The 70,365-nt window shown below is 28.1% G+C and overlaps 5 protein-coding genes across 9 annotated transcripts; 2 read left to right on the top strand and 3 right to left on the bottom strand.

The window, feature by feature from the left end:
* Nucleotides 1–15,262: 15,262 nt before the first annotated feature.
* Nucleotides 15,263–17,854, top strand: PIN5 (Auxin efflux carrier family protein). Its single transcript, XM_068633193.1, has 5 exons — nt 15,263–16,165; nt 16,386–16,471; nt 16,603–16,760; nt 17,326–17,402; nt 17,557–17,854. Exons 1-5 carry the CDS (start codon nt 15,423–15,425, stop codon nt 17,627–17,629), a joined length of 1,137 nt encoding a protein of 378 aa, XP_068489294.1. The 5' UTR covers nt 15,263–15,422; the 3' UTR covers nt 17,630–17,854.
* A 6,854-nt stretch (nt 17,855–24,708) lies between these two features.
* Nucleotides 24,709–29,018, top strand: LOC137826595 (uncharacterized). Of its 2 annotated transcripts, XM_068632618.1 has the most exons (15): nt 24,709–24,997; nt 25,096–25,169; nt 25,417–25,539; nt 25,826–25,879; nt 25,991–26,101; nt 26,554–26,637; nt 26,732–26,850; nt 26,949–27,050; nt 27,208–27,324; nt 27,449–27,517; nt 27,599–27,665; nt 27,775–27,828; nt 27,929–28,018; nt 28,157–28,189; nt 28,662–29,018. In XM_068632618.1, exons 2-15 carry the CDS (start codon nt 25,152–25,154, stop codon nt 28,755–28,757), a joined length of 1,137 nt encoding a protein of 378 aa, XP_068488719.1. In that variant the 5' UTR covers nt 24,709–24,997; nt 25,096–25,151; the 3' UTR covers nt 28,758–29,018. The 2 variants fall into 2 exon arrangements, with proteins under 2 accessions (XP_068488719.1, XP_090150535.1); XM_090294409.1 differs by lacking the exon at nt 25,096–25,169 and having other exon boundaries at nt 24,875–24,997.
* Nucleotides 29,019–34,236: 5,218 nt separating this feature from the next.
* Nucleotides 34,237–39,957, bottom strand: LOC137826131 (uncharacterized). The gene is made up of 8 exons (XM_068631990.1): nt 39,878–39,957; nt 37,461–37,590; nt 37,021–37,134; nt 35,530–35,607; nt 35,176–35,342; nt 34,781–34,900; nt 34,591–34,691; nt 34,237–34,486 (listed from the first exon to the last, which is right to left on the bottom strand). Exons 1-8 carry the CDS (start codon nt 39,886–39,888, stop codon nt 34,458–34,460), a joined length of 750 nt encoding a protein of 249 aa, XP_068488091.1. The 5' UTR covers nt 39,889–39,957; the 3' UTR covers nt 34,237–34,457.
* An 11,007-nt stretch (nt 39,958–50,964) lies between these two features.
* Nucleotides 50,965–52,387, bottom strand: LOC137825689 (uncharacterized). The gene is made up of 2 exons (XM_090294287.1): nt 51,796–52,387; nt 50,965–51,622 (listed from the first exon to the last, which is right to left on the bottom strand). The coding sequence occupies exons 1-2, from the start codon at nt 51,868–51,870 to the stop codon at nt 51,368–51,370; spliced, it is 330 nt and encodes a 109-aa protein (XP_090150413.1). The 5' UTR covers nt 51,871–52,387; the 3' UTR covers nt 50,965–51,367.
* Nucleotides 52,388–59,676: 7,289 nt separating this feature from the next.
* ZFN3 (zinc finger nuclease 3) lies at nt 59,677–67,907 on the bottom strand. 4 transcript variants are annotated; one of them, XM_068628452.2, is made up of 7 exons: nt 67,537–67,907; nt 66,497–66,654; nt 66,103–66,165; nt 64,532–64,651; nt 63,572–63,862; nt 62,145–62,462; nt 59,677–60,267 (listed from the first exon to the last, which is right to left on the bottom strand). In XM_068628452.2, the coding sequence occupies exons 1-7, from the start codon at nt 67,583–67,585 to the stop codon at nt 59,986–59,988; spliced, it is 1,281 nt and encodes a 426-aa protein (XP_068484553.1). In that variant the 5' UTR covers nt 67,586–67,907; the 3' UTR covers nt 59,677–59,985. The 4 variants fall into 4 exon arrangements, with proteins under 4 accessions (XP_068484553.1, XP_090149583.1, XP_068484554.1 ...); XM_090293457.1 differs by having other exon boundaries at nt 66,072–66,165; nt 67,537–67,866; XM_068628453.2 differs by having other exon boundaries at nt 67,329–67,698.
* Between the last annotated feature and the right edge of the window lie 2,458 nt (nt 67,908–70,365).

The following is a 70,365-nucleotide window of genomic DNA, read 5'->3' as shown; positions in this document are numbered from 1 at the left end:
ATCTTTTACCAAATTTTTTTTAATACGAACTTTTTGAAAGATATAATAATATATTTATTGTTGAATACCATATGCCAGATAGATCCGTGTGTTAATTTATACTTGACAAATCTTTGAGTTGACTAAATTACATTACTCATTTTGTATAATAGAACAAACTAATATTATTTGGTAGCAAGTACAAGTTTATTATTTAAATTTAAAACAATTGCTAACATAATTTGGCATTGAACCTAATATATAAATTTATAGTAATTAAATTATTTATTTGTTATAAATTTGTTGAAGTTAAACGTTATTGAAGGTGCAGAGCAGGAAAATAGGAAAACACAGAGGTAAAGAATGCAAGATTGGCTAGTAACAAACCTTCTGCTGCGAAGAACAGAAAGAGAGATATAGTGAAGGAAAAAATCGAAAACTAAGTAAAGAATACAGGAAAAGAATAGCCTAGAAGTAGAAGTAGAATTAACGTACAAAATGACCAAGCCCACAAAAAGCATTAACAAACGTGATTTTTTTTTTTTTTTTTAATAAAGTTTTTATGTTAGACATCGCAACTTGACATCTCAGCTAAGCTGACACCTCATGTGACTTTTTATAAGCTACGTAAAGTTTTCAAACTGGATAACTGTTATTTTTTTTTAAAAATTTATTAACTATACATATAAACAGAATAAAGTACAAAGATACAAACAAAAATTTAAAATGTAACACAAATAGTAAAAAGAAGAGAGAATATGTTTATATAAAAAAAACACTAGTATACATCTACATCTAAGCCACTTGATTTATTTCTTACTCTTTCTCTCTTAGAAAAAAAAAACCAAAGCCATTATTAAGCTAATTTTTTCATTTAAAATCCAAATATTTTAAATAATACACTATATTATTTAAAATTTTAGTAATTTATTTAAATTAAAAAAATCCTATAAATAAAAACAAATTTTATTAATCATAGATGATAGTTTTAATCGTAACTAAAAAGATAAAATACTAATATCTTAAAAAATATTAGTGTATTGGATATATTTTCTTATTTAAGAAACCCTTATAGTCACATTATTCATGATAATATTTTGTAAACTATCAGACTTAACTATCTCACAAAGTTTACTAGAAAAACTAATATTTAAAATTTACTAATTATATGACCAGACCTCATTTTAATTAAGCATAATTTAAATAAAATTCCTTATATTTTTAATATGTTAATTTAAATCTCCCAGAATGTAAAACTATTTATAATTAAAAGCATATCATCAATAAAATAACATAAATAAAATAAAATAACATATATTATTATCAAAATTCACAATTTTATCATCTATGATAATTTATCATTTGATTATAGGTTAAACATTATACATCATAATTAAATGTTTGTACATATTCTTATTTTTAGGACTCAAAATAAATTTCACATTGTAAAAATATTCACATTAAGTTTCAATACATAGAGTCTTGTCGTATTTTGTGTATTGCTCAAGTATTTTTCTACATACACTAAAAATACTAATAGACGATTTATTCAATTAGTAAAATATTATTTTTAATTTAAAAAATATAAAAACTTCAAACTTTAGTGTTTTTTTTTTCAAAATCCAGTTAAGAAATTGATTGGTTGATGATTTACAAATATTTTTTATAATATATTGATTAAAGAAATATGAGCATTAATTAATTTAGAGGATAGTAACTTCTTTCCATTAATAAACAGTTAAATATAAAAAAAATAAAATAAAAATTATTATTTACTTTAGAATGATGCAAAGTTATTAATTAATAATAAATGTGCAATATATGTTTTTAAAAAGTTGTTCTGATTGTTGTAAGGCACCAAAGAATATTCTTAAGTGTATTCCAGCCTTTTCTAGTTTCTACTTTATGTGATGTTGATGTAATAATTGGTCAATATAATTTTTTATACTATTTTTCTATTTTTTTTTAATTAACTGAACTTATATATATTATTTAATTATTCTGTATTTTTAGGTTGTCTAGATTGGGTTAGGATTGTGAAAAAAAAATTGAAGAAAGAAAATACGTATGGATTAAAAAGTTAGAATGAATTTGTCAATTTTTTTATTAAAGTTTGTAAATAATTTATTGATATTTTTGAGCAAATTTTTTATTTTTGAAAAGTAAAAAGTGTAGGTTTGTAATTTTTTTAAAAATATATTTAAGTAATGAAATATAATATATTTTTATGTACATCTAAATTAATTAAAATTTTATAAATTATTTTTAACACAAATACGAATTAATTATAATATTTCAAGATTTCTATAAGCATCTCCATAAGTTTTTCTTTTATTGAGAATATATGGAAGAACTTTGTTGAATTGAGAAGAAAAAACCTATTTCAACGAGTTCTAAGCATAAAAAAGTTAGTCTTATAATTTCTGACATAGAATACTTGTATTACTGATTTGAATAACTATTCTGTATTAAGAACTACAAATTGAGTTAAAAAAATATAAGTGAAGAATATAAAAAAAAATTATTCTTCGCTATAATATTACGTGGGATAAATTTATCCTTTTCGTTTTCTTAAATAAAAAAGTTATTATATCATTAAGCATATAAATATTTTCATTAATCACACAAAGTGTACGAATTATAATAGCACAATATATAATTAATATCTAATTTTCAATTAATTAACAATTAACTTTAGTAATAAACAATGTATCAGTTATTTACTAAATATTTATGAAGTTATTAGTTTATACATCATACAGTTGTACAAATATAACACTAAAAAAAAAATATTTGTATTTTTAGTGGATGAGTAATAAGTTAACAGTGAAGAAAAAGATGGCAAGTTGAACAAAAAAATCACTTAATGCTTTTATCTTTTTATCAAAAATATTCTTTATTTTCTTGTTTATAAAAAAAAACCAATTTTTAAAGACAAAAAATAATTAGTTACTAGTGAATAAATTAGAGACCATTTTAGAAACTAAACAGGTTTTGATTTCTAAATTAGTTTCTAATATTATTAAATTGTTTTTAAATTAGTATTTAATTAGCAACAAAGATTTTTCTACCAAATTTAGAAACTAAGTAATTGGTAGTTAATTAGATACTAATTTAGAAACCATTTCATAATAATAGAAATTAATTTAAATTTTTTTTTTTAGTTTTTAAAATACCTCTAATTTAGTTATTATAATAATTAATGATTTTTGTCTCTAAAATTAGTTTTATTTCATGTTTTTCTTGTAGTATATATATATATATATATATATATATATATATATATATATATATAAAATCCCATATTAATTAAAAATTAAATATAATTTTATGAAATTGAGTTAAATTTTTAAAAATATATAATAAATAATCAAATAATTGAAAAAGTGTTACACCGTGTTGATTAACTTTGAATGCGACTGAGAAAGCAAATTCAGAATACTCTCAGCACTAAAAATTGGAAGAAGAAGAAGAAGAAAAAATTCAGCATCATTCGATACTAAAATAAGAATATTCAAGTAGAAAAGTTAAAGAAATAATTAGATCTCCAAACAAAATGCAACACATATAAATACGTCAATTTTATTATTTTTGACCATACAAAATGATAGATGTGACCGATAAATTTAAGTATTAAAAATATATTTTAATATTGTAGACTTTAAATTTAATTAACTTTTAAAAATAAAATTTATATTTATTTATCTTTAATATATTTTCTCACAAATTAATTTATAAGATAAAGTTTATGGTTTAAAATTTATATAATATAATTTATTTTAACTTCAAATCCTGTTAGAGATGAGAATATTTCATTGTATATAAGTGAGTGCAAATCTTACTTCATGAACCGGTTTTATGAGGTTGAGTTAGACTTAAAGTTCACTTTGTAATATGTTATCATATCAGAACCATTTAAAACCTATCCTAATGAGTGTTTGTTGGACCTATCGTGTCACTCGCTATCGGTAAGTTAATGTCTGCTTTAAAACTCGGAATTCTGTTATTGTTTTGTCTTTAAAAGATATATTAATATATATATATATATATAAATTATCATTTATCTCAACATATAAATAAATAACGTGAGGTTATATTAAAATTATAAAACATAATTTAATTTAATTGTTGATTGATTTAATCACCTTAACACCTAAGGTTTCCTTCACCTTCACCTTAAATTATATATATATATATATATAAAATGAGTATTTTTAAGTTAGTTTTTTAAATAAAAACTTTCATGTTAGGCATCACTATGCAACTTAAGATCTAAGTTAGACTGACCTCAAGTAACAACAATCATTTGTCATCACATGAAAAAAATATTATTAAACAAAAGAAAAAAAAGAAAGAAAATATAAAAATATGGAAGAGTAGACAAAAACTCATATATTAACAAAAACGATACATAGGTAGACTATACCTATTCATAAAGAATTTTAATAATAAATAATATTTTTAAGTTAATTTTCACCTTAATAGGTTACAAGTTTGAAAAAAGAAGTTGCAAAAGATATGTTGGATAGATAAAGAAAAGGTTAAAAAATCTTAGATGTGACTAATGAAGCCACACAATTTAGATTTGATGTGTTTGTGTCCACACATGCAATGCAAAAATTCTATTCCTTTCTTCAAAGCAAGACATGTGAATTGTTAACATCTTAGAAGAACGTGTTCTAACTTTCTCCATCTATTTTTCTATCTTTGATTCCGTCACAAACTCAACTTATTCATAATTTACACCACAAATTATGCTACACGTTCTCTTCTTTCTCCCCATCTCTTTGCTTCCATCTTTTCGAACATCAAAAATTCTAATTCTAAATCATCAACATTTTCTAAACTTTATTCAAAACTATATTAATAAAAGTGTTGAAACCAGAATATTAATGGAGAGTCAGAATAAACAAATACTTACTGAAATATTTTGTTCTGTGGGCTAAGAAAATATAAATCACGTTCAATTTTTATTATTTTTATTTTGTGATGTTGTTTGTGTATTCTATCATTTCATTCTCATAATCTTTGAGTGCATTTTCCCTTTTGTTGGTTTTCAATTTTTCTGTCTTTGGAAGTTTGCTTTCTATGGATAGTGAAGATCATCCAAGATGATGTATCTGATCTCCAACATCTAAATGGAAATGGTCATAATTTGAGTGGAAGTTGTTAAAACAAAGAATTAAAGTTAAATTTTGTTTTAAAAACTTTTGTAAAGTTTGAGTTTTATTTTTCCTGCAAAATCCCATTTTACAAGAGGAAGGATAAGGAAAAAAAAGAAGAAAACATAAATATTTTTATATGGATTTGTTTCTTTTCAAATTAACTATTGGTTAAACTCTAAATTTCATTAAAATATTCTTTCACAATACATTTACGATTTTCTCAACTATTTTTTTAATTTTTTTTTATGCAATAGTCTAAGTATTATTTTACACAAGCCTCATAGAATTAGGCCACTTTCCCCATCTAAAGAACCATTAATCTCTTCTTTATTATATAAAATTATTTATAGTGATTTAGAAATTTTAGTATTTATAGTTGTATACTTTTAAATAATCAAAGAAAAAAATTACAACATTGGAGGTAACAATTTGTTCGTTACTAAATGATATTTTTTCAATAAATTAAATAAATTAGAATATATAAAAGATAATCCAACTCGTATAAAAAAAATAACATAATCTAATTTTCATATATGATGGACAAAACATACAATAGAAAGCAAAACAATAAACACAGAATCCAAAACCAGTTTTATGAGGTTGAATTATGCTTAAAAGTCAACTTCTTAATATGGTATCAGAGTCTCGTTCTAACGAGAAGTGGTTGGTTAGACTTATTGGGTCACCGGACTATGCATAAATATATTGTCTCACGCCGCACACGAGCTGTCACTCTCAACATGATGAGAGAGTATGTTGGAGATCACACATTGACTAGATATTAGGACATTTCATAGTATATAAGTAAGTGCACTTTATAAACTAGTTTTATGAGGTTGAGTCATATCTAAAATTCACTTCTTAATAGAAAATAATAGAGAATATTTACTCCATAGCCTTTATCCAAAATAGAAGGCCTTACACCACCCCCACACTAAGATTTCCAAAAAAACATACTGCAACTGTTTTTTGACAAACCTTGACAACCCCTCTAAACACTATTAATTTGTCCACCGTTAGAATTTCCTTAATTGTTGTCTATGTTTTATGTTGATTTTGGCTTAAATCCCAAGTCCCACATCGGTGGGTTCATTGTTTGGGAAGGAGGTTTGAGGGTTATAAATTAAACTCTCCTCCTTCACTGTTAGATATCCCAATTTGTAATATCTTCTCCCATAATAATAAAAGTGAGTTGTTTTTGCTGTGCTCGGAGATTAGGCTAAATTGGCTGAACTCCGTTAACAATTTTCTGGTGTGTGTTTCCTCTTTATCTATTTTATTATTCCGCTTTGTTTATTCAATATTATTTGTCAGGTAGCTCTGTTAGGGTTCTGTTTTAGTGGGAAAATTACCCGTTTTTCCCAACAAGTGGTATCAAGAGTCGAAGGTTCGCCTTGGGTTGTTTGAAATTATTTGTAATATTGAATATTATATTTTGAGTTTGTAATGGCAAATAAAGAAGAAGAAGCGAAGGATGTATCCAGTGTCGGGCTCCTCGTCATCATGGTCGAGGTTCCCGGTGTCCACTTTGAAATTGGCGGTGGAAATATTTGATGGCACTGGACATTTTGGCATGTGGCAAGGAGAGGTCTTGGACTCTCTTTTTCAGTAGGGTCTTGATATTGCTATTGAAGGAGAGAAACCAGAAGAGGTAGAGGAGAAAGACTGGAACATCATCAACCGGTTGGCATGCAGAACTATTTGATCCTGCCTGTCCAGAGAGCAGAAGTATGCTGTAAAAAATGAGACTTCTGCCCACAAACTGTGGAAGGCATTGGAGGACAAGTTTCTAAAGAAGAGTGGTCAGAACAAGCTCCTGATGAAGAAAACGTTGTTCCAATTTGACTACCAACAAGGTACTACTATGAATGCACACATCACTATGTTTAATCAATTAGTAGCAGACCTGTTGAATTTAGATGTGAAGTTTGAGGATGAAGATTTGGCTTTGATGTTGTTATCATCTCTTCCTGATGAATTTGAACATTTGGAGACTACACTCCTTCACGGGAAGGAGAATGTGTCGTTAGATGCTGTTTGTTCTGCTTTATATAGTCATGAATTGAGAAAGCAGGATAAGATGAAAACCAAATCAACGACATCAAAAGAAGCATTGGTGGCAACAGGTCGTCAGCAAAGCCAAACAAATGGGAGAAGAGGGAGGTCTAAGTCTAAAGGTCGAGCCGTTGCCAAAGATGAGTGTGCTTTCTGTCATGAGAAAGGACACTGGAAGAAAGACTGTCCAAAACTGCAGAAGAAAGGGAAGGCTCCACAAGATGCAAATGTTGCAGAATGCAAAAGTGATGTGGAATCAGATATCTCTTTAATTGTCTCGCTTTCAGCATCATCGTATCCAGATGAGTGGATATTGGATTCAGGTTGTACCTATCATATGTGTCCCATTCGGGATTGGTTCTTTGAATTTCAAGAACTTGATGGCGGGGTTGTTTACATGGGTAATGATAATCCATGTAAGACAGCTGGGATAGGTTCAATCAAGCTGCGGAATCATGATGGATCCACCAGAATTTTGCGGGATGTACGGTACGTGCCAAAGTTGAAGAAGAATCTCATCTCATTGGGGGCTTTAGAATCTAAAGACCTAGTTGTGATGATGCGAGATGGAATTCTTAAAGCAACTTCAGGAGCACTGGTGATGTTGAAAGGCGTGAGGAAGAACAATTTGTATTACTACCAAGGTAGTACAATGGTGGGGACAGTAGCGGTAACAACTTCTAGCTCTAAGAAGGATGCTGAGGCAACAAAGTTGTGGCATATGAGGTTGGGACATGCTGGAGAAAAATCCTTGCAAATTCTTACCAAGCAGGGACTGTTGAAAGGTACGAAGGCTTGCAAACTTGAATTTTGTGAGCATTGTGTTCTGGGAAAACAACGAAGGGTGAAGTTTGACACTGCAATTCACAATACCAAGGGTATTTTGGATTATGTGCATTCAGATGTGTGGGGACCTGCCAAGACTCCGTCAATCGGAGGTAGGCATTATTTTGTCACTTTTGTGGATGATTTTTCCAGGAGAGTTTGGGTGTTTACTATGAAGAACAAAAATGATGTGCTTGAAATTTTCCTTAAGTGGAAAGCTCAAGTTGAAAACCAGACAGGAAGGAAGATTAAGGTTCTCCGAACAGACAATGAAGGAGATACAAGAGTGATCCGTTCTTGAAGGTATGTCAAGATTGTGGCATAGTTCAACACTTCACTGTTAGAAAAACACCACAACAGAATGGGGTATCAGAGCGTATGAACAAGACACTTGTGGAGAAAGTTCGTTGTATGTTGTCTAATGTTGAGTTAGGAAGAGAGTTTTGGGCTGAGGCTGTGACATACGCTCAACATCTCGTCAATCGTTTGCCATCATCTGCTATAGATGGCAAAACCCCGTTAGAGGTATGGTCTGGAAAACCTGCAACTGATTATGATTCTTTGCATGTTTTTGGTTCTATTGCATATTATCATGTGATTGAATCAAAGTTGGATCCACGGGCAAAGAAGGCTCTTTTCATGGGCTTTAGTCCTGGAGTGAAGGGATACCGTTTGTGGTGTCTAGAGGCAAAGAAGACGATTATCAGCAGGGATGTTACCTTTGATGAATCTGCCATGTTTAAGAAGGTAAATCCAGAAGGAGCTGATAGTACTCCGCAACAGGTGGAGTGTGCCCGAAAGCAGGTGGAGTTTGAGCAGACAGTGATGATTCCAACACGAAACACCACCAGTGACTCTCCTATGGCAGAAGAAGAGTCAGATGAGGAAGAGGTTCCTACCCAATAATCTCAACAGCAATCAACGCCAATTGCAGTTAGAAGACAGAGACGAGATATTCAGAAGCCTGCTCGTTTCATGGATATGGTTGCCTATGCACTTCCAGTTGTTGATGACATTCCATCCACTTACCCAGGAGCCATTCTAAGCTCAGAGAGTTGTAATTGGGCAGGTGCGATGGAAGAGGAGATGCAATCTTTGAAGAAGAACAAGACGTGGAAGCTGGCACAATTACCAAAAGGTAAGAAGGCAATTGGGTGCAAATGGGTATTTGAAAAGAAAGAAGAATTTCCTAATAAAGAAGATGTTCGCTACAAGGCAAGGTGGTTACATGGGCCAAGTTTGAACACTGTTTAGACTTGGTTAATATCTTGCACATTTGAAGTTGGCGCCCGGAGGCGCAAATTTGAAACACTACAAAGTTTGTTTTTGTTATGTTTTGAGAAGATTTGTTTTAGGTGGGACTTGAAATTAAGCCAAGGTGGAGATTTGTTGATTTTGGCTTAAATCCCAAGTCCCACATCGGTGGGTTCATTGTTTGGGAAGGAGGTTTGAGGGTTATAAATTAAACTCTCCTCCTTCACTGTTAGATATCCCAATTTGTAATATCTTCTCCCGTAATAATAAAAGTGAGCTATTTTTGCTGTGCTTGGAGATTAGGCTAAATTGGCTGAACCCCGTTAACAATTTTCTGGTGTGTTTCCTCTTTATCTCTTTTATTATTCCGCTTTATTTATTCAATATTATTTGTCGGGTAGCTCTGTTAGGGTTCTGTTTTAGTGGGAAAATTACCCGTTTTTCCCAACATTTTATATATAGAATAACAAAACAAATTATTTCTTGCACATTCTCATAACATAAAGGATCTACTCACCATTGGATCTACTCACCATTTTGAGTATGTGAAATTAGTTTAGTGCTCTTTAGTAGTAATCTAAAATCAAACATTTAGCCGAGCTATTGAAAAAATTTCAAATGCATCTACTACAATATTTTTAAACACCTGACGTTATTTCTTTGATTCCAAATTTCCCAAATAATTGCAATCCACAACTCCATACCTAATTTGCTAAATTCTTGGTTTTGCTTTTTTAAAGTTTAAAATTGTTTCTCTGACCAATAATTCAAGTATTCTTTTATGTCTCATCAACTAGACTACTCTCAATAAAATAAAATGTTATAATCAAGTAGATAAAGCATCTTAAAGATAATTAATAAATAAGAACTAGTCTATTTTCTCTTAGGTATATCTATAAAATTAAGTATAGCAAAGAAAGTGCAAATAAATAAAACATTCGTTTGAACATTGCTTGAAATGAATTTGTTGTAAGTTGTGTTGCAAGATGTCTTCTTTAGGATATATTCTATCTTGAAAAATCAATTACTATTCAACATTAGAAAAATCAATCTTGAGTATAAGTTTCTTCTAATATTAAATAACATTTAATATAAATAACAACTAATTTTAAACTACTAGACAAAAATAATTAATTATTATATTAATTAAATTAGTTATTGTTTTATTAAAAATTATTAATATTTAAAGTAATTTATATTATTAATAAAAAATTATAAAATAGTTTCTAAATTTGTATCTAATATTAACTATAATATTTGTAACTATTAACTACTTTATATTCTAAATTAGTCATAATAAAGATTAATTTAATTTATTTTAGATATATTTTTTTACAAATTTTGTAATATTTGGTGAAATATAAAAAAATGCAAAGCATGAAAAATTTTGCTAGTGATTTTTTTTTTTCACGAACTTAAAGAGACGAATTATGCATATTTCAATTATAATTTAGCCATTAATCATCTTTAACAAGTAAATTTTGAAATTAAATTTAAAATGAATTTCGAGTTGGTTCACTTGATTGTCCAACTTATGGTTGTGCATTAAGATTGTTTAAGAAGCAACCATAGTTTTTTTAACGGTACTATGTGGGTTAAGTTTTTCGTAATTCAACCGTTTTACCTTAAGATTCACGTACGACAAAACATCAAATCATACAAACCTTAAAAGCACAGCATCACCCAATCTTCGTAAATTAGAATAAAAGATGACTGCTTATTTATACTAGTCGACATGTATAGATGGGGTACACACACTAAGGTTTCAAGGAAAATATAATTAGGATGGAGAGAATTTAGAATTTATTGTACTAAAAAATAGAATTTATTCTTGTATTTTACATATTAAATAATGTATTCAAATAATTCAATAAAATGATGAATTAATATAATAGTTAGATATTTTTTCATCTCATGTTAAAACAATGATTTATATAACAAGAGATTCGTTTTATCTCATTATATGATAAAATTTATTGGATCAAGGACGGTTTTCAACAATAATATGTTATATATTGAACTTAGAGGAATATGTGGGTAGAATAAAAAAATGTAATCAAAAGGACTTAGTACGAGAAAATCAATCATGCAATTTGAATAAGAAAAAAAGTATTATAAATACTATAGTTGTATTTTAGAAAAAGAGTATTTTCCTTTTAACTTTCATTGTGTTTGAAAAAATTTTACATTTGTATTTCATGTTGATAATGCTACTTTATAATTTATAATTTTGAGTATTTAAGTATGATTTATGAACACAAGCTTGCTTTCCTTTTTTTTTTCTTTTTACATCTGTTTCTCTTTATATAAATATATAAATTTATCAAATTTATTGTAAATTAGAAACATATGAAACACTACAAGAAAATCATTAAATAGAAATCAATTTTAGAAAAAAAATAATTTGTTATTATTGACTAAACTAGATATTACAAAATTTATTAGTATTTAAAGTAATTTATATTATTAATAGATAATTTCTAGCACTAGTGCACAAAAGTTCTTAGAAAACCGTTTTTAAAGTTATTAGACAACGATTTTCAACACGTCGTTTATATTTTGACTTATAGACGACGACTCACAACCGTAGTCTATAAGACACTATTGATAGTGGTTATTAGGGTATAGATTGCGGTTGTAGACACAACTGCAGTCTATTATGATATTTTTTTTCAGTTCAAATTTTTTTATATTCTTCCTCTTAATTAACCTATTTATTTAAAAACCTAGTCAGATACAAATTCAGACAAATACACATTTTTTCAAACAATAATATATATATATATATATATATATTACTTAAACCTATATCTTATTCAGGAGTTATACTAGAGTAATAGAAATTAATTAAGTATGTGGTCCAAACATTCTCACATAGTCCACTACTTTCAAATGTAGTGGTTGAGCATCCGTAAAATTCTGCAATATAGAAAATAAATTCAAATTAATGTTAAAGTACGTATACTTTTATTATAAAGAATAATTTAAGTATTATTACCTAATCCCAATTTCCTTGAAGACATATCCTTATATAATGGAAGTCATCCATTACATAACATAGTAGTCACACTCATCCTCTTGTTTGGATAATAATGATGACTTCTATCGAATTCCAAGATAACAATCCCCTCATCTTACATTATATGACATTTGAACAATGAGACAATAAAAATAAAATCCAAAAGTAAATATTTCCATTCAGATGAAAAGAAAAAGATAATGATCTAGATCAATTTGAAACCAATTTTATAATTTGGTTATAGGAGTTTAACTATATCATACAAAGGCAAAAACTATTGTTTCATTTACCTGAATTTATATTCTCCCTCTTGGATGGATGTCAATGACAAATTCTAACTAAAAACATTAATTCCTTCATCCCAACAAATTGAATAATCTTGTTATGGCTTTATCCGATGCCTCTGCTCCCATGTAATGTTACGTTTAGATGAGAGAATTTAGATAAAAACATAACTTATAGAATGAAATAACTTCTTATTCAGTCGAACATGGAGTGTCTAGGTTCTTCATATATATTACAAGACTCTTATTTGTTTCCCATGTCTGTTTGAAAATAAAACCCACCATGAACATTGAATGCATATAAAAAGGAGAAGCATGAACATACTATTTATATTTCCTAAAACACATTAAATATCATTATTCAACCACACCCTTTCAAGCCTTAAGCCTTTTACATATTATATTCATTGTTTATATTATTTATAAATCCTAAAATATTTATAAAATAATATTAATTATAAATCCTAAAATTATTTATAAAATAATATTACTCTAATTATAAACTCTAATATTAATTATTAAATTTTAATAATCTTAATTATATAACTAAAATAATATTAATTATAAATTCTAAAATTACTTATTAAATTTTGTTGACTCTAATAATATATAAATTAACGTATTCATAAAAAATAATAACCCCAAAAACAAAAATAAAGAAATATTAACATTCTTTTTCTTAGACAATAAAAAGAACTTGACCAACATGGTGGTGGTGCGCAGCAACGATGTGAAGGAGCAAGGTGGAAGAGATCAAAACACAGTCAAGAATACACCCTGGACAATGGAGAACCTAAAAACATCAAATATGAGCAATGAATGAATGAAGGAGCAACATACAACCAATTGAGCAATAAAAGAACTTACAAAGAGCAATGGAAGCAAGTTGCATGGAGAGCAAGACTATAGGGAGACGAGAGTGCAAGAAAGAGAACGAAAACTATGAGAGTGTAAGTAAGGAAGACTCTGATTAGGGTAAAATAAAAAGCTCATAGATGGTGTTTCTTACTAATAATTGTTGTCTATGCTGAAATTTGAATAATAGACTGTGGTTTTATGATAACTATCGTCTATGTGAGGATCACAGATGACGGTTGTTGATAGGAACCATAGCCTATGTGCTTGGTCATAACTATAGACAACGATTATACCATGAACTGTTGTCTATAGGTTCATTTTGATTTCATAAATGTCTTGTGTTTTAATAGATGACGTTTGACTCTGAACCAGTGTTGTAAGATTGTCGTTGAATAATTTTTCAACACTAGTACAACTTGTTATCTAATTTGCTACCAAAGTTTTAGCTACCAACTTTGGAATGTAAAGTAGTTGGTAGCTAAAATCTTGATAGCTAATTATTATGTACTAATTTAGATACTAGTTTATAAATTTTATTAATAATAAAAACTATTTTAGATATCAATAATTTTTTTAATCACTTTTAAGTGAAATGAGATGATTGGTTTATATTTCTTTTAAGCAGGCATAATTTTATGTGGCTCAACAACAATAATAATTGATGGAACCAATTCATTATAATTGAATGGCCCAAACTTACTCTAAAACAAAAACAACTTTTGCATTAGATACATGGCATATAATGAGAATGAGTGAGTGATGCTGAAGCACAACACACCAACATTCAACTTTTATTTTATACATATATAAAAAGCTTCTCTGACTGACTTCAAGATTGGTATTAGTTGGTGTTGTCACCTTCTAACTGCAAAAAATAACATCAATAGTAGTATCATCTGCGAGCACAGAATTTAGGATGCTTGCATTATTAATGCAATCGCACTTTGTATTTGTGCTAAGAATAAAATACAAAGCAACGTAAGAATAGTTAATGCAATCCCAAAAACTTCTTTCAAAGGTGGTGGAGTAGTGGTGTTAGCTACTTGCACCTCATTCTTTATTCCTTCTGTCAAAAATCTCTGACCACAAACAATACAAACACAGCAAAGCCAAAAGCAACCACACCAAAGCATGCACTAAGCTACCTAGTTACGCTCGTGTCAGCTTTCAGGAATCCATATATTTGCATGGAATCCAATTCTCATTACACCTCCTCCAAATTCATCGTTATTGCATTTGAAATCTCGCAGCTTCAATTGGAAAAATCTCTACTGTCATGTCTAGTAATCATACTGCTTTAAGTAGAAATAATGAGAAAATTATTCTCATCTTATATTAAGCTTGGATTATAGTGTCTCTTCTTAAAGGTTTGATAAACATTGTGTCACTCTAACTATCTGATATATCTGATATTCATGTCTTATGTGTATAACAACAATTTAGGAAGGTATATGCGTATAAAAATGAGAACAATTTTCAAACCAACTTTACATATTCTGAAGCCGGTTTTATATACTTGACCTAATTTCTTATCAGAATTAACTAGTGCTCGAGAATCTCACTTATTGAGGATCAGAGAAGCTATAGTTCAACTTCCACATCAATCAGGTCATTCTGAAGTCACCACTTACAAAAGCTTGGTGTTGCATAACAACTCACCTTCATAAATTGTTGATCAACTTAAACAATAGAAATAGAATACAACGAAATGATGTCACTGGAATAAAGTTGATGATTTGTTTGTCTACTTTTGTCCTTTCTATTTAGCTTACACTTGAATATTAAGATTTATATTTAAATGACTTCACTCGAAGAAAAACATTACCGATTTGTTTATTTACATTTTGTCCTTTTTGGTAAGTGTATGCATATAAATACTCCAATTCGGTAACTGTTTCAAAATGCATTGTGGTTACACTCATCAAATCAAAAACAGAAAAACCAAGTTGAGGTTTTCAGATCACAAAAAGAAAGAGCAGCAAAATGATAGGGTGGGAAGATGTGTACAAAGTGGTAGTGGCAGTGGTGCCACTGTATGTTGCTCTAGTGTTAGGATATGGTTCAGTGAAGTGGTGGAAGATCTTCACTAGGGAGCAATGTGAGGCAATAAACAAGCTAGTATGTTACTTCACTTTGCCACTCTTTACTTTTGAGTTCACTGCTCACATCGACCCTTTCAAAATGAACTTTTCGTTCATAGCTGCAGACACCATATCAAAGTTCATCATCATGCTGGTGCTTGCCCTTTGGGCCAAGTGCACTAAAGGGAGTTTCTGCTGGTCTATAACCAGCTTCTCTTTGTGCACTCTCACCAACGCTCTTGTTGTTGGGGTTCCAATGGTCAAGCCCATGTATGGAGCCCTTGGCGAGGACCTAGTGGTCCAGTCCTCAGTGGTGCAGGCCATCATATGGCTCACTTTTCTTCTCTTTGTCTTGGAGTTTCGTAGAACAGCAATTGAGGGAACCACCAACACCTTTAAACCCAAATCAAAAGCAATGATTGTTGACAGCAATACTAATAATAAGACAGGTGAAGGTGGAATGGGAAAAGATGTGGAGGAAAATACTGTAGCTATTGATGTGAAAGAGGAGTTGGCGTTAGAAGAAACTGTTAGTAGTAGGATTCCCCTTTGCAAGTTGATGAAACTTGTGTGGATCAAACTTGTTATGAACCCAAACTCCTACGGCTGTGTCATTGGCATTTCCTGGGCCTTCATATCCAACAGGTATACTTTTTCCATAGCTAAAATCATAGTGTCACTGCAATTTTTCCACCACACTGCATAATTACACTAAAATTGTCGTAATTTTTTAATATTCTGACATGTTATGCATCTATCAGCTTTTCTTTCCATACACGTTACTTGTTCCATTGTTCATGCATATGGCCAATTGAAATGATTTATCTTTATGCTATGTAGTGTGAATTTATATATCTGTGTGTAGGTGGAATTTGGAGATGCCAAGTATGTTAGAGGGGTCTATACAGATCATGTCAAAGGCAGGGACGGGAACTGCTATGTTTAGCATGGGTGAGTGAGTTAATCACAAATACTCTTTTGTTTTCTGGTCATAAACATGTATTGTTATGTTAATTAATTAACTTTGGTGAAGGTAATTAACTTAAATTAGTTTGATAAGTGGTGTGTGATAATGCATGCAGGTATTTTCATGGCACTTCAGGATAAGTTGATTGCTTGTGGACCAAGTCTGACTGTATTTGGTTTAGTTTTAAAGTTCATTGCGGGCCCTGCAGCCATGGCCATTGGTGCCATCGCTGTAGGATTGCACGGTGACGTCTTGAGAGTTGCCATCATTCAGGTAACCATCAAACTATTATTAAGAATTCAGATCAAAAGCTTCTTCTATTGACCATCAAACTCTGACAACACCTTGATGAACCTAATGCAGAAAAATATTGTATACTTATATTATAAACATATATGAATGTGATTGATGAAACACGTACTATGTTTTCATGCATTAGTTTGACTTATTTATGTTATGTGTTAAAAACTGTTAAACAAGTGCAACTTTTAACTAAACTAATGAGTGCTTATTGACTTGTGACTGAGACCACCAAAACATATTCTTGAAAGATCAGTGAAAGCTGATTAATATTTTTATATGTATGAAATGGAGGAAGTGTAGGACACACCATATATATATACTGAAAGGGCATGTCATTTCTTTTATCTTTTGTTTTTATGTATAAATAAAAGCATTGTGGCTTACGTGTAAACAGAATCACTTAATCAATTACTTGTTAAAAGCATGTTCGAATATTCAACTTTTGTTAATGGTAATTACCTTTTGTAGAAGGTAGATGTGATTTTAAACACAGAAAAAAATTGTTTATGCCATTATAATTCTATATCTGGTGCAGGCTGCTGTGCCACAATCCATCACATCCTTCATTTTTGCTAAAGAATATGGATTGCATCCAGAGGTTCTCAGCACTGCGTAAGTTTTATTTTTCCTGTCATGAAGAATGATGATGTACACAACTATTGAAGATGAAAAATATATTTAACTCATGATTAGTTAGTAATATTTGAAGGCATTTTGATTTGTAAGTGCATCCTCCTCCTAACATTTTATAGTTTGTGATTAACAGGGTGATCTTTGGCATGATTATTTCACTTCCCATCTTAGTTGCCTACTATGGAATATTGGAGTTGATACACTAAATGAAAGATGGTTTATAAAAGGGATGATTCAAACTAATTTTTCCTTGGAAGTTAAAGTGAAGAATAGGTACCCAATTGTAGCTTATAATTTTGTAATTTTGATTCTGATTCCTATTAGTTATAGCCACTCCATTCTCTGTCCCATGGAATGTAATACAAACCTTCAAACCATCCATATATGTTTCCACCTCCATATTGTTATCTTCAATCGATTCCATACAACAACATCTATTATTAGTCTTTCATTTTTTATTTTAATTTCTATAAGATTTATTTATATATAATTCTTGCCTTTAATAAAATAATATGGTTTTGGTTTCTCCACTACACTATTATGCAGTGATGACTCAAATAAAAAGAAAATGATTTTGATTAAGACTGAAACAAAAGACTGTATATTTTCAGAGAAAAAAAAAACATTTAACTTCAAATTTAAAAACTATTTGTCAACCAGGACTTTGTGAAATCATTTACTCTCTTCTATGCAAACTAAAAGTAAACAGTAAAATGTAAATAAATAATTTTTGTACTTGCCAAAAACTAATAAATAACTTGACTTAATTATATTTCTTATCCATTTAAATTATCAAATAAGCGATTTTAGTTCTTTAGTTTCAAATTCAATTACTCAAGTCCTTATATTTTTAGAATAAAAAAAATTAGTTTAGTATTCAACTATCTTTGAAATATTTTTTTGAAAAAAAGTTAGTAGTGTGAACTTATTAAAAAAAGGGGGTTTGAGAATAAGGCCCACAAGCCCGGCTCCCCCTAGTCTCAGTTTCAGCAACAAAAAAAAGTTCCTGTTAGAGTGTGAACATTTTCTTGTTTAGGGCACATGAAACTAAGTAACTATGTCAACATTTTTTTAATTTAGTTTTTAATGGTAATTTAAATATTTTATTTACAATTTTAATTATTCTTCATTTTGGTTCTTGAATTTTCTTTTACATAATAATGGAAAAAATTTATTTGACACCTAGTTGTTTCTCTCAGTTTGACTTTACAATCCCTTCTAGTAATAAAATATTATATTTTGTAAATAAAATTTTAAAATAACATAATAATATATTTGATTGTGAAATAAAAAAAAATATAGATGTTAAATTATCATCACTCTTACATAAATTTGACTCTTAACTTTTAATTATATACAATTTTGTTTAATTTTTTATTCTCTGAGTATAAGAGTCAAAATAATTTTTTATAAGAGTCAACAACTAAAATTAAAAAAATTAGAAACCAAAATTATAAATTATACACAATATGAGCAAAATTATGGTTAATCCTTTAATTTATATCCATGCATCCTATACATAACTACGCTTTAACTCATTTCCATAAATAAGTGACATGAATGAAGATAAGGTTGAGACAGCTAATAGTTTTATGAGAATTTGATGAACCATTGAATGAGACTTTATTATTATTATTATTGTTACTATTATTATTATTATTATTATTATTATTATTATTATTATTATTATTATTATATATAACGTAGCTTCAGCCAATGGGTTTAATCAATGGTATTTGACTTTAAAGGTCATTAACTCATTTAATATACAATTTGATCATCTTGTTTTTTGTTTTAATCCTGAAAGCAACTTGAGTGAAAGGAAAAGAAAAGAAGAAAAGAAAAAACTTTCTTTTTTAATTCATTTTGGTAAGAAAAAGAAGTTGAAGAAAATGACTTTGGCATTTTTAATTCATGAAATAATTAAAATTGTGTTTGAACGACAACGTTATTCTTTAAGTAGCAGTTTCTTTGGGATGAATTTGGGTGTTGTTTTCAGAATTGAGAGATTCCAGCAAGAATAATTAATGAATTTGATGACAACTACCTCTCAATAGAAAAACGTTTTGTTTTATTTCTTGAAAGAGTGTTCGAAGAAGCAACCATCAAACACAACAAATGAATAAGAAATAAGAGAAAGGTATTTTGTCGACTCACCTTATTATTCCAACTGAGGAAACTACAGAACATTTTGGTAGAAAAATATTTTATATATTTTTTTATAAAACTTTCACGTTTGATATTATTATATAACTAGACATCTCAATTATACTCACATCACAAATAACAACAATTATTTCTCATGACATAAAAAAAATATTATTAAAAAAATTTTACATCACAAATAACAACAATTATTTCTCATGACATAAAAAAAATATTATTAAAAAAATTAAAAATATCAGATAAAAAATCAGATATTAACAAAAACTATAAATAGATGGATTATAGAACTATATGAATAAATTATACTTAAATACAAGTTTAATCTTTTTTATTTGAAAATAATAGTTTTTTATTCTCTATTTTAGAAAGTTTAAAATTTTGATTTTATTTTCCATATTTGAAAATTGGGTTGATAGTTAAATCATGATGGTTCAACTGTTATAGAATCAGATCGAATCGAAATTAATAAAAAAATATTATAATAATTACATAATAAATAAAATAATGTTAAAGAAAACATAATATCACAAATATTCTTTTTCTAAAAGCTAAAATAAAATATAAATATATAGGTTATTAGCATTATAGATCACGTATATATATATTTTTTAAATATTATCATAATTTAATTAAATTTACAATAATATTTGTTATTAATAATAATAAGTTTGCATGTAAACAATACACACAAGTTTAGAAGAAGCAGGTGAACTATGTTTTGTGTGGAGAAGCATGTATTAGTTTAACATCATAAATTTGTTTTTATTAGTATAAAATTTATTTACAAATAATAATATTAAAATAATTTTTAAATTTATGATTATAAATTTGTATATATAATTTTTTTCTTTTGAATAAAATTATATTGCTAAGATTATCATGATTATGATAGATTAATATACAATATGCTGTTAATATAAAACACACGCATATATATATATATATATATATATATATATATATATACACTTTATTAGTAAAAAGAACTTATTTTTTTGAAAATATTTTTAATAAAATAAGTCAGATGAAGTTCAACTTAAATTTTAAAATTTGTATACTGTCAACATCATGCATGCTTTTCTCATGTAAAAATTATTTTTTACATCCAAATAAAATTAATTATCTTAAAATTATTTTCAATAATTTTTTTATACCAACATTTGACTCCACTTATAATAAATATATATAATCAATTATCCATATATTTAGTTATTTAAATAATCTATTTTTTTTACTTGTTCCTAGTACACTGTTACACTAATAACTTATGTTTTAGACACTATATTAATGAATATATTTAAAAATGAAACGAGAGACAAAAATAAGTAATGTTTAGAGTGTGGAATTTATTTTTGTAAGTTTGTAAAAATATATATTAACTAGAATTTACATAAAAGTATTCTTTATTTTATTTTTTAGTTATTTTAAAAAATAAGGATAAATTTGTAAACTTGCATTTTTAGTATTTTAAAAAGATTAAAAATTCTAAAAAAATTTTACAAAAATTCTAAAAAGATTAAACGAGCATCACATCACTCAAAAATTTCAATTAACTTTTCTCACAAATATATTCTAACATACCTCAATTTAAACAATCTTAATTTTTTTACAGTTTCATACCAAATTTTCACACATTCACTTTCTCAAATCCACATACATTCTCTCCACAATCTAAACACAATCTTAGTTACTCAATATAATATTTTCAATACTACAAAAAAAGTTGCACATATAAAATTCTCCTTCATATAACACTTTAAATGTTAGAATAAAGATGTTATCATAAAGTGAAATATATTTTGAAAAGTGATAATATAGGAACAAAGAATAACACACAAGTTACAATGATATTTTTTAGACATTTATAACTAAAAGTAATGTATTAACAACTAATAAGTTGAGAGTAAATACAATATACATTACTTACGTGAAACACTACATGAAAAAAATATAAAAAATTCGTAGATTTTTCACTTGTTTAATTTTGGAGTTAGTCTCTAGAAGATTGTATTTTTATTATATTAATCAATTTTATGATATCTTAAATAAACATATTAGATTCCATTGAACTAAAAATATATATGTAAAATTGACAATTAATTTTTTAATATAAGCGAGAGAAAAATATTTTCTGAATAAAAAGGATCAAGCAAATAGGAAGATCAAAATGTTATTTAATTATTTTTTCTATTTTGATTTCAATAATGCTTACAACCACATATTTGGGGAAAATTACTCGTCCACGATAATTTAATCGAATATATGAAGCACATAAAAAATATTATAAATAGAAATAGCGAAACACAGTTAAATATTACTATCAAACTTAAATCCCACATTGCTTTATTATTGGTTTAACTAGTTTCATAATTGCAAACAACATTAGTAATAAAAAAAATAAGTGATGTATGTTTTTTTAATATATAAATTTTGGTAATGAAATTAAGGGGGAGAAAAAAAATATGTTCATATAAAATATTTCTAGACAGATTATATTTTCAGTGATATAAATATATACTTTGCTAAATAACTTATTTGTTTTTATTTTTCTATTTACATGCTATAATATAAAAATATTAAAAAATAATTTATTATATTATTAAAAACCAATTCAATTATATAAAAACTAATCCAAGAAAATAATGCGTACTTAACTTTTTTTATGCACTTCGATACAAATATATTAACGGTACACTTATTCAAAAAGTTGTACTATTATCAGTTATATAGTCACACATTAATTATATAATTTAATCTTAAACTTCTTTTATTATATTATCATACATTCCATTTATTTAATATTTTCATAAAAAGAAACTGAAACTGAAAAACCTATCCAATTTGAACCGTTTAAAATTGAATTAGATTTTATTAAAATTTTAAACTAATCTGATTAGATGATGAATAAAAACCCAAAATCCAATATGCAAAGACTTTGGTTCAAATCTATAATTTTTAGTTTTAAAAATTGGGAAATTTTGCTTTAACAATAAGTTAATTTATGCTTAATTACGTTTATATAAGTATTATTAAATAAAATAAAATAAAAATGTACATGGTATCCATAAAATAAGAACAGTCAGCAACAAGTGTTAATCTAAGCAGCAACAGACTCAATTTTCTGAAGTAAATTCTCAAATTTAAATAAATAACTTCACACTAATAAGATAATATAAAAGAAATATTCTAAAGAGTTGCATTTCAAATTTAAGGAATATATTTTGATGAAGTTAAGTAAAGTTTATTTGAATTAATATAAATATCTTATATATTTTTTTAAAAATTTCCATCACTCTTTTTAACTTCTTTTAACAGTAAATAATTTTATTTCAAAGTACATAAATTTTAAAATTTACTAATGTATTATATATGAATTAAAATACATAATTTGAAACATGTGTCTCCCAATATTTGAAACGACCATTTTCAATAATATACTTTTTCCCTATTATTTCAATGTGTATTTTAGATACTATCCCTGCTATTAATAAAAAATCATCTCTCAATAATCGCCAGTGACTTTTTTCTCTTACCTTTATTTGTATGTTTGATTTTAATTATTTATCCTTTTAATCTATCATCTTGTATTCATATATTTAAATTGAATTTAAAAGTTGTTTATATCACAAATTAATTAAAGTATAATTTATATATTCAAAAATATTTATCTATTAGAGGTTTTAAAACAACATCTTCAGTAGGATTTAGAATTTAAACCAAATTTAAAATAGAAATTAAAGTAATAACATTTTTAATTAATAACGAACTTTCAATAAAATCATTAAATAGAAACTATTTGTAGAGACTAAAATAATTAGTTATTATTTAATTAAATTAGAGACCATTTTATAAATTAAAAAACTGTTGATATTTGTTTTTGCTAGGAAGATGAGACTTAGAGAACTATTGAAGTTTTCGTCTTCATCTTTGGGCTTCATTGGGATGCTTCTCACCTTCGTGCTACTCCTTCGACTTTTGGTCTCGAGTGAATGTCAAATGGAGAGGTACCTGTAGAAGACACTCTGACGCTCAAGTCAGTAAAGGGTGTTCGGTACTCGGGTAGGTGTACAATAATAATGACGTACTTTGCTCATTGGAATGTGTGTTATTTATATTATTTTAATGGACTTACTTCATTGGGTCTGATTAGTGGAATGGATCACACTTATGGTTGCATTACTTAATTCTTAATGGTAGTTTAACTTCATTGACCTTGGTTATATGTGTCGGTCGCCTTGGACGTGCATGGTGTCTCGGCCAGCTCGGTCAGGGAGACTGAGTCACGTCATCGTTTCGGTCGGCCATATCAGTACAATATCTAAAGTAATTTCTATTATTATAAAAAAGTTATAATATGATTTTTAAATTGATATCTAACATTAGCTACAAAGGTTTTACCTACTTACTACTTTATATTCTAAACTAGTCTCTAATAATTTTTTAGAGACTAATTTAAAATCTAAAATATTAATCGTTAAAATTTAAGTACCTAATTTAGATACAAATCTAAAATTTTTATTAATAATAGAAATCATTATAAATACGAATAATTTTTTAGTTTTTAAATTAATATCTAATTTAATCAATATAATCACTAATTATTTTGATTCTAAATTTGGTTATATTTAATATTTTTTTCTAAATTTGATTATTATTTAATAATTTTTTATAGTGATTTTATTAGTATTTAAAAGCAAAATTATTAGTTAATACTTAAAGGGATTAGGGTTTGATTTTAGGTCTCTTGCATTCCTTTCCCTTGTAATTATAGTTTTTAGAATTTTGATGTGCATTGAACCCACATAACTTTTGAGTAATGATTGATTAGTTTAACCAATTAACAAATCGAAGGTTGAACAACTATTAAATCCTAATTATACCATATATTATTCAAATCAAAATCATAACCACAGGTCAATTAAATTAAATTAAATAATTTTGGAAGATAATGAACCTCTCCCTCTCTCTGTTTCTTTTTTTTTTTAAATTAAAAGAATAAATATAAGTCAATCAAAATGATATTAAAATGAAGTCAATAAATCATTCATGTTCATATATCTTAATCATAGGTTAATAAATAAATAAATAAAATAGCTTTTTGTAAGGTTGAAGGGAAATTAAGCACATGTGTTAACGCCAGTTATTACGCCACATACATGCCAGTGATGCAATCGCCAGTTACAGAAAATATGCGATTCGATTAGCAGAAAACTATGAGCAGAAACATTTTACTTTGGCGCGTGAGAATAATAATATATATATGTTACATTACACGTTTCAACAACAACCTTAGTTTTTCAAACTAACATAGATTATACAACATCATCGTCCAAAGAGTGCTCCCATTCCGTGATTTTCTTTATCTCTCTCTTTATCAACCAACTATATCAACATCCACTGAAACAAAGGTAACTAACTTACCCTTATACTCATTATTCAATCATCATCATGCCCATCATGTTTTTCTCACTGATAAACTTCATCTTTCATTGTTTCTGGTCACCAGGTTGAACACAAAGTGAAACTGAACCTTGTGTTTTGCTCTGCTTCCCAAAGCAGAAAATGAAGACACATAGTCAAGTAGGTTACTTGTACTTGTACCTTCATTCTCACAATTGAATCTATTCTTGTCTCTGTTGTTTAATAATGTTGCCGATGTTTTATGTTGCCTTGCACTGTTTCATCGGTTTTAATTTATTTCCTTTTAGTATATTCGTTTCTGTGTTCTTCTTTTTCCTTTTATTTTGTATAGAAGAACTGTGAATTGATTATTACGTAAAGGGGTTAACTTTTTCGTCTAACCTTTTTCCCTCTTATCTTGTACCAGGAAATTTTGGATGCTGATTCAAATAGTAAAAGATCATGCCTCTGGGGCATCGTTCCGGCGGTTTCTATACTCTGTGTTGTTTTAATTTTCTCGAGTTCATTCTTTACTCAACGCTTCAACGAGGTATATAAATGAATCATTTCCTTAATGAACCGGTGAAGAAGTTTTTCTGCATGGTGTTGTTTTAAAATTGATATTTATTTTGGGAGGGGTTGGTTGACCTGGTTAACTTTTTTCACCGTGAATGAAAATTTGGGTTCAATTCAAGGATCCTTATTGGTGAATTCGAAGATGGTTGTTTGTGGATCAAATAACCAAATTGGCTTTGACTTTGAATTTAACTAAACAGGGGTTCATGTTCCTCCAAATTTTGAACATGGAATATGATAGTTTTGGTTTTATACTGCAGAAACTATTGCGATGGAGAATGAACACCAGTACATTGGAAAACGATACTTGCAAGGTTCGTTTTCTTACTCAGTATTTAAGTTATACAGACTTTTAACTCATTGATATATTTTACTGCTTAGGATGGTCAACTTTAAGGCTTATATTTGCTTATTTTGTTTAGTAGAATCAGTGCAGGCCTGGTGGAAGTAGTGCACTACCTGAAGGCATAATCTCCAATACTTCTGATCTGGAGATGAGGCCTTTGTGGAGTATTTCTATGACTAAGACAATAGAGGCGAGTTTCAGTCATTCATGACCATATTATTAGAGTCGTACATTTTCTCTGCAAATTTATTTGTCTAGTACTAGTAGTAGTAATCTTTTTGGTGTGTCAAGCTTATGCATGGTTGTCACACTATAGTTCTCAATTTTAAAAGGGTATAATTCTAAAAAGAACTAACTTATCTGTTCATTTACAAATATACTAAAGCAAGAGTGAAGAATATCTGTTCAGATATTCTGTTTTGTTTTATCAAGAGAAAGTTTGCATCATGTTCTGATTTTGTGACTCTAAGCCTGTCATTAACATCTACAATTTCTACACTCCTTACAACTATTTTAGTGTAAAGTTATTGAAGTAGGCTAAGTAGTCTCTTCAATTGAGTTCAGCCTGAGTCGTGCATTCTGTTGTATGCTATTTTTCTATGGTTATTGTGCTTATTTTTTGACTTGGACACATTTGAACAGAAGGAGCAAAACCTGTCAACCAATTTGTTTGCAATGGCAGTTGGGATAACGCAGAAAGACCTTGTGAACAAAATGGTCAAAAAGGTAACTTCAAGGAGTATTCTGTATAGATTGTTCATTACTGATATTCTCTTTTTGATATGTGATGAGGAATGACTCCTTCTACCCAAAATTTCAGTTTCTAGCAAGTAATTTTGTCGTGATGCTTTTCCACTATGATGGCATTGTTGACGAATGGAATGAATTTGAATGGAGTAATCATGTCATTCACGTGGCTGTAGCCAATCAAAGTAAATGGTAGGGGACCTCACATTTCATTGCAATCTATACTATATAGAGTGAGTGATTCAATTATCCTAAAAACGTTTATTCTTAGACACTTTTTTCTTGAATAGGTGGTTTGCCAAACGTTTCTTACACCCGGACATAGTTGCAGAATATGGTTATATTTTTTTATGGGATGAGGATCTTGGAGTTGAACACTTCCACCCTGATAAGTATGTTCAATTTATTCTGTACACACTAAATTTGATCATAGTAAATAACATAGTTTAAAACTAGCTGTTATAATAACTTCTAAATACTTGAAAAAGTCTTATATTATTGGTACATTTAAGGATTAGGGGTTGATTTTATATACTTCAATGGTTTTAGGTATGTTTCTATTATAAAAAGTGAAGGACTAGAGATATCACAACCAGCACTTGATACTGAAAAATCAGAGGTACATCATCAGATTACCTCACGTGGGAGGAGGTCAAATGTGCACAGGTTCTCCTGTTTATCCTATTTTCTCTGTTGTCAAATGTTTTGTCAATTTCCCCAACCTGCAATAGTGAACTTTAATTGATACTTGTGTCTATACTGAGTATGCTTTTGGTCATTGTTCAAACAGGAGGATTTACAAAACTGGTGGTAGAGGCAAAAGTTGTGATGAAAATAGCAGTGGTCCTCCTTGCACAGGGTAAAAGTTGTATGGTAACTTGTACTATGAGGATTCCCTTCACATTACTATTGTCTAAGAAAAGTTCACCAATTGTTTCAGGTGGGTTGAAATGATGGCTCCTGTTTTCTCAAGAGCTGCTTGGCGTTGCGTTTGGTATATGATTCAGGTGCACCATTTTCTCATTTTAATGTTTCTACTGCCAAGCATTTATAAATATATCTTTTTGCTACTATTACTCCCTTTATTCATCGTCTGTAGTTTACTTTATTTTGCAGAACGACTTGATTCATGCATGGGGTCTAGATATACAGCTAGGCTACTGTGCTCAGGCATGTTAAGCTACTTGATTTTGGTTAACTTTGATGAGTTTCACTTCTTCATGTTGAATATTCCCTTTTTCCTTTATCTGATTTTGTTTATGGATAATAGGGTGATCGAACAAAAAATGTTGGTGTTGTGGATGCTGAATATATAATCCATTACGGTCATCCTACTCTTGGAGGTCTAGATTTGCATAAGGTCAGAAATATGGCATATCTATAGCAAAGTTTTGCATTGTGCAAATGCTTCTGCTCCTAATTCTGCAACGATTTTTAGCATGTTTTATGTATGGAAACGTGTGCCTCTAATTCTACTGAAATTTATGTGACTTAGCAGGTTTCATCTGGGGCAAAAGATCATAGAGTTGATGTAAGTTACTCTTGTCACAATACTTTTAGCCCAAACCATTGACATGCTTAAATCTTATTTCTGTTAAAATCATAGTTCACTTTTCTGTTCCAAAATTACTCATCCAGTTAGGCTAAGAATCCGTTCTTGTGAATATTTCTTTCTGGGTGGACTTATGTTAGGTTGTTGTTTGATAGGAAACAAAAACATTTATCAAATTCTAGTTTTATGCATGCTCATTAGCCCAATGCAAATATCTTAAAAGATGGAAAATGACATGTTTGGTTTGTTGAATTGAAAACCTTATCTAGGCACTTGTCCCCTTCATTATAATTAAATATATCTATTTATCAGATGATAGTGATATGTCTTATGTGTATACCAGTTTTCTCTATGATGAAATTTTTATGTTAACTAACTGGTATTTAGCCCTTAATTATGTCTAAATAATGTTGTTATGAAGTTGTTACATAGTATTTTGGATATGGTGCAGGTGAGAAGACAGTCTTACAATGAATTACAAGTCTTCAGAAAACGGTGGCAGAAGGCAGTTGAGGAGGATAAATGTTGGGTCGATCCATTTCAATAACCAAAACTCTTAGTCAAATTTTGTATAGATTTCATCAAAACACAAATTTACTTGTAAAAAGAAGCAAATTCAAGTGGCAGTTCAAAAAAATGTTGATCATGGGTAGATGAAAGGGACTAGAGGAATTCTTTTTTGCATCTCAAAGGCATCATGTCTTCCTGGGAAAAAAGGTTCACCTTAAATTGAGTTTGGTTCATTGTTGTACAACCTTTCATTTTTAAACAGTTTCCAAATGAAATTATTCTGTCCTTTGCTTAGTTATCCCTTTACTTTTATTATTTATATTTATTTTATTCAATTTAATCTCTTTATTAATAATATTTTTACTCAAATGTTTTATTTTTTGAAACAAGAATGTGGTTCTTTTCCCACCTAATTAAAAATAATATAATTTATATTAAAATTTATGTATAGAGTCAACTCAATGATAAGATGTAAGATAAGCTCAAGTGACAAAAGAATATTGTTATTGTGTTTTTTTTAACTAAATAGTGTTGTGTTTTTAAGAATTAATAACTGATCAAACATTTTATTAATAAAGAAATCAAATCAAATAAATAAATAAGAAAAAAAAATTAAGTCATGATAATATAAAGCATTTTCTAGCATGTGCAATTTTATTTTACTCTAATCTTATATTTACTTAATTTGTATAGACAAAGTGGACCTAGATAGTATCTGGAACTGGTTGTACAATTACTGATGTGTTAGTTGCTTTCTCGTTCCTCACTTCAAGTCTCCTCCTTTAATTATTGGTGCTCGGTCGGGGTTGACCTGAAAAAGGTACTCTGACGATCAAGTAAGTACTATGTGCTAAGAGTGAATAGTGAAAGTTGATTAAAACATACCTTACACCTTTGTAAAGGGCTTATTTATAGTGTTTAGTCATGACCCTTGTTGTGATGGGCCGAATCAATCAAATATCATTTGCTAATTGATTTATAGCATAATCTCTTATTTATAGGGAGGCATATTGGTATCTTGGTATATTTGGAGAATATCTTTAATATATCGATATCTTCCTCTCGGGGATGTCACCAGACTCGGTGGGACATAATCATAATTCGTTGGTAGTTTTCATAATTGTCATTGTTGTCATTTATTGAGTGTCTTTAATGTATATTAATGCAGTCAGTCGGTCACTGAGACCGAGTGATATGGCTTTTTCGGTACCAACCGGTACACTTGCCCCCCAAGCTCGAGGAACGTTTACTTCAGAAGAGTCTAGATGTGACCGTTGGATGCTTTAAGGTATGAAGTGACTTTTTGTCCTTTGATTGCCGATCAAACGACCTTAATGCTTTTGATCTTTTCAGTAGTTGTCTGAACGCCTCTATTGACACTTGTATAGTTTTAACAATGTATGTCGAACGATCATTAGGACTAAGATCCCTTGGATGTCGCTCGGGCTTTTGAATTGCTTTGTAATTTTGAATGTTGAGTATATGCTTCAATATATAACTTAAATAAGCTAAGTCTTTAACAGATTTAACATCAATCTGATACTTGAATCAAAATAATTTAAATAAGTTGAGTCTCTAATAGATTGAATGTCGACTTGATACCTGGATCAATATGATTTAAATAACCTTTGTAGCTTTAAATAGGTTGAACATTGGTCAGGCGTTAAAGATTGTCATTTTAAGACAGTTTCCATAATCGAAACAAACTTTATTTAAACCGTTCAGGAGGGATTGTTGTATGTAGTGTCGTGTTCATTCGGGAAGGGTTCCTAATTGTTAAGCAAGTTGTCTTGACCGAAGAGTTGTATGTAAGTTTGGAAAGGACTGCTAATTGTTAAGCAAGCTACTTTGACTGAAGAGTTGCATGTAGTGGAAGGGCTACTTATTGTTAAGCAAGCTGCCTTGACTGAAGAGTTGTTGGGATTTGGTAAGGGCTGCTAATTGTTAAGGCTGCCTTAACCAAATGTTCGTTCAGTCGATAATGGTCGCTAGTTGTTAAGTGAATGCCTTAATCGAGTAGTTGTTAGGTCGATAAGGGTCGCTAGTAGTTAAGTGATTGCCTTAACCGAGTAATCTCTTGGTCGGTAAGAGTGTCTGGTTGTTAAACGACTGCCTTTACAGAGTAGTAGTTGTTCGGTCGGTAAGGGTCACTAGTAGTTAAGCGGTTGCCTTAACCCATTAGTTGATCGATAAAGGTTGTTTTTTTTTAAGTGGTTGCTCTTACCGAGTAGTAGTTGTTCGGTCGATAAGGGTCACTAGTAGTTAAGTGGCTGCCTTAACTGAGTAGTTGATCAATAAAGGTCGCTAGTTGTTAAGAGGTTGCCTTTACCGAGTAGTAGTTGTTTAGTCGGTAAAGGTCGTCAGTAGTTAAGTAGTTGCCTTAACCGAGTAGTTGATCGATAAGGGTCGCTAGTTGTTAAGTGGCTGCCTTTACCGAGTAGTAGTTGTTTGGTCGGTAAGGGTCGCTAGTAGTTAAGCAGCTGTCTTAACTGAGTAGTTGATCGATAAGGGTTGCTAGTTGTTAAGCAACTGCCTTTACCAAGTCGAAGTTGTGGTAACCACAATGAGATGAGGTTACACTTGTTGCCAATACTCCAACGATCAAGTGGGTAAGAGCATAAAATATATCAATCTAGTATATATTTCCCATTTGTCTTTTCTGACGAGAATAATATCACAACAGATTTAAATGATAATAATCATATATGTCATCTTCAGAATAATAAGATAACATATTTAAATAACAACAATTATATTTATTATCTTCATAATAAGATCACAACAGATCTAAATGATAATAATCATATATGTTATCTCCAGAATAATATAATAACACATTTAAATGTATATGTTATTTTCATAATCTTGACCGAAGAGTCTTTGGACATCGGGAGGGATTGTCACGTTAAGGCAAAGGTTCCTTTGCCGATTGGTGTTGTGGTAGTCACAATGAGATGAGAGGGATTATGCCTGTTGCCAATACTCCAAATTGATAATTAATTTGTATAGATTACGATCAATAATTTGTAGTGATTTATTTATATTTAACAATCAAAACCAAATTAATTGTTAATTTATAGGAATTTAGCGACCGAAATCAAATAGATCATTGATATACACTAATTTAAAGACTAAAATCAAATTGATGTTTAATTTGTACTGATTTAACAAGCAACATTATATTAATAGTAATTTTGATCACAATTTGCTCTCAATTTATTTCAATAAAAAAAAATAACAATAGGATAGAAAACATTTGAAGAAACTAAATTAAATAAAGAAAAGTAACTTTAAAAGGATTATATTAAAAAATAAAAAATAAAATAACAGAAAAAGGAGTATTTTTTTTAAATATTAAAATAGGTAAAATTTAAAAAAATTATCCAAATAATTAAATTGTACTTTATAATAAATAAATTTTATTTTAATGTACATCTTAAAACCTTGATTACTAATTAATACTAATTTCGAAACCATTTAACAATAATATAAACTAATTTAGAAACCAAAAATTTATTTAGTTTCTGGTCTCTAATTTAGTTGCTATTGTAACTAATTATTTTGGTCTCTAAAAATTGATTTCTATTTCATGATTTTCTTATAGTGAATTGGTATGTAATTAGTTATTTAGTTATTAGTTAAAATTTTAGTAACTAATTAATTAGAGATCAATTTAAAAATTATATATCATTATTAGAAACTAATTTAGATACTAATAATTTTTTTAATTTCTAAAATTATATCTAGTTTAGTCAATAGCAATTAATTATTTTTTATCTTTAAAATTTATTTTTATTTAATGATTTTTAGTTGTGAAAAAGTTTTATGCAATATTTTTTTATTTAAAAAATAATGTATATAAACAGCAATGTTTGAAAAAAAATTTAGAAGTTAATTATTATATTTAAAAAAATCAATGTTGCAATAAAAAAATTCTAGAACTATGATGAAAAATTGTTCATACATTAAAAACCAGCATACTTCTTCTTTTTATGAAATTAAATATTAATTAATAATTAATAACTTTTAATTGCTTAAAACATCAAATATTTTATTTTATTTAATATATTAAAAGAATTTAATTTTAAAAATATTAAATGGTTTACAGAAAAATATATTAAATGACTATAAATCATAAATGCAAAAATAAATAAAACATTAAAGAATTAAATAAAAGTATTAAATGACTATAAATCATAAATGCAAAAATTAATAAAACATTAAATAATTAAATAAAAGTATTAAATGACTATAAATCATAAATGCAAAAATTAATAAAACATTAAAGAATTAAATAAAACTATTAAATGACTATTGAATGCTTTTTAATGTTGAATGCTTTTCAAGTTTCTTTTCTCTTTACAGATATCTTAAAAGCATTACACTTGTATGTATGTTTATTGATTAAAATAATCATTTTTTATCATATGCATGTTGCATTAATTAAACATTTTTACTCTCTTTCAATTAGTTTTGACCAGCATAAATTCTTATTTAAGGGGTCAAATATATTTTTCCTTCACAATAAATAATTATTTATGAATCTTTTAAAATTTGCATCCATACTAATTTTCTTAGTTCCTAAACCTTTATTTAAAATATTTTATTTAAACTTTGAAAATATTAAAAATAAATAAATAGTAACTAAATTTTAAAGATAAAAAATAATTAATAACTATTTTATAAATTAAAAATTATTGATATTTAAAATAGTTTTTATTCTTAATAAAATTTTATAATTAAAAAATTATTGATCATGATGTTTTAATTAACATTAGTTACTAATATTTTAAGTATTAATTACTTAACTAATTTATAATATAAAGTAGTTAATAATTAAGACTTTGATAACTAATGTTAGATATCAATTTAAAAACTAATTTATAAATTTTTATTAATTATAAAAACTATTTTAAATACCAATAATTTTGTAGTAACTTAATTAAAATAGTAATTAATTAATTTTAAAAAAATAAGTTCCATTTAATGATTTTAATATAGTGTATATAAACATTTTAAGATGAAAAAAATAACATAAACATTTATTAAAAAACTAATTTATGCGTTTATTACAAAAGAAATTTTTTCAAAAAAAACAATACTTTATAAAATACATTGACCTTTTTTTAAAAATAAAAGTGAATACCTGTTATGTATTTTGAAATATCCTCTTTTCACTATCTTGTTTGCATATTTTCTACTATAATAGTTTTCTGAAGAAAAAAAAATTCCATGAGTCACAATATTTATTGAAATACAAAGACTTTGGTTGGTAAGAAAAAAGAAATTTCCAACGTTTGTGACGCGATGATTTTTGGAAGAGTGATGCCCAATAAAACTTTTCTATTGAACAATCCTTAGAATATTACAACATTTGAAGTTATGAAAGTTTCCAAATCGAATAAAATTATTTTCCGTGAAAGACATTTATGAATAAAACATCATTTAATAAACAATATGAAAAGGCAATTGATCAACATAATTATTTAATAGAGCATATATAAATATATAAATATATATAAGGTTCAAATATAGATTCAATAACCAAAGCAAAACCAAACCATAAAACCAATCCACAAACATAATAAGTACTATAGAGAATATCTTAAAACGCCCATATGAGTACGATGATGTTCGAAGGGCTTATTGAAATCTTAAAAATAGCATAATATTGTCTTAAGTTTTAATGACTCAAAAGCACAAATATGAATCCATGCTCCCAATTCATTGCTTTCCATCAATCCAGATCCAGCTTATCACCATTGCCTGAAACATGAAGAACATATACACATAAGCATACGCAACAAAAACCTGAAGCATGTTTGTGTGATGATAAAACAGAACCAGCTACAATGAAAAAAGAAACTCACCACCATTCTTTTTTGCCATTTCCAAGGCAAAGCACCTCAAGTGGGGGTCCAAGTATAATCCACGCTCCTCGAAGGATGGATCATAAAGAGTGTTTGTGTTGCTGCATATTCATGAAGAAAATCTCAGACGTGCGTGCATGTATGTGTTAATGCGTTAATATAATAGAATAGAATAGAGAATGAAAAATACCACACTGGTTGCTCAGGAGTAGGATTTGGAGGTGGATTGTTATAGAAAAACAATCTCAGATGTGGATCCAAAGGTAATCCACGCATTTCAAATGAGGGATCATAAACTGAGTTTGTGAAGCTGATAAAAATAAAATAAAAATAACTGAGTTTGTGAAAACCCTACATTCATGATACAGCAGAAGAATATGTATAATACAAAATCTCAAACATAAAATATAGTAGCCTCACATTGATGCTAGGTTTATATATATATATATATATATATATATATATATATATATATATATATATATATATATATATATATATATATATGTGTGTGTGTGTGTGTGTGTGTATTATGTATATATCAGAGTGTGTAAAGTTGATGTTGCAGTTGAGAATTGAACTTACTGTGGTGGGGAAGGGTTTGCAGTGACTTGTGGCGGTGGTGGTGGTGGTGGTAGTGGTGGTGGTGATGCTGGTGGTGGTGGTGGTGGTGGTGGTGGGGATGGGTTTGCAGTGACTGGAGGGGTTGGATAAAATGATTGCATCAGAGACTCTTCAATGTTCATTCTCATCTGGATTCAAAGAAAGTCACATGAAAGTGCTTGATATTTGGAATATAGAATAATTTCCACAAACAGAAGTATATATATATATATATATATATATAGATAAATAAAGTGAGTGCATGGAAGTGAAACAAAAGTGCATGACACTGTTTATGTATTAATAATGTATGTTTATGTGTCATATATAACATACTCTAACATTCCTGGCTGATGAAGACTCTCCTGTTTCATACGAATCAAGGTGAAGGCCAGATATTCCTTGTTGGAGCGACTGAAACACAACACACACAAAACAAGAAAAGGAGTATATAACAGAACACAAATCAGTTCATTATTCAATTGTATGATGTAGAAAACATGGACAAATATATGTAGATATTGATGGTACATTTGATTAGAAGGAAAATGATACTTTGAAAATTGATTGATGATGTATTATTTTGATTTTTAAGATTATTCTTTTTTGTTTTTTGTAAAATACACAATAAAAATTTAATTAATTTTTTATTTTTATTTATTTAAATAATTATGAGCATTAAAGATTATTGGAGTCTATTCAAATCCATACAATTAATGTAGACGCGTAAACGCATAGAGTTAATATAAACACGTAAGCGCATAAAATTAATGTAAACTCGATAGATAAGCATGATATAAACACGTAAGCGCATAAAATTAATGTAAACTCGGTAGATAACGCATGATATAAACACGTAAGCGCATGAAATTAATGTAAATTCGGTAGATAACGCATGATATAAACATGTAAACACATGATACTAATCACAGTTTTGAGTTCATTATTCAATTGTATGATGTAGAAAACATGCACAAACACTACAAGAAAAACATGAAATAGAAATCAATTTTAGAGACAAAAAATAATTAATTGTTATAGTAACTAAATTAGATACCATTTTAGAAACTAAAAAAAATAATTTCTAAATTAGTGTCTATTATTATTAAATGGTTTTTAAATTGGTATTTAATTAACTACCAATTAGTTTCATGATTTTCTTGTAGTGAAATATATGTAGATATTGATGGTGTACATTTAATTTGAAGGAAAAATGATACTTTGAAAATTTATGAAGTTATATACAACTCTTAATATACAATGAGTTTAAAAATAAATATATATAATAAAAAATAAATTTAAAATTAAATAATATGAAAAAAATATTAAAATAATAATATTGAGAGTTGTAATGTAATTATATAAAAAATGTGGGTTATCAATATAACGTTATTCTAGAGGGAAATTTTTTTAAACAAAAAAGAAAAGATAATTTTATAGAAGTGTCATGTGCGATTTTTAAAAATAAGACTAATAATGTATATATATATATATATAACACTTCATTTAATTTATAAAATATTTATTTTTATTATTTAGATTATTTATAATATGGTTATTAAATGGTTGTTTTAGATATAAATGTATTATTTTTCTAAAAATAAATACAAAATTTAGACTAGTATTATGAAGATTATGCATTCATCAAAGTATGGTAATGAATCATTAATTGAAGTGCAAAAATGATTAAAACATCACTCCTATTAATATTTTTCTTTCTCTCTCTCAAAATACATAGCACATGGAAGCATGCAAAACCAATAATTTTGTGACTTAAATGAATTATGATGTGGAAAAAAAATAGAAAAATAAAATGGGCAATTATACCTGCTGAGTGTTCAGATCAATGGGGGACACAACCCTAACATTCCTTGATGATGATGACTCTCCTATTTCAAAGGAATGATTAGGACGAAAGCTTGGTAATCCTTGCTGTGGAGTCTGAAGAAAATTAAGGAAAAAGTTATAAAGCAAAATACAAATATATATAAAATATCTATATTTTTTTCATTACATTTTATGGATATATAAGAACAAAAGAATATATAAAACTATTTTTTAGAAAAATGTAGACATAAAAGAAATAGTGAAGAGCCCTTTATTGTTTTGGGAAAAATAAATGTACAAATATAAGATAAAAAAAAAATCTAGAATCTGCGATGAGTTAATTCGATATATAACTATAAATTGGGAAAATTAAAAAGTAAAAATAAGAAGAAAAAAAAATCTTTAATTTTAGAAAATAGAAAAGAAATTTTTTGATATACCTGTTGAGCATTTTCAGATGGAGTTTGCATAGGGAATCCTCCTACAGGACTAGGATATCCAACTGAAGAACGACCCAAAACTTGTTCAAACTGAATTTCTTGGATGGGATTGAATTCAGATGCAGGATTCCTATTTAAACATCAAAATGAAAAGCATTAAATTAGAAAAAAAATATTAGAATGCTAATTGTTCTTACAAAATAATGACAAATAAATGATTTGGATTAATATTATTAACTCTAAAATGTCATGTTTTTAAGAGACTTCAACACCAATTCAGATATTAATTGTCGTTTATCGCGTATGAGAACATGCATAATTACTAAAAAAAATAACATTAAGGTAGTAATATAATACACAAATTCAGATATTAATTGTCGTTTACCACGTATAAGAACATGCATAATTACTACAAGAAAAAACTAGGTTGTAATATAATTATGTATGTTCTTACACGTGATAAAAGATAGTTGATTATCAAGAGAGGTAAAAGATAAAACAAAATAAAAAAAGAAAAAAAAGATTTAATTACCTTATTCGTCTCTACATTTGGAGTCAATATTCAATTTAGTATCATAGTTTTTTTTTAAATGTATCCAAATTGATCTTTTTCGTTAAGTCTCACCTAACAACATCAGGTGTTACTTACGTGTAGAGAGATTGTGTCTATATGGAAAGAGTGTGTCTATGTGGCAGAAAAAGTGTTTATGGGAACAAAGTGTGTTTATGTGGAGAGAGACGTGATATTGAGAGTTATTAATAACTCTCAATATCACGTCTCTCTCCATATAAACACACTCCCTCCACATAAACACTCTCTCTGACACATAAACACCCTCTCTGTCACATAAACATTATCTTTGTCACGTAAGCAACACCTAACGCCGTTAGGTGGGACTTAACAAAAATGACTAATTTGGATACATTTTAAAAAACATAGGTACCAAATTGATTTTTTTTAAAAACCACGTTACTAAATTGAATATTGACCCCAAATGTAGGGATGAATAAGGTAATTAAATCTAAAAATAAAAAATAATTTATTTTTGGTAAAATTAATTTAAACAGATAATTTTATTTAAAGCATATATAAGACATGAATATTTAGATTAAACTTTATTTAAATATTTTGTTAGTACAAAATAAATTAAATAAATAAATATTTTGTTAGTACAAAATAAATTAAATAAATAAATATTTTTATTTTTAAGATTATTATTTTTTGTAAAGTACACAATAAAAATTAAATTAAATTTTTATTTTTATTTATTTAAAAAATTATGAGTATAAAAGACTATTAGAGTCTATTCAAATTCATACAATTAATGTAGACGCATAAATGAATAGAGTTAATATAAACACGTAAGCGAACAAAATTAATGTAAACTCAATAGATAACGCATGATATAAACACGTAAACGCATAAAATTAATGTAAACTCGATAGATAACGCATGATATAAACACGTAACGTATAAAATTAATATAAACGTGTTAGATAACACATATATAAAGAGGAGAGAAAATATAGAAATTAATGCATTGAAAATTAGAAAACACAAAAATTGAGAAGTAATCAATTATACTATAATAAAATAAATAAATTAATAAAATAAATAATGAACATAACATTATTAAAATAAAATAAAAATATTTTTTCAATCACATCAATCACGTTTTTCATAAACTTTTCATTCGAATTCGTTTAATTTTCTATATATGCAAACAACATTACTTTTCACTCCCCTTTTTTTCTCTTTCTATCTCGTCTTCGTCCAAACAAATCCTTCATGACCGACAAAGTTGGTAATTCCAAGAAACGTACCACAATAAGTTAATGGATTAAAATACCTAATTCTATCATATATTATATTTTAACATATTTGAGAAAATTTGTCGATCCAAATTCTTTCAGACAAACCCTAATTACAAATCGAGAGTTAATAAATTAAAATTTTGATAAAACCGATCGATCTATGATACTCAATTTATTTAAAAAATAGAGAATTAAGAAGATATAAATTAAATTACATCAAAAAATTCTTTATATATATATGAATAACAATAATAAGGGAAGACATAAAAAAGGACTCAAACAAATTTGTTAATTACACAAATACTTGATCCAATCGAGGGAAAAAATAACCTTTTATCACAATCAATAAAAAGACTATATTTAATAACATTTAACATAAAATAAAATATATATATTCACACATAAAAGATCTTTGAAAATATATAAATCATAAATTTAAATTTGAAAACAAATATTTTATGATAGTAAATTGTACTGGTACGACCAACCCGTTCGAGAACATAAACCAATTTTCTTGTAAAATTCTTAAGTTGAATAATGGAGAATGCTGAGATCTATGTAATGAAATAAATAGAGTATATAGAAGGAAGAAAGTGACATACCCTCTTGCCATTCTACCCCTGCTAAAAGAGAAAGAGGAGAAGAGAAACAAAGAAAAGAAAGATGAACTTTTTCTCTTTGTAGGTGTATTTTCTATACGTATATGGCTATACCTTTTATAGCCAAAAATTAAAGTTAAACATCATTTTTTATCATATATAATATTATATAAAAAAGATATAAATTTTGTAATTATTTTTATATTGTCTTTTAATTACATAATTTTATTTTGTAATAAATAAAAACAAATTCCTCACCAAATTTCTTTTCCTAAAATTATAGCTTTTATAAAAAAAAAAAAACTTTTATTTAATGAGATAAGTAACTACATAACTTCTCTACTAAAAAATAAATTCATAATCTCCCTACTTAAAAATAATCACTTCATATATTTTTTAAAATTATTTTTACAAAATTATATATTTTAAAATTATTTTACAAAATTATATATTTTAAAATTATTTTTACAAAATTATATAGTTTAAAATTATTTTTACAAAATTATATATTTTAAAAAAAAATTTACAATTTTTTTTTCTTTTTACACCCCCAAACCGCTACTAAAAAAAATTATAAACTGTGATTAAAACCTCCGTAGATAGCTGTATTTTTAGACAATTCAACTTTGCTTTACTGTGCAATTTGAACATCTAATCTAATAATCATTATAAAACGGTGGTTTAGTTAGAAACTGTTATCATGAATTCATATTTTCACCATTAATCAATCATCTTTATCTTAAACGCCCACCCACACTAAACTAATTTTAGTTTTTAATTAAACTGTCAATTTAATTAGTCGTTGAATTTGTTAATTATTCCACAAAAGTCTCCAAAATTAGAAAATTAGAAAAATAGAAAAATTTAAATTTTATGAGTTAGATAAGTTACATTTGTTAGTTTCATTAAGGATCATAGTAAGAATAAGTCATAAAAATTAGGAATAATGATAATAATAAATTTTACATTTTAGAGACTAAAATGACCATAGTTTTTCAGTATTAATAATTTAATTGACATTTTTTATTTGGAGATTACTATTACAATATTTTATGAATTCATGGAATACATAAAATAAAATGATAGTTGATTATCTCTTTTAAATAAAAAGAGTAAAAATATGAAGGAAAGTTGATGAATAATGTTAGAAATGAAAAATAATTTAGACATTAAGTAAAAAAAATATTAAAATGAAAAACAATTTAGAGAACAAGGCTAAATAAGAAAAGTTAATTGATCAAACTATAAATTATATAATTGAGAATCATTTCATTGGTATAATATGTTTTCATCTAGTCTATTATTAGAATTCTTTATGAATAGTTACACTCTACCTATGTATCGTTTTTGTTAACATATAGATTTTGGCCTAATTTCCTCATATTTTTTAATTTTCTTTCTTTTTTCTTTTTTTAATAATATTTTTTTATGTGATGATACTTGAAGTATTAGCCTAGTTGAGATGTCATGTTGCATAATGATGTATAACATGAAAGCATTTTTATAAAAAAAATGATATAAACTCAAAAGACTGCACAAACTATAATAACCAAAAATATTGTATTTGTTTTTTCACTATAAGAAAATCATTAAATAGTAACCAAAGTTAGAAACAAAAAATAATTAGTTACTATATTAACTAAATTAGATACTAATTTAGAAATTAAAAAATTATTCATATCTAAAGTGGTTTCTATTATTAATAAAAATTTATAAAATGGTTTCTAAATTTGTATATAAATTAGTTACCTAAGGTTTAGCAACTAATATTTTAGATTCTAAATTATTCCCTAAAAGATTAAGAAAGACTAATTTATAATATAAAGTAGTAAGTAGCTAAAACCTTGGTAGCTAATGGTTAGACACCAATTTAAAAATCATTTTATAATTTTTTATTAATAATATAAACTACTTTAGATATCAATAATCCTTTTAGTTTATAAAATGACTTTTAATTTAATCAAATAGTAACTAATTATTCTGGTCTCTAAAATTAATTTTTATACTACAAGAAAATCATCAATTAAAAACTAATTTTAGAGACAAAAAATAATAATTAGTTGCTATATTAACTAAATTAGACACCATTTTATAAACTAAAAGAAAATTGGTTTCAAAATTAGTTTTTATTATTGTTAAATAGTTTTTAAATTGGTATCTAATTAAGAACCAAAGTTTTTACTACCAAATTTAGAATCTAACTAATTGATAGTTAAAATCTTTGTAGCTAATTAGATACCAATTTAGAAACTATTTAACAATAATAAAAACTAATTTAGAAAAAAAATTATTGAATAAATTTCTTATAGCAACAAATTTTTATTTCATCCAATAAAGTTTTATATGAATAAAACAATAAATGCTTCAATCAATATACTTGAAATATTTAATTATGATGAAAAAATATTAATTTCTATATTAATGTTACATTTAAAAATATTAAATTTTTAAGGTAACGTTGTGTTAATATTAAAGCCATAAAATAAAGTTACTTTCACTCACATCATTTATCTATTTATTATCAATGCCATATTAATATTAAAACCAGAAAATCATGTTACTTTCGGTCACATCATTTATTTATCAATGTGATATTAATATTAAAGTCAGAAAAACGAGTCACTTTCGGTCATATAATTTGTTTGTTTATATCAAAGCCAATAAATCATGTTACTTTGGGTCAAATTATTTGTTTGTTTGATGTTAAAGTCAAAAAATTCTATTTATTTCAGTCATGTTATTATCATTCGATATCAATGTCATATTAATATTTAAGCCACAAAATTTAATTATTTAGTTAATGTGTCAGTTTGTTATCATTGTCATATTAATATTAAAGCCAGAAATTCAGATAACTTAATTCAGTCATATCATTCATATTAATGTTAAAGCGAAAAATTCAGATTAAAACATGTGAGGCTCGGACACTCTTCTTATGTGTTCGCATCGGATACAGACACTCGTATGATATTTAGTGGTGAAGTGTCCAATTAAAAAAATATTTATTAAATTTTTGATAATTCTAACACAATTTTAAAAGGGAAAAATACATTAATTTTTTAAAAACTCAAATTGACTATATATTTTTTTAGTATGATTATAAAAATAAAGAGCAAATCCTTTTGAACCAAGTCATGAAAAATATTTTTCTGCTAAAAAAAACTAAAATGTACTTATACACATAAATCTTTATTGTCAATTTATATAATTCATAATCATATAATATATAGATTTGTATCTTTGTGTACTAAATTTTAGAGATTATACATATATTTGTGTATCAGTCCGTGTCTCTAGGTTAAAACCGAAAAATTATATTACTTTATTTGAGTATGTCACTTAAAACCAAAAAATCATATTACTTTATTTGGTCGTATAATCACTTGTTTGTTTATTATTCATATAATTTGTCTAGTTTATGTGGCATATTAATATAATCAAATTGAAAAATATTTTTTGCAAAATTAGACCATGTTATTTTTTTTCTATTGGCTGTTAATATTAAAGCTTAAAAATCAATATATTCATTTCAGTAATGTGGAGTGATAGGGTAAAATTGAATTTAACAAACTCTACTTATAATTTAATTTCAGCAAACGCCCAACCAAACAGAACTTCTTTTTATCTTTAATTGACAAACCCACTCAAACTTATGGACCCAATTAGGATCAGGCCTAGCATACCTAGTTTTTAGAAGTTGGGTATTTCTTACTGCACCTCTATATTTTCTTTTTCTACTTTATAAATATGAAAATTCTAACTTTGTCGTCTAAAGTTTTATCTAGATTCTGCAATCTATTTTTTTTTTAATTGTGAAATTCAGAAGTCAAAATGTTTTTTAAATTGCACAATTTAGAAATTATTTTTAGCATATAAAAAAATTTCTGGATTGCACAATTTGAAAGTCATTTTTAGTTTCTAGAATGCACTCTTTTTTGTTTTTGGATTTCACAATTTGAAAGTCTTTTTTATATGAGAATTTTTTTTTCATTATATAATTTGAAAGTCATTTTTTTATAAAAAAAATTATGGATTGTATAATTCATGAGTGTCTTCCGTCCAAACGTCATTTTTTTAATAAAATAAAGCTTTTATATTGTGGAATTAGGAAGTCACTTTCGGATTGTACAATCACTACAAGAAAATCATTAAGTAGCAATCAAATTTAGAGACAACAAATAATTAGTCACTATATTGATTAAATTATATACTATTTTAGAGACTAAAAAATTATTGATATCTAAACTGGTTTCTATTATTAATAAAAATTTATAAAATAGTTTTTGTTAGTCTTTTAGATACTAATTTATAATCTAAGATATTAGTAGCTAAAACCTTGTAATTAATTTAGATATTAGTTTAGAAATTATTTTATAATTTTTATTAATAATATAAATCACTATAGATACCAATAATTTTTTAATCTCTAACATAATATCTAATTTATTCAATATAGGAACTAATTATCTTTTTAAAAATTTAGTTGTTATTTAATAAAAAAAATTAATGATAATAGATGTTTCAGATACGTTATTTAACATTCAAAACTGTTTCTTAATTATAAAAAAATTATTTACATTAAAAGAAACGTTTAATATACTATTTACAAAGCGTTTAATGAAAAATACATAAATAAAAAAGAGGACTTAATTTACACAAAAAGTATTTATTAGTTTTAAATTTTGACAACTTATATGTTTTTTTTAATACTTGTCATTAATATTTATTGTTTTCCTCTTCCTTCCCCCTAAGATTCTGACCTTCTCGCTCGTCAGTTTGGTGATCGGAGTTCGTCATTACACTTCTGACAATCAATTCTATAAGATTGCCTAATAGAATCTTTAATAGAATAAGTTCATTTTTGCTCTTCTCTTTTAATGAGAAGAGCAAGAGTAATAATAGACGTTTCAGATGCGTTATTTAACATTCGAAACTGTTTCTTAATTATAAAAAAATTATTTACATTAAAAGAAACGTTTAATATACTATTTACAAAGCGTTTAATGAAAAATACATAAATAAAAAAGAGGACTTAATTTACACAAAAAGTATTTATTAGTTTTAAATTTTGACAACTTATATGTTTTTTTTAATACTTGTCATTAATATTTATTATTTTCTCTTCCTTTCCCCTAAGATTCTGACCTTCTCGCTCGTCAGTTTGGTGATCGGAGTTCGCCATTACACTTCTGACAATCAATTCTATAAGATTGCCTAATAGAATCTTTAATAGAATAAGTTCATTTTTGCTCTTATCTTTTAATGAGAAGAGCAAAAGTGATAATAGACGTTTCAGATGCATTATTTAACATTCGAAACTGTTTCTTAATTATAAAAAAATTATTTACATTAAAAGAAACGTTTAATATACTATTTATGAAGCGTTTAATGAAAAATACATAAATAAAAAAGAGGTCTTAATTTACACAAAAAGTATTTATTAGTTTTAAATTTTGACAACTTATATGTATTTTTTAATACTTGTCATTAATATTATTTATTGCTTTCCTCTTCCTTTCCTGTAAGATTCTGACATTCTCGCTCGTGTGATTAGAGTCCACCATTACACTTCTGGCAGTGAATACTACAAGACTGCCTGATCAGAATCTTTAATAGAATAAGTTCATTTTTGCTCTCCTCTTTTAGTCATATTTTGAACTTGTTTCATTTGTCTTTGCATGTGACTCTTTTAGCTTCAGGATTAATATTTGTTAGCTCAAGGTCCTAGTGATATAGTTAGATTTTTTTATCAAGACTCTCTATAGTGCAGGTTAGGTCACCCTTAAGCTTTTGGTAGGTTTTGAGCTCTTAGTGATGATATGCTCAAGTTCAGGTAAGGGAAACTAGTCTTAATTTCCAATAGAACCATAGGCTAGAAGATCTAGATGTGGGGGTGACGTGGTTACCAGTCTCAAACTTTCTTACAGGATTGTTTGTTTTAAGTATATTAGTAGTTGATTGAGATTAGAATGTGAAATTTGATATATGGTAGATTCTATAAAATTATATTGTTTTTTATTTGAATTATATTGTTTTTTTATTTAAATAGTTTGATGGATAATGTTGATGAGTATTGGTTGTTTGATGTTGATTTAGAGTAATTATTCAACTATACTAGGGACTTTATTACTTTGGCTTAGTATACTTGATAAAATAACAATTTGAATGAAAGTATTAGATGCTCTCAGGTTCATTTTCGCTCAAACAAGATGTGATCTTGTTCAAGCGAAAATGAGTTAAATTTTAAGGTATTTTCTGATCCATTTTCGATCAAACTAAATAGAATTTTGTTCAAGAGAAAATGGGGAAAATCTGGAGTGTCAGTGGTCCATTTTCGTTCAAACCAAAAAAAAAAATTCGCTCAAGCCAAAAATCCTGGGTACTCACTAGTTTATTTTCGTTCACACTAAATTTTTTCACTCAAGCCATTGTAAAAAAAAAACAAAATTTTATATTTGCTTCTAAAAGGTTGTTTTATTTATTTATGTATAGTTTTACTTAGAAACAATGTAACTTTTATTTTATGTTTATTTAATTGAAAATTTATTTAATTAAATATTTATATGATCAGTGAATGAATTGTTGTGTGTTTTGGGAATTTTAAACTTTTGTATGATTTGATTATGTGATTTTGGATATTGTGATAGTCAGAATATGAATTTTAATCAAGACATGTATTTTCAGAAAAGAAAATACCGTGTTAAGATTGTTTAGGATGTGCATTAACTAAGGATTCGTTTAGAAGGAGATATCCTGACTCTCCTGAGATAATGGAATCATATAGATGAAATTATTCAGGTGGTGAGAGTCGAATGAGGTTCATATGAATGGATAAGTTGTTTGAAAGATAATTAACTTGACCTGTTATATGAATTAACCCTGTCATACTAGGAGAGATGATATTGAGATTATTTATGCGCATAGGTGCGTGAATTTCACAGTGAGATAGTATGACATGTGCAAGTCTTTAAGTCTAAGTCAACACACGAGTTTTCCAAAAGAAGAATTAAGTGTCTATGTGTTGTGGTCAGTATAAGTCTGACATGTGAAATATGAATTATGAATTTTAATAGACATTTGATGGTTTGAGAAATTGTATGAGATTTGATGAATTATGTTTATTAGTTTGAAATTAAAATTATATAGAAATTTTTTTATAGCTAGCTTACCCTGTGTTTTGTTTTGTGTTTGTTTTCTTTATCAGTGATGATCATGTATTTTATACGGGAGCAGATGAGACTGCAGGTGAAAGAGATCCTAGTTAGCAGATAAAAGATATATAGTTATTTTTATTAATTTATTGATGTTTTAAAATATGATTTTCCTGAAGAGAGATGTATTTTGAATTACTAAACATATGATATATGTATATATGTAAAGATTTATGTTGCAAATTCACGTATAATAAAAATATGTTATCATAAAAATTTAAAAAATAAAAAAATTATAGCATATTCAAGAAAACACAATTATCATACTCTTTTTTTTATATTTATAATCTAATATAAGATGGGAACAAACCCTCTCATGAAAAATCTTATGAGAAGACATGATAATAAATTATTCTCGGGTTGGAACCAAGAACGATTTGAACACTCTTCGGTCAGTCGGTATGCTCTTTTTCCCTTTCTTTTGAAACAAACTCCTCACTCTTCTTTTGTTGTTCTACCTCTCGCCTCCGTGAATTCCAAATTTGGATGGTACCTGTAAAAGACACTCCGACGCTCAAGTGAGAATTCAATATTCGACACTCGATGCTATTAATATTGTATGATGACGTACCTGATTCTTGGAATCTATGTCTATTTATATGATTATCACGGGTCCTTTGTTATTTGGCCGGATTAGGGAGTTGGATCATGCTTAGGAGTGCATTACCTAGTGTTTGATCGTTGATTAGTCTTGTTAACCCTATTTAGGAGTAATGATTTTGGTTGTGTTGGTTGACTGGGACCAGATGCCGAGTCAAAGTGTCGGTCGTGCGAACTTTACCGGTACATAAATGATTCAATAAATTTTGTTAAAATATATTTTAATATTATTTTAAAAAATAAAATTTAATAGTAATTTAATTGAAGATAAAGTTATAATTAACTCATTTGTAAAGATAAACACTTCCTTCAAAATAATTTAAAAAACACAAAATTAACACAAAAAAATAGTTAAAATTCAAATAAATCCAACAATATAAACCTGAATTAAAACAATAAATTTATTTACTATTATAGTTTAATAATTTATAATTAAAATATTAAATATAAATAAATATATACTTATCAATATTCATATAATATTATAATTTAATTATATTTATAGATAATATAAATTTTTCAATACACTCTCATATCAAATACATCAAGCATTCATGATGAAAAGCAGAATAATTATGATGGACCATATAGATGGTAAGTAACATAATTGATACAACAAATCCTGAAAAGACTTTAAATTTGAGTCAACCTAATATATATATTGGAAATGACAGTTGTTAAGATAGTTTTTAGGTGTTAAAAAAACTTTATTTTATTTGAATTCTTTGAATAATTGTTTGAAATGACAGTGGTACATACATGTGGTGTGAAAACCCATCTGATTCAATTCTCTCCTATCAAATTATTCAATCAACTTCACCAAAATCAATAAATGACAAAAGACATCAAACTAATTCATATTCTACTTCAAACCTTTTAATTCTATTTCCAATTCCCATAATATATTGAATTATATAAATATGAGTAAAAAATTAAAAAAACTAATATTTTCTCTTCTTTAGTTCTTAGTTTCATTTCTATTAGTGTCTCGTGCATTTTTTTTTATAATGGGCTTTTCAAAATATAAAAAGTATATTTTAATTCAAAATGTATGAATGGTAACAAAACAAAAAAAGATCTTATAAAATTACTAGTCCAATTTTTTTGAGAGATAAAAGGGCTAATCCATTTAACTAATAAAGTTTATTAACATGAAAAATATTAAAATTAACTTAAATAAATTATTTAATAAAAATAATTCACCCTTTAATTGAACCATTATCCTACAAATCTAACTAATTTAGCATACTATTTTAATGAACCAAATTAAAAAAAATAAAAAAAATCAACATCTAAATAAACCAATATCTAGAAATATTTTGTGTTTTTTCTGTTACTATACTTACTTCCCTTAATTGATTGAAAAACATTGACACCTTTGGTACATTACACCAACTCTTTAAGTGTTTAAAAATTAATTTAGTGTATACCTCTACAAGGAAGATTATTGTAAGTGATAAAAAAAAAGAAAAATCTTTACATTAATTAACCTCAACGATAGTAAGTGTAAATTACTCATATTTATTTATACCCTTCACTTGCATAACACTTGGACCTATCCTTTATTTGTTTGGACAGAAATGGAACAAAAAATATAGAAAAAAAGTTAATAATACCAAATTTCTACCCTTTGTTAGAAAAAAAAAGAGGGAAAAATATACCCTTTATTCAATCAAAGAACAAGTTGTGCAAATTATGCTTAAAATAACATTATTTTGGTAGAAATAGAAAAAAAAATGCAAAAAATGATACACCTTTCAATTCTAGAAAGAAACTGAGTGATTAAGTCCTTCAATTTGAATCAAATATAAAGTGTGTATGCAGCATTCAAAAGCTCTATCTAAAATCAATATGAAACAGTTAAGGTTTTTTTCTAAGCCAAAAAGAAACTATATCTAAAGAAAAACATTAAAATGCCAACATGGTGAAGTAAATAATTTGGTTGGTATGTGCTGCAAGAGGGTAACTATTATTCACATGGACTTGCCAATTAACATAGATGCAACCAACTAGCTGACTCATAATGAGAAAAAAAAAAGAGGCAAAATTATGATTCAACCACAACCCATTCCTGCTTGATCCTTAAAATATGCTTTCAACAGCACATGGGTTGTAACCTAGATGAGGTCAGAAAGATTCCCAAACAATGTTCTCTCACAACAGTCTCAGATGCAACTCCAAATCCTCATATTTACCAACAATAATGAACATCCATGCTTTATAAACATTATAGAATTGGTAGTGTACATTAATATTATGGAAGAAATCCTACAAATGCATCATCAATAGCTTACAAAAGACCAAGATTGTGTTAATGCATGTGGCTTAGACAGCAGTGAACCAACAAGTTAGAAATGCAGAAGTAGGTTTGTTGTGGCAAAGGCTTAATTGCCCTTCTCCAACCCAACTACCACCCACCTTAATATAATAGTATATGGTTGGGTACACCAATATGCATTAATATCATCACATCCATCTTCACCACCAACAATTAAGACTCATCAACATAGGAGCTTTTCACCAAAATTAGCACTCCTCAGTGCCCTCTAATGAAGGTGAGTATAAAAAGCTAACCCATCTGCCCCTGTTGTCTCCTTCTAAGGGTGCCCTGTTTATCAATTCTGGGACCACCCTAATTGATAACCATCACAGATCCCCCTTCACAGTTTTATGGTCCATGAGCCACCGTTTTACTTTGCCTACAAGTTTGGCTATAAAATTTCATTTCTGCATCAAACCAGTGTGCTAGTAGTAGTAGTAGTAAAGATACAAACCACAGACCAAGAATAAACTTCTATGACTACTTCTAAGATAAGAGGTTTTAAATTCAAGAATTAATAAAAGTCTTTAACAATATCACACTATCACATTCCATCATGCATGGTAGGTGTGCTGATTTGTGTAATAACTGTCTCAAAAGTCATACTAATAACGATTTCAAATTAGTTGAGCATGAAATTTTTTAATGAGAGTTATATGTGTTGTTAAAGTCATAGTTTAAGTAACAAATGATGTAATCTGATGAACAGATAGTGTGGAACTATTTTGTGCCCCAGAGGAAAACAAATGCGTTAGGGGGTAGTGAAGGTAATTGCAGAATGAAGAAAGGGTGGAGTAGATACCAGAAATCAGCATTATAATATTGAATTAAAAACACTCAGTAGTGCAATCTGCCTAGGAACATCTTATCGTTAAAATAAACAAATGAAACAATTAAAGAAGGAAAGCAGAAGTGGACTAAACAAAATGAGAATATGTTGTAAAGTTGAATCATGGTCCTGGCCAAACGACAGCCTCACTGAGCACTTGCATTACTATAATCATTCAAAAAAGTGAAAAATTATCATGAACCCCAGTATCTCCACATAAAGGGACAACGTTTTCTTGATTCCCCATGTACTACATATAATTATATCATATATTGCTATTCTGACAATCAGACAATGTACTATATCTCCAGGCACCTCTAACAAATCCCAGTGAGCACAGCAGAGGAAAAAAGAATTCCTGGAAATAACAATCCCCAAATAATAACTAAGAGCAATAAACAAACTAACCAAGAACAGATATTCTTCACTTTGCTTTCCCATTCACACTTGCAACAGAATTAACTAAAGATAACCCTCAATTTTTTTTTTTCAAATTATTATAAGACTATAATAGGGGGACTAAGGGAGAAGGACTAAAGATGGCATCCAAAGCAATTACAGGTCTTTGGTGTGAATGAACAGAAGCCAAAAGGTCTATGAGGAATGTTGCAATTGATGGCATAGCAACAAGGAGAGGGCAAGCAAACCCCTTTTGCTCCGCCACAGCAGGTGCACAAGGCACATATCTGGAAGCTTCCTAGTTTCCTTCTGCTCTCATTCATCATCATCATCATCTCAATCTTCCCAGCCTCCACCAAGGGCACCATTGGAAATGACCCATTTGCCTCCTAATCATAAAAAAACAATCTTTTTCAATTTACAGCACTACCCCAGAGAAAATTCACAGGAAACAATACAAGGGGGGACCAAAAAAAGTAGCTGGATCGAAGAACCCAATTGAAAAATTAAAACTTTTAGTTTTGTGTGTGAAAGAAAGAGAGAGAAGAGAGAGAAAACTCACTTGGACTAAACTTGCCTCGTTGGCTAAAATGGACACAAAAATGAGGGAGATGATGAGGCCATGAGCAGGCATCATGGTTGGTTGGCTAGTTGGTCAGTGACAGGTGCTTCTTGCTCTTAGGTTTGTGAATGATGGAAAGGAGCCGGTGATAATCTTGTCTTGTGTGGACAAGCTTCAAATTGGTGTATCATAAATGTATGTTTGGTGCCTATTTATGTGTATAGAAAAATAATATTAGAGCTTGGGCTTGGTTTGATAACTAAACAGAATAGCTGGTTTTGCAGATTGCTCAAGGAAAGAGTAGAAACTATGAATACTGGAAAAAAAAAATGAATTATGTATTGGAAGTTGGAAGTAAGAAGATGGTGCTAGAAAAGAAGGGCAAGGACAGGAACAAGGGTTTCCTTAGAAAACAGAGGCAACAGCACAGGAAGTGTCCCTTTTGTTTTCAAGAGGTAAAGAGGACACAACAAAAACAAGAAAAGTGAGAGAGAAACTGAGATTTATTTAATTGTGAGTATCAAAGGAGTTCTCTCTCCACCACACTCAAGTTAAGTGTAAACTCCTTTTGTTTTTTCTTCAACCCAAATGTGTGAATGTCTGTAAACCTAATAAAAGCAGGAATTTTTATAAAAAAGAAAGCATTTTGCAGTAAAAAAAGTGTCCTTGGTGCTGTAACAAAGAAACAGAAGAAAAGAAATTAGTGTGGACCTGAATATATTTATTGGGTTGGTGTGAACAGAAGCACTATATCTGTATATCTGCATCAAGCATATGGGTCTTCACAAATTTTCACATCTCAATGGATTTGAGTTTGAGAACATGCAATTTGGCACTCAGACAGAGGGTTACATAACATTGGGAATGTCGGTTTCTTCTACAAATTGGTTTTTTGTAGGGATTTAAAATGGTGAGTTCAACCTTTTACACTAGTGTATTATTGGAGACTAAATTAAAGATAAATAATATTTTATAATATATAAATTAAGTTGATTTAGTTAAATTTAAAATTTAATTCTTAATATATTAAAATTATTTAGAACTTTTATCAATCAAAGTTTATTGACTTTATTGTGTTATATGTTGTTGGACTGTTACAGAATCATATTTATAATATATAGTTTTTCACACAATTTATCAGTATAAACTTGTTAAATATTTTATAATATATAAGTGAATATAAATGAATCAATTTTATAAAGATAAATTTAAATTTAAAAATTATTTTTTAATTTCTTAATATGAAATTGGAATTTTTTTTTAATTTCTTAATATGAAATTGGATTTCATAGATTTCTCATGTATTAAAAATTTATATTTTTTTAAAGAGATGAAGTAAATTATAAGTTTTAAAATGCATATTTTAAATGAACGAGAAAGTAATTAATTTGAAAATAAATTAGGAAGAAAAACTAATATTTCATTAAAGATAAAAATATTAATCAATTTCATTTTTGTATATTCATTGTAAATTTGAGAGAATTAATATTTTTTTATGCTAATGGCTAATATTATACATAATAAATGTGTACTACTATGTTATGGCATCTATTTCTTTCTAAGACTAATGTTTGGAAAACATTAATTCTATTTGTTAACTGTTTTAAAATGTTAAATTGACAATAACTATTACCTCTAACCCCTAATTATAAGACTCTTGTGATAATTTTTTTCTTTCTTAACCTTAATTGGTTAGATGATGAATAACTAAATAAAAACAGTGATGGTTAATTTTAAAAAGATTAAGAAAAAATTTGAAAAAAAAAATCTAATTAATAATATAAATTCAAGTCAATGAAAGTATAGTGTATTTTAAAAGCGGTTTTTCAATGGGGTTTTTTTGGTATACTTTAATAATTATTTTGAAAGAAAGTCAATATCAATTTCTATTTATAAAAAAAAATTATAAAGCTTCCAGACATCACAATTTCTATTTATACATTTATGATGTGAGAGGGTAATGGGCCTTGAAAGAATATTATTCATATGTCCAATTAAAATTATTTTTATGATATATTTAAAAAAAATGTAAATGTATAATTATTTTTTAATCAATGTTACGTCATCGTAAAAAATTAAATTTGATTAAAACATATAATAAAGCTAAATTTATAAAATTTTAAATAGGTATGTCTAAACAAATATTAGTGTAATCAAATAAAAATATACAATGATATATAATACTGTGAATAAAATATTAAGTTAAAAAAAAATATTCTTTATGATTAGTGTTATCAAATAAAAATATATAATTATATCTAATACTTTAAAGAAAATATTAAATTTAAAACTGTATTATTTATTATCTTATTGACCTCATTAATCTATTTCAAAGTTAAAAACTAATTCAATTAAAAAATTATATAAAATAGTACATAAGAAAAAGTTTAAAAATGTAACAATTTGCTTTATAAAGCATTACTGCCATCAAATAATCATTCTAATTTTAATTAAATAGTTTGGATTAATTAAAAAAGTTATTACAGATCAATTATTTGTTTCTAAATTGGAGGACTGTTATTCTTTTTTAACTTAAGAAGAATGCTTGAATTTATTATTACAAAATAGAAATCATATTTACGTATCTACTTTGCTAAGAACATTATTAGGAAGTTAGAGTTACAGAGAAAAAGTTTTTACATGTTTCATTAATGTTTTTTAAATACCAGTTAAGTGCAATGGGATTACATGTAATCCCAATACAAATACACACTTAGGATTGTTTATTTGTTTTTAAAAACAGATTTCTCTGTTTTAGGTTTTAAAAACTAAAAAAATGAAAATTAATACAATATGTTTCTCCTTCTAATGTTGTTTTTCTCAACCTTTCATCAAAAGTCACTCCATTTCCATAAAAATTGAAGAATTAAGTGAATGTTCTTCGTCATAATTCTAGTAAGAATTTTTGTGAAAGAAAGGTTTTGAAGGAGATGTATGATCCCAGTTGGTAGAAGTGAAATTAACCTATGCAAGAGAAGGATCAAGAAACTTGTGTTTTTGAAACGATCTCTTTGAGCCAAAAGTAGAGTATCAATGTCTTCAATGATATACAGATCAAGACAAGAGGTGATGGAAGAGATGAAGTCGTTGTACTCCTCCAGTAAATCATCTAAAATGGCGTTGATATGATCTTCAGAAGACACCACAAAACCAGTAGTAGCAATAGAGTTAACCACTCTTTTAATGTCAAGAAAATATGTCGAGATTAAACCATCACGTTTTTGAGATTTAAGCATAAGCTTGAGTTTACGAATCTTTGCATAAGTATGTGAAACGTAGTAAACATTCAACTTATCCCATATGAGATGAGTGAAACCAGACCAATCATTTGGATGACCATAAAACTAGATATGGAAGCCACAAACCAAACAAGAAAAGATTATATATTGCTTGTGCAAAAGAAATGAGAGATTGACAATGGACATATTAATAGATAGATTCTATGGAGTAGTAGCAAAGGATTCCAAGAACCGAAGAAGATCAAGACCTTAAACCTGAGCAAGAACTTGCTAGCGCCAAACAAAAAAGTTTTCATCATTTAGTTTTAGAGTCAGATGAATGAAAAAAGTATGGAGTTGAGTGAAAAAGTTTGAAGAAGAATTAGTTTGGACAGAGGCCGGAAAAGAAGAAGAAGAATAGGACATTTAGGGAAAAAAAAAATTTACGACCATGTAAGAAAAAGAGAGGAGAGAAAAAAAAAACACCGGAAAAGCAAAACAAAAGAAATCTTATTCATTCAATTACTACACCAAATAGATTACAAGTATATATAGAACTTAAAAAAGCATAGTTATGTAACAAAATGAGCATGGATATCATGCATATCTTTAACAATCCTATTTAAAAAAATGATTAAATATGTTTTTCATCTTTATACTATAATTTTAAATTGATTTTTGTCCATATTTTAAACTTTAGACATTCTGTATATTTGTAGTAAACAAACTATTGGAATGAATTCATATTGAAAAAAAATCCCAAAAAAAATTAACAATGACTCATCCCAATAATCTTCTTACTACAAGTATACACAAGGTATAAGAGGAAGAAAAAAGTAGAAAGATGGAAAAATCTTTAAAATAAATTATTTTTCAAAATTGATAACGTAAAACTGTTTTAACAACTAAAAAACAAAACAAAACAAAATCAAACATGCCTAAGTTATTTACAAACCTCCCTTCAAATAAACAATATCACTTTATTCTCTAGAAGTTTATATAACTCTAACATCATGAAGGAGGAAGTTTATTTTTTTTTTTCTAATATCAAAGTGTTATTTTCACTATCACTTCAATAACTACTATCATATCGAATAATAGTAATAGATGTTTAAATTAGAAGAGTTTTCTAAGTGCGCTTTATTATTTAAATGAACTGTTTTAAGCTTTAAATTTTGATATCAAGGATAAAAACTCATTAAATAAAAAATTAACGTGGTTTATGTTTTTATTGAGTTATATTTATGAAAAATATTAACTTATTTTTATAGCACATGAATTATTTTCAAAAGAAAAAAATTGTGCATATTATTTTTAAGTAGATTATTATTAAAATAATTTTTTTAGATGTTATATTGATAAAGTTCAAACATAATTTAAGAAATTTTTCATAAAAAAATAATAATTAACTCATAAAATTAACTAAGCAAATCAAATTTAAATTTACTAACTTCTTTAATAAATCAAACTCAAGGGCTTCTCATTAACTTCAATAAATAAATGAATCAAACTTGCCTATCATTTTTTTTCTTACAAATCATACTTAAATTTCAAAAGTTGCCCTCGATTCGATTTGTTTAGACTCTTCAGAATAAATCTGTAATCCTTAAACAGTGGGACAAATTATTTTAAATAATAACAAATAATATTTTTTATTACATAAAATAATGAAATGTGTAGTCGGAACTACAAATAGAAAAAAAATATAAAAATAAAAATTTAAAATAGAATGAAAACAATGGATTTGAGAATATATGTGTATATATTATACATTATACATGTGTGTGTGCGTGTATATATATATATATATATATATATATATATATATATATATATATATATATATATATATATATATATATATATATATATATATATATATATTCAGAATAGTAGTTTAATTTGTCTTTGTAAGGATATTGTGTAAAATAAACGTCTAGAAATATAAAGATGGAATATTGAGAATGTGTAATAATAACTCTAAATTGTGCATTACAATATATAATGTTTAAGAAATAATTTTTTCAACTTTTAATTAACTTCTAAAACTTACTTATCCGCTTATAACAACAAACACACGACATTCCTTGACAAATGTAAAGTTGGTTACAATTAATCTATTAACTTACTTATCTAATTTTATTTTATTTTTCATTTTACTTGTACGCTTTTTAAAAAATAATCCCTAAAATCAAGTTATTTATAAGTTATCTGTGTCATATGTTCTCTTATGACTCTCCTTGTTGAGATGCACGAAAAAGAAGGAAAGAAACAACCGTGAAGGAAATTTTGTAAGAAAAAAGAGAAAATAAATAGAAATTAAATTAATGAATTTTTTAAATTGATTGAATTAAGAAAAAAAAAATTGCTTATTTGATTTGTTATAAATAATTAAATTATATATTAATAATAGATCATATAGATGTAACATTTATTAATAATTAAATTATACATTAATAATAGATCAAAATCGTTTAATTTAAAAAAACTTGTCAAAATGTACAATTAAATTTTTTTAAGGAACAAAAATTATGCATTCAGGGATGGAGAAAAAGATTTAGACCTTTAAAAGATCATTTTAATCTTAGTTTTATACACCTTTTGACTAAAAAATAAACTCTATTTCGCGGTATTTATGCTTTCACATGACTTTAAATTTTCAACGTTTCACAAACCTCTCAACTACCCTGTTTGAAATTTTATTACTTTATATTAATAAGAAACGCATTATGTGCACTTTTGTTTGATTTGATTGGTTATGATAAATATAACGGACAAAAAAAATCATAAAGTAGTCGCAATACATTAAGGAAAAGTTGAAACTTTTTGACTTACGTAAAGTGTTGATAATGAATAAAAGTTTCCCGAACACCTTTTTTTTGTATATGTAAAGTTTTTGTTTGCGCGTCAACTTTTCCTTTTTCAGCTTATTAGTGTATTTGATTAAGAGGGGTTCAAGCAACCACATGTCATCAAATATAGAAAAGGGAGAAAAATTTGCAGATTTATCCTTAGAACACACAGCTTTAAATTCGTGCACGCACTAAATTAGAGGCAAAAAGACAGAATGGTTAGTGAAGGCGCATATCAGAGCTGACAATCACAGAAATACTAAATAGCAAGTGAACAATATATCGTATTTGCTTATCCTTTTGCTTTAGGAAGTTAATGTGGCATCTGTTTAGTGTTATCCACAGTTTAAACTTTTAATATTTTCCCACAAAAGAAAAACCCAATCTGAATGAATTTTCCAGTTAAAAAGAAAAAGAAATCTGAGCAGTTCAGATTTTAGACCAAATGACTCGCCAACCAACTAAATAAAGGCTGTATCCAACAGAAGCCTTTTGCATATTTCTGTGGGCTATTAACCAATGAAACTTGAAAATGCAAATTGACTCATAATAACCTGTTTGGTTCCACGTCCACAGGCAGGTAAAAACTTGCATCCGGGACATGCAAAATCTGAAACTTCAAGTATCATTAGCTTTTACGTCAACTACAAAATGGACGTGGGTTTGAGACCTGATCTAAACATGCTATCACTCACCAAGAAATATCAAGATATAAACTGAAGGTGTTTGAAAACACATCAGAAGCCAAAACTCATGTCAATTCCACCAAAAAATATGAAAGTTATAATTATTAACTTGTGAAAAATCACAACAGGAATGCAGAACAAAATACAGTTTTAAAACAAGTTGAACAAAATACCTTGCATATTTTCTTTAACTTTTCATATTTTTTGAAAAAAGCTGAAGTTTTAAAAAATAGTAAATGCACTCCGTTATTCTTTTCAGATTCAGAAAACTAGCACACTAGCACAGTGAAACACGCTTCTACAGATTTGGGTTGTAGCACAGGACTGCAAAAGAGTGCATATCGTGACAGTGATCATTACACCGTTTCTTTGTTTCAGTAAATAAAAAGAGAAAAATGGACGTAGTACCTGTGTAAGCATATTGATAACACATACTAGAATCAGTGAGCAACAAATCAAATACATGTATCTTCAGCCACTGAAATTATGCTTCTAATAAAGCCTCAAAAGAAGATTTAAACTCCCGACCATGATTTAGTTATTGCATTGCATGTAAACTGATAATCGAACTCCAAGCCAGAAAGGACCACCCACTCACCAAAATTAATTGAAACATGTAGTTAAGTAGTTTGTGTAGGCTGAACAGAAGTCACATTCGCGCTGAGGCTTGGCATCTGCCAAACAGCATAAATTAACGGGCTTCTGCTGCCCATAAAGTTCACAGTTTAGACTCTTTCCTTTCAACTTCTGCAAAACGAATTCTATGTAGGACAATCAATCATTGCAAAAAGAATAAATACATCATGGGAAAGTAGAAGTACAGATAAAATTCTTGAACAGTTGCATTTATTTTGACTGAAGAAAACATGCACATATACGAGAATTAAGACTTCATAGGAGTGTTGTTGTGTTCTGATAAGAATGTGCAAAAGAATTGTGTATGCACACTAGAAAAACAAAAAATGTGAAAAAAAATAAAAGGATACTGATCATACTGTTGGTTTGCTGTTGAAAAAGATTTCTATGTATGCACAGTAGACCGCACATAGAATAGTCTTTGCACTGAATTTCAAACCTGCACCAAAAAAAAGATTGACACAGGAGCCAAACATTGATCATTATAGATTTTCAGAAAAACACTTTTTACATATTGGGAAAACATTAAATAGATAGACTGACTTAAGGACTGAAGAAATGTTCACATTGGGTTTCCACCAAATGTGACAAATATTTGTAAAATTTATACAATGTGACAGCATGAAATTCAGAACAACTGAATCTGTCAACTGCATTAAATAGCACGTTGATAGAATCAGCTTCACATGAACTCTGTAGTCTGTACATCTTCAGCAATGGGAAAATCAATTTACAGATTACCCTTTTCTCCCCTGAAAAAATTGTAAAAAGCAAATAACCCATTTCCAAGAGACATCATTATCCCTCTTCATCAATGTTATCATCACCAGAGGGAATCTGTCTAGTCTCTGATAATGAAAGCCTCCTTGGATTTGCTGAGCCTGACTCAATAAGTCCTTCTGATGATAAATTTAATGCAGAAGTTCCAGATGAAGAACCTAACAAACGCCGCCCTGGGGCATCAGCTGAAGGTGATGCAGATATGTTATAGGTGAAGACTCCCATTGGGTGATCAAACTTGCAACTTGGACCAAATTTGCATATGCCATAACGTGAATAGAAGACACAAAGAGGCTCTCCCTGTATGAAAATGGGACACAGCCTCTATTAGCATGCATCAAATTAAATAATTGCATATATTCTCATCTCCCTCCAATCAACAAACAATCATAAATCTACTTAAAATACTTTAATGCATTTCGGACAGTTGAAAGGAGTAATATCAGACACAAATTTTGTGAATGATATGCTAAGCACATGAAGCAATGCAAATGCCAAAAAAGATATTGATGATATTTTGTTGAGATTCCAAATCGCCTATATACATCACAAAAGTAAAGCTTATAAAGGCTTATACAATCCTCATCTGTTAGTTAACTTTTGAAGTTGAGTTAGATCCAGCCTAAATTTTAGATGATATCATAATCTATCATAGATTTGATTATGGACCACCATCAACTGAACAAAACTCCACCTAACCTCGTGAATTTCCCATTGCAACCTACCAGACCATGCGGCTCTCCCAATATATGGCCGAAGTAGGGTCTATAAAAGCTCAAGCCTTCATTAACTAGCTTTTGGGCTAGAGTTAGGCCTAGCCAAGTTCAAGAGTTTTCATCATCTCTTCTGTCTTCACTTTTACAATTGCAAACCATTAAGTTGGCTTCAGATTATTGTTGCACTTACAATTGCTTTCAGTGTTGATACAAACATCTATAAATGTTTTTGCTTGATTCAAAGATAGGGTTTCTCATCTATTGTGATTTAAACCATTTATAGGAGGATGTATAGAACTGAGACAAACTAATTCATATTTAAATATTCTTAAGAAAGTGAAATTTAATTCTAACTCAACCTCAAAAAACCAGTTTGTAAAGTGAAGTTTGCACTCCACTTATATAGTATAATTTAATCTTATTTCTAACTGATGGGATCTCCAACACATCCTCCCACACCAAAGAATATCGTAAGAATAGACTCTAATACCATTTTAAGAAAGCAGCATTTAAGCCTAATTCAACCTCACAAAACCGACTTGTAAGGTGAAGATTGCATCCATTTATATACTATAATTTGACCTTATCTTTAGTCAATGTGAGATTTTCAACAAATATAAAAATATTCCATCCCTAACATAGAGTGATTGGGATTTTGGATTCTTTCATTTCATGAAAATGTTAATTGCAAACTAATAGAAACCTGACAGAAACCGATACCATATATCCTGCACTTTCTCTTCTCTTTCCCGCTCTCCAACGTGAGATCCATGCCCCATAGGATATTAGTCAGTCCCCAAAGTCACTGCTCTTAGTTAGGGAGCTTATCCCCCACTTCTCATGTTATATCTTCCAAACCGAACACATTTTCTTGGTGGGGATCTATCACACGCCATGACAGAAGTGTATTTAAACCATTTTAGATTGCTAGTAAGTTATACTTCTCTTGATAGGAACATATTCTCCTATGTCAATGACTTCTGAAAATGTTAGTGGCCTAACTTTTTTTAAAAGGAGACATGTTATGAAAGCCCAGAAAAAAGTTATTATCAAGACAGCACACATAAAGGTATACCTGTCTTACAAATTGCATTATTTCTCATTTTAGCTCCTACATTGATTTTAGAGATATATATACACCCTAAATCGGAGGACCATGTTTCCAGAACAGGCTCCTAAAATATCTGCATATAGTCCCACAGTTGTGTAATGTCAAATTGTCTATCAAACAAGCTAAAAATTAGATCATTTAAATTCAAATAATGGAAAAATGTAAATACTAAAGAATAAGAAGTAGTAAATTAAATAAGTTACAAGCCAATTTAACAAGTTTTTTTTCGAGGCCTTACTAAACACAACCTATGAGAATTATCACAAGTGTATATTCAGGTGAAAAAAATAATCGATCCCAATGAAATATAAACTTCAGATATAGAGTCCAATAGCAAGAATTCAACTCACAGGACGTAAAGGAAGGCCTATAGGACTCAAAACACAGTCAGGAGCAGGAATCATCCTTTCACGTGGATGATGGAAACGACAGACGGCACCAAACTTGCAATCTCCAGTCTTCATGTAGAATTGGCAATCTGGTTGATCAGGTCTCTCAGGAAATATGTTCTCCCTTGGCAACGCATAGAAACCTACAGGAACAGAGCCAGAACGAAATTGGGAATATGCCCCCTGGGATCCGGCATTTGTTGGTTCACTTTGCCTATTAGTTCCATAGCTTTGGCCATTTCCCATTGTTTGTTGTGAACTATCTGACCCCATTTGACCCTGGAAAAAATGGATGTTTAATCAGGATGTTGGTACATACTAGCAACAGCAAGATCTGTAAAAAAAGTCCATTACATATCTGCCATGTGGCATTGTATTAATAAGTGTTCATCATAAAATCAAATAGATGACACAAATCTATTATTTGAAAATAAATGCAATAAAATTTCTCTCCAACAAGTTACAAGATCAATTTTCCATAAAAAAAATACCTTGATAGACAAGAGTCGAACAGCCCTTGACAAAGGCAAATGAAAATCCGAAGGAAATATGGATGATTCAATGAACCAACTCTCTTAAAGGTTTAAGTTGTAAGGTGAAAGCACCGGAATGGTTGTACTCCCTCACATCCTTAATATAGAGAGCATTTTTAAAAGAATAAAATAACAAACAAATAAAACTAATTAATTCAGTTCATTTTGTTGATTATTTAAATACAAATTTACCCTCATCGTTAATAAAAAATACACCTACTCATAATATTTAATAGGGGTAAACAAGAAAAAGAAAATTAATATTATATAGAAACTACAAAATGCCTTAAAAAAAGACCATCAATCTCTTCTAAACAATGCCTTATAATAAGGACTAGAGGGAGTATATCTAAATGAAACATCACACAAGAGTAGTATGGGTTTAAAGTGTTAGAGATTGCACATCGACTACACATAAAGTCAAATTATAATATATAAATGAGGGGCAAATCTCACCTTATCAAATCAGTTTTATAAGATTGAGTAGGCTTAATCCCCACTTTCTAAGATCCTATCGAAGCATATAAAAATAAAAATAAACTATCCTAGAAAGATTTGATGCCCACTTTCTAAGATAAAGCATGACAAGCATTGTGCAGACCCACTCACTGCTAAAAGTTTAACTTCTATTTATATGATAACAAGAATTTAACTCTAAACTACAAGGTGTACCATGTCATCATGAAGAAAGTATCCCATTTTAACACACGTGATGAATGTTTATAGAAAATGAAAAAAATAATATTTTTAACTTAATACACTCTCCTCCGGACAAAAGTATGCCTTTTAATCTCTCACAAACATAGAATATCACATCATTCTATTTCTTCCATATAAAAGAAGGGATGAGCTTACACTGTATGCACTCCATCCAGGCACTGAAACCATTCCCTGAGGTAGAATTAAAGGAGCATAACTTGAAGGACTTTGCCAACGTGGGCTAGGAATATATGATGAACTAGGCCAATTTGTAATTCCTGTCGCATAGGACTGCTGACCTGGTGTAGTTGGTGATTGGACAGTAGGATAAACAGGAGAACTTCTCATGGAAAGCACCATATTGCTTGGTTGGGGATGGTGAAATTTGCAAGTGTTTCCAAATTTACATTGTCCGGTTCTTAAATAATAAGCACATTCAGGCTCATTCTGTGTCAGCAAGAAACAAAGAAATACAGAATTAACTATTAATATCAACAACACCACAAAACAATCAGGTGTCAGATTTTAAATAGAACAATAATCCATTCAGGGTCACTATGTATCAACAAGAAACAAAGAAAATATAGAATTAGACTACTAGTATCAATAACCAAGCAAAACGTCCAGGTTAGATGTATTGAAAGCCACCACAATTTAGAAAATGCATGCTGATGGAAATTGAGAGTTAAGGGTAGTTATGAACTTATGAGAGTCATCTGTAGAAAATAATAGCCAGTAACTGTGTATAAGGACTATATATCTTATGGTATTTCATGCAATTAACCAGCCTGAAGTTATTTGTAGCTTGTGGACAGAGAATAATCTCCATAGAAGACTTTTATCTCTGGGCTCTTGGGACAGCATGTGTATTGCTGTATTATGTGATTTTAGAGTTCAATATTATATTTTACTACTTTTATCAGTTGGTATTCTATCATATACTGAATAGAAAGAAGCAGCATCTGAATTAAAACTTGTTGAGTCTAAAAGTGTTTCAGGCAGTTTAATTATGCTATAAATCAAACAAGCAATCAACAAGAGAGGACACAGCTAACAAACACATACTTCCTTTGCTGTATCTAAGATATAAATAAGAGGTAAATATTCAATACTAACTGGGCGGAGTGGATAGCCTAAAATGTTCAAGGCAACTCTTCCAGCAATCCCAGCCTTGTCTCTAGGATGATGAAACCTGCATGTGGCTCCAAATTTGCAAGTTCCTGTCTTCAAATAGTACTGGAAAGCATAAAAAAGGGAATAAGGATTGTAATATTTTTAACAGTAGAAGGTTGATGCTAGCATTGATAACACCCATAAAGATAATAAATTATAAAATCAAATAAGAAGAGAGTTTAATGGCAGTGGATTGACAGTCTAAAACAGTTTTACATTGTTATCCAATCACAAATCCCTATGGCTATGATTTTTAAGGTAGTTATGGTAAAAACAACAAACTTAACATATATAGTGGTTTGTGATTGATGATGATGTAAAATTGCTTTACCCTGTCAGTACAGTTTTTTTTCTCGTAAAAAAATAATTGATAGTTTGATATGAAGTCATTATAACTCATGGAGATATAAATGATCAAGATGAGCTAAAGAAGATAAAGGTTGTAAATCACATAACTACATAGAATAATAATTATTAACACAAACAAATAATTAAACAAAAGGTGTGCTTTAACTAGTGAATTGTTTAACTGATTTTCAGACAGATGAATGCTAAAGTGCACTACTGTTTGATAAACATAAACTAACTACCTCAAATTTAAGCAAAGACATTCTTATACAGATAACAAATTCGAAATATAGTTTAGTTTACAACCCAAAATACGCCATTTTTCAGATAAATCAGATAAATAATTCCGGAGATACAGAAAATGGATGGCCTACATGCTGCACTTGTTGACGGCCTGATCTCTTTCCCCCACCTCCATTCACAAGAGTGTTTAAAACAACCAAATTTACAGATATTTCCATTTTTCAAAAGAAACATGTTTTTGATATTTTATAATAAACTGAAGTGCTATGCTCCTATGGATCTAAATGTTGAGGTTCTGATCATGAGCAGCAGACTTATGCTGATAATGTAGATTAGTGGGATAACTACTCCATCTCATGACTGCGCTCTGGATATTCCTTTGTTGCAAATCAAATCCTTCACTTTCCATGTGATAGCTATTGAACTACAGTAATTCAGATCTAGAGATAATCAAGAGGTCTCCAAGAAAGGGATTGGTTTTAAGAAAATAAAGACATATAGACATAATCCAGTAGCATTTCTCATGGCCACCTATCCAATCATGAGCTAACCAAACACACCAGGGTTGACTGCCAGCTTATACAAGAGAAGATTCTTTCTAGGGATATCACTATTTCATTCTAATGATCAACTGGCATCTAAGTTCACCAAGGATCCAAATCACCTGTCCCTTATAGATCATATCCTTATCGCTTGTCCCAACAGTTTAGGATCTATCTTGTATTAGGGATTTTAATTGCAACCAGACTTTTAGGCATAAATTCAGAGGATCCAAGAGGGATTTTTCATAAATTCCTAGCATCCTAAAGTGTTCAAGATCTACATTTTTTAAAACATATAAAATTCCACCTTAAAAAATTACAGAGCATGCACATAAACAAGCAATGAGCACCTTATGCATTCATTGAGAAACAAGTACATGCCTGGCATTCTGGCTGTCCTATCCTTTCTGGGAATTCACCTTTCATCCGTGCAGCAGCAATAGCCTGATATTACTCCAAGGAAAAAAATGTCAGGTAACTATACTAATTAATTAATGTGTGATCAAAATGAAAAGTACCAACAGTACAGACAGATAATTTTGACCATCTACAACCCAGCAACAATTATTTTAAAAAAAAGGTGAAAACAGCTAAAATAAATTTAATCGTGAAAAGATCATGGATGTGTAAAGAAAAAACAAAGTCATGCATAAATACAAGCCATGTTCACCCACGTGAGAGTGTGTGTGTGTGTGAGTGTGCATCTTTGTCGTCTGCTAACACATGCAACAAACTTATAATTAGAATTTGTCCAAAAGCATTGCATGGATCATACCAGCTTCCTATTAGGAGGATGATTAAATCGACACGTTGCTCCAAATCTACAAAGGCCAGTCCTGATGTAATATGAACAATCTGGTTCTCCTGGATGCTCAGGATAAGGTCCAGATTCCATTGTTTCACTTGACCTCAAGTTAATTTGCCACATTGCATCTGAAACAGCATGATGTGAACAAGTCAATTTCTCCATAAGAGACATCATTATGATCTAGATTTCCATTTGTCACTTTAATTAGTGTAATACAACTTCGCCTTTGACTTATGAATATGAATGAAATTTAACTTTCAAGGACACTTTCAACAGTCCGATATTTTTATCCAGGCCTCTTGAAAAATCCGTTTGTGAACGCTATAAGCCAAAGGCTTTTCCGAAGTTGCCATGCTTTCTGCACACCAGGTTCTTTTAAAAAATAAATTGGTGAAAAAAGGTTTAATTAAGTTTTAAAACATTCCTTAAAAAATTAAAATCTAAAATGTTCAGTTCAGTAATAGCAATTTATCACGAAAGTACTCCACAGTATCTAAACTTAAAATTGCAAAACAAAATCAGGAAAGTTTATACTCCATTCATTACTAATTTGAATTTAAGAGAACTAGAAAAAAAGTAGCTCCGATTGCCATTTTTATTGTCCAGTCAAAAAGCAGAACAGCCAAATTGCATGAACATGAACACAAACATTCTCAAAGCGGTGAAGAAAACACAAATTCAGGGAAGTGAAATTCAAGAAAAAAAATATCGCAAGTTAGTCCTAACGTGAATAAAACAAATTAAAAGAAACAGAAACATGGAACGAAGCACCTCAGATCTCAGAATCATGCAATCAGACCTCAGAAGAACGAAATAGGAAGAAATAGAAGCGCGACGATCATCCATCGTCGATCATCGGCGGCGACAGGGATCACGAGAACGCACGTGATCGAACGAACGAGATTGAAACAACGCTATTCATCACAATCGAAGAAGAAGAAGAAGAAGAAGAAGAAGAAGAAGAAGAAGAAGAAGAAGAAGAAAAGTGTGGAGAAAAAGCAAAGGACCTTGAGGAAGGTGCTCTCGGGACACGGGAATCGCGGCATCGAATTCCATACACGCATAATAATACTATCATCACCGCCCTGTCACTCACTCTTCACATTCCATTTCCAACACTCACTTAAACTACTATCACCCTTCACCGGTTCACCCCAACAACAACAGCAACAGTTAAATAAAACCAATATCAATAATAATAATAATAATAATAATAAATATTATTATTATTTATTATTACTACTAAATTATCATCTTTTAAAAATAAAAAAGAAAAAAAAAAGTTCATGGAAAAAAAGAGAGAGAGAGAAAAAAGAAAGCAAGAGAGGTGATGGCGTTGTGTTCTCCACTCCACAAATGAGAACAGGGAATAAAAACCAACCAATCATACATCGCCAATCATCTCTTACTGTTACACCAACACTATTTGCTTTTTTCACCCGCCTTTTCAACAACACACATTAGTTTATCTCTATTAGTTCGCCATTTCCTTTTTCCACACCCTTTTTTTCCTGTTTATTTAACTTCCGAATGTTGACTTCTCAGCTTTTTTTGCGTCAACACCATGTAATAATATTCTCAATTAAAACGATAAAAAGTAAAATGATTTTTTCACCCCCACGTGACCTAGTGCTTCCCTGTCACAGCCCACAAAATTTTGTTTGCTGAAAGAAAAAATTAAATATTAAAAAGTATAGAGAGAAACGAAAAGAAAAAGTTGGATTTAATTAAGTTTATCTATTTTAATTTTCGGAAATTAAAATATAATAGCAAATTATTAATAGTTTATCTATTTTTTTATAAAAAAATTATTTGTTATTAGTTTAGTACATGATCATTTGTTAAAAATGTTGATTTTTTTTTCATAAAAGTAAGGCACAAAGAAACTTAAAAAATTGAAATGAATATGCCACTATCGAATGAGAATCAAATTATTCACTGTTTTTTTTTAAGAATGAAACTTTAGAATATAGAATATAATTTTTAATTGTGTAGTATACATTAATTGCACAACTTAAAAGTGAAAGATAGTTATGATTTATATTAAAAAAACTCTATATATTAGAAAAAATATCTATGTTTATTGATTTTGTTGCTTTGTTTTTAATTTACTGGTGTTGATAAAAGTTGAAAGAATTATTTTTGGGAGAAAAGAAAAGAAAAGGTGTGGGTTGATATTTATTATCATGTGGTGAGTGATGATTGGTGCATAAAGAAAAAGAAAAAAAAAAGGTGAAAGGAGTGGATAATCGAATTTGGAACCATTGGTTTAGAAAGGAAAGCAGAAAAAAGTTCGTGGAAGACGGCTTGCAATTTTAGCATGAAGTTGACATCCCAAAAAAAGAGCCATATTAATACACAAAATTCAAAATAAACGAAAATAAAAACAAACAAAGCTATGAGCAAAAAATATGCAAATAAAAGCTCTCTTAAAAGCTATACGAAAGGCCAAAAAGTCTTTTTTTTTATCTCAATAATTTATTTTAGAAAAAAATATATATATACTTGCTTCCGATAAATCACACTTAATTTTAAAATAAAAATTATTTTTTATATTTAAATAAAATAATATTTAAACTTTTAATTTTAAATAAATAGTCCAATTATTTGTATTTTTAATAAAAGCACGCAGAGAAGTCACTCACCTTATCTATTAAATGAAATTTTATAAGAATGGTGCAACTATATTTAGATATTACCAGAATATGCAGATTTTAAAAGAATTACAAAATTCGTGTTTGGAAACACATATTAAATGAAAAAGTTATGTTCCAAAACTCATACTATCTAAAAAAAACTACACTAAAATCGTGTGGTCACTCACAATTAAAAAAAAACGTATACTAAAGTTGTATTCTCACTAACAACTTCTTAAAAAAAACGTGATACTAAGTATGATTTTATAAAAAAAATATAAATTGTAATTACTGTTCCAACGGAACTAAAATAATAATAAAGATGTCATGAACACAAGTTTAGTGACACGACTTTATAAAATAATGAAATCTTACTTCTTATAGAGACTTTAGAAAATAAAAAAAATAGGAAAATTCTTTTTGATCTCCATACTTCCTTTTTTATCTCTATACGTTTTTTTTAATTTTAGTAATATTATTCTAAGTATAGTAAATAGTTTGATTTCTTTTTTTTTTCATTTTCAATTGTTAGTGGTTCTTTGTGCTTAGTGTGGTGAATATTAGTCGTTAACTAAGTTTTGTAGTATTTTTACTTGTAATGATCGTGTTTTTTTTATTTTATTTTTAAAGACACAAAATCTATAAAAAAATTAGCGAATAACAAAAATAGAGTATAAAACTCAACAAAAAAAATATCTTTTGCATTGAAGAACGTCAAATGTAACGAATCTTATTGTCAAATCTCTCACACACACTTAAATATGAAATTGTTCTATCAAATATTACAGCTAGAGAAGAATGTAAGTGTTGCGGCTGAAATTGAGATATGGGATGCAACTCAGATTATTTAAAAATGTGAAATGATATTTTATTCAAAATTATTTAAAAAATTTAAAAATGTTAAAACTGACTTCTTGGTAATTACCTTATACTTACCTTATATCTATATTTTTTAAATATGTCAATTTCTATAAATTTTAAATACAGATACAATTACATATTTTTCCTGAATTTCGGCTAAATCCTCCAATTCCATATGCATGACAATTCAAACAAACAAAAATTTAAGTTGCAACATTTTGCTTATACTTTTAATAAAATTATCGCTCATTATTCTTGTTTTATTTAAAAACATTCCATTGACTAAAGCTTAAATACAATTGTTAAAAATTAAAAAATTTTATTTTATTTTACAAAAGT

Source organism: Phaseolus vulgaris, chromosome 8, assembly GCF_051622355.1.
Source record: "Phaseolus vulgaris cultivar YP4 chromosome 8, ASM5162235v1, whole genome shotgun sequence".
NCBI lineage: Eukaryota > Viridiplantae > Streptophyta > Magnoliopsida > Fabales > Fabaceae > Phaseolus > Phaseolus vulgaris.
The sequence above is the reverse complement of the archived record's forward strand: the minus strand, read 5'-3'. Positions and strand labels throughout refer to the sequence as shown.

What these genes read in the sequence shown, in the direction of transcription:
- PIN5 (XM_068633193.1), top strand. Translation starts at nt 15,423, where the DNA reads ATGATAGGGTGGGAAGATGTGTACAAAGTGGTAGTGGCAGTGGTGCCA. An exon ending in AACTGCTATGTTTAGCATGG is followed by an intron (nt 16,472 to 16,602) that starts GTGAGTGAGTTA and finishes TAATGCATGCAG; the next exon opens with GTATTTTCATGGCACTTCAG. An exon ending in TGAGAGTTGCCATCATTCAG is followed by an intron (nt 16,761 to 17,325) that starts GTAACCATCAAA and finishes TATCTGGTGCAG; the next exon opens with GCTGCTGTGCCACAATCCAT.
- LOC137826595 (XM_068632618.1), top strand. An exon ending in GTAGCCAATCAAAGTAAATG is followed by an intron (nt 26,851 to 26,948) that starts GTAGGGGACCTC and finishes TTTCTTGAATAG; the next exon opens with GTGGTTTGCCAAACGTTTCT. An exon ending in GAACACTTCCACCCTGATAA is followed by an intron (nt 27,051 to 27,207) that starts GTATGTTCAATT and finishes CAATGGTTTTAG; the next exon opens with GTATGTTTCTATTATAAAAA.
- LOC137826131 (XM_068631990.1), bottom strand. An exon ending in TTGATCTGAACACTCAGCAG is followed by an intron (nt 35,608 to 37,020) that starts GTATAATTGCCC and finishes GTTGTGTTTCAG; the next exon opens with TCGCTCCAACAAGGAATATC. An exon ending in ACTCCTGAGCAACCAGTGTG is followed by an intron (nt 34,692 to 34,780) that starts GTATTTTTCATT and finishes ATGAATATGCAG; the next exon opens with CAACACAAACACTCTTTATG.
- LOC137825689 (XM_090294287.1), bottom strand. Translation starts at nt 51,870, where the DNA reads ATGATGCCTGCTCATGGCCTCATCATCTCCCTCATTTTTGTGTCCATT. An exon ending in ACGAGGCAAGTTTAGTCCAA is followed by an intron (nt 51,623 to 51,795) that starts GTGAGTTTTCTC and finishes TTTTATGATTAG; the next exon opens with GAGGCAAATGGGTCATTTCC.
- ZFN3 (XM_068628452.2), bottom strand. Translation starts at nt 67,585, where the DNA reads ATGGAATTCGATGCCGCGATTCCCGTGTCCCGAGAGCACCTTCCTCAA. An exon ending in CCGAGAGCACCTTCCTCAAG is followed by an intron (nt 66,655 to 67,536) that starts GTCCTTTGCTTT and finishes ATGCTGTTTCAG; the next exon opens with ATGCAATGTGGCAAATTAAC. An exon ending in TAGGCCTTCCTTTACGTCCT is followed by an intron (nt 60,268 to 62,144) that starts GTGAGTTGAATT and finishes ATTTTCATACAG; the next exon opens with GGAGAGCCTCTTTGTGTCTT.